This window comes from Bidens hawaiensis, unplaced genomic scaffold (genome assembly GCF_021521415.1).
Source record: "Bidens hawaiensis isolate Kalapana, Puna unplaced genomic scaffold, B.hawaiensis_p1.1 tig00025979_1, whole genome shotgun sequence".
NCBI lineage: Eukaryota > Viridiplantae > Streptophyta > Magnoliopsida > Asterales > Asteraceae > Bidens > Bidens hawaiensis.
Window position 1 is genome coordinate 1 of NW_027494174.1, and position 72,089 is coordinate 72,089.

Consider the following 72,089-nt stretch of genomic DNA (forward strand, 5'->3'; position numbering starts at 1 on the left):
ATTTTAATTCTAACTTCTTTCATATTTGAACTATAAATATATTTCTTTATTATTTGTTACAATTGTAATTGTACACACCTTTTATAAACATCATGTATTATTCAGACCATATTTTTTTATTGTATTAACAATATCAGGTATGTCTTTTATTGTATTTCTTATAACTATTAAACACTATAATTATTTATGTTTTTCTATGTTCTGAATGACAACTTATTACTTGATGAATATTCATCGATCATTTGTTGTATTATTCCGCGCAACAAAATATAATTTATAATCAATCTGTTGTGTAAAAGATAAATCATTGTTAAACGAACTAATTGTTCATCAATTACTCGTGTAATACACGAGTCTTAAGCTTGTCTGAGATATATAATTTAATCATAATTCATGTGAGAACTTTTTTGGGGGTATTTTATAATTAGCAACACCAAGTATGTTTCTTTGCACACCCAATTGTGGATCTCGGAAAATTTTGTGGTGTTGAATCATGTGATTAAAAGCGAATCTTCTTCAAAAACTTGTAACATGGCTTGTGACCCCCTTTTAAGATTAGAATAATTGCCATATGCAAAAAAGCTATCAACTTAAATTATTTGCATATCATCTACCTTCAAAAGACATACAAATATACAATATTTTATCTAATAAAAAAATATTTTCCTAGTACCCAAATTTTTCAAAATTAAACCTTTTGTTTCTGTTATAGGTAAAAGTAAAAGTGTAAAACAAAGTATCAATACACACCATGTTAAGTGTTCACGACAAATACTTAGTCTATAAAAGTAACTTTTATTCAAAACGTGCCATGCATTATATAACATGTTCAAATGCCCACATGAACATACGAACATCCCTCGTTGTATAGATGCATGTGAGCATATTTTATGTCACAGATAAAGTTTTATCTTTGCATGAACATGGATGGTTTGGTTAGTTTAGTTTAGAGTTAATGATAATGACTACCTTATTTGTCCCTTGTTTAAAACGAAGACATGTTAGGTGTTTAGTTTTAATAAATGCAGATATTATATTAGGTTAATATGAAATTAAATTAAAATAGGAGTAAAATTTGTGTTTAAGAAATTATCGGTTGCCAATTATCTTTAGGTCAACCGACATTGGAGGAAAAATGAAGATTTAAGCCAAAGACCGCAAGGTCTCAAGTTAATATCCGATTCCAATTGGGTTTTACCTTAGTTGACCATCAGGCGTCGGGTTTCCCCCCGATCTGGAAATGGTGGAGATGGGTAGCCGGGTTTTATTCGTTAGTCGTTAAAAAAAATAATTATTATAAATCATCCGTTAGACAGAGAAAAATAAAAGCTTATAATCACATATTTAGAGTCGTTTATTTCTACTACAAACAAATCTCATATAGTTCCAAGCTCTTTTTCAGATTAAATTTAAATATTCAAATTTGATTTATAATATTCTCCATTTCCATATACTATTTAACCATTCACAAAATCCTTCCAAACATGTAATCATTTTATTTCATTTATAATATTTTTCAGGCAAAACCCTTAAAAATAAGTCATGCCTAAAATGCCTTTTTTAACGTCCCTTACATCTTATCAATTTCATCACGGGTCAAAAACATGTCCATACGCAACCGCTCTTCGATCAATGATTTTACTTGACGAAGTCTCGTAAACAATGATCACTTGCCGTGATCGGACTATACGTGCTTATACGGATCACACCATGTATAATAATGCTAACTAGCGTCATGAATCACAAGATTCTTTTTCAATGATCATGTAGTAAGTATTTATAAATAATTGATACGACATCCATGGCCACCAATGATATGACTAGCATAACACTTTAAAACGTGTTATTGCACATGGTGATTGGGTAGGGGAGAAATGTTAGGAGATTGAAGGTGTCATTAGACGTGCACAAAAAAAACCGGTTCCGGAACCTAACTGGTGGAACCGAACCGGAACCGGTTCCAGTTCCAACCCGGTTGGAACAATACCCGGTTTGGGTATTTTTGTACCCGAAAATCGTACCCGGTTCTCATATTTATATGTCAGTACCGGTTCCAAACCGGTTCCTACCCGGTTCTTAATTGGAACCGGTTTGGTTCGTACCCGGAATAACCGGTTCCGACGGGTTTTTTTGAAGGGTCAAACAAAAGTCAAACTAGCCGTTGGAACCGGTTCCAACGGTAATATAGCCGTTGGAACCGGTTTTTTTAGACACCAATTAGCCGTTGGAACCGGTTCCAACGGTAATATAGCCGTTGGAACCGGTTTTTAAGACAATAGATCCGTTGGAACCGGTTCCAACGGTAATATAGCCGTTGGAACCGGTTTTTGGGCCAAACCTATATATAAGTTGTTTCCATTACTTGTTTCACCACCAAACTCAAAAACAAACTACAATACTACTCCTTTAGCAAACCCGTTCCTTTACCCAACCATCCAACTAAATATTATTATGGCACCCATCAAAAAAACTAACAACAAGGCTAAGAAGAGTGTTTTTGTTGCCCCCGTTCCTGTTACGGATGACCCAAGGGTTGTTACGGTAGTCAACCATAACCGCAACCAAGACGTATGGAAGAATTGGGATTTGATTGTGGATGACGAAGGTTATCAAAAGGCTCGTTGCAAACTATGTGGTTCAATATTAAAGCACGATTCCAACTCTACTTTGAGAAAGCACATCGAGAAGCCATATTGCAAGGCGTTGAAAGGGATTGGCGCGACCGATCAAATTGACTTGGGTAAAGATGGTACACTATTTCGTTACAACACGACTCAAGTTCAAGATAGAATGGCAAAGTTCGTTATTCAACGAGGTTTGCCGTTTAACCACTTTGATGACCCGGAGTTGACGTCGTTGATTCGCGAAACTCTACAACCGAGATACACACATGTAAGTCGTACTACCTTAAGACGTCATTGTATCAGGTTGTGGGAGTGTGCTAAAAAAGAGTTAATCGAGTCTTTTCATTCTTTAGAAGCCATGGTTAGTTTAACTACCGATGTTTGGTCGGCACCACACGGGTTGCCCGAATCATACATATGTGTCACCGCTCATTGGGTTGATCCGGTGACATGGAAATTGATGAAACGCACCATCGCTTTTGAAAACTTCCCGTTCCCACATACCGCCGAAAAATTGTTTGAATTACTTGATGAAGTTATAACGACTTACAACTTGAGAAATAAAATATTTTCGATTTCGTTTGACAACGCTTCAAACAATACTAAGGCGGCTGAAAAATTTATCATTAAATATTCACCACCTTGTTTCGGGGATTTTTTTCATGTCCGATGTGTTGCACATATCATCAACTTGGTTGTCCAAATAGGTCTTGACAATGAACACATTTGTGATGATTTAAAATACTTTAGACTTATGTTACAAGATGTCTTCAAAAGTGGTAAAAGAAGACATCTTGAATATAAGAACTATTGCAAGTCGGCTGAAAGAAAGTATTTGGGGCCGAATTGGGACGTTCCAACCCGTTGGAACTCAACTTGTCATATGTTAAAGTGTGCTTTTGCCCAACGCCAAACTTTACAAGCTTTTCATAACAATCTTGTTGAAGAACGCGAGGCCGATATGTTTCCGGAAAGTGTTTGGGTCCAAGTCGGTTATTTGTTGGAGTATCTTGATGTGTTCAAAAAGTCAACAACAAAATTATCGGGAGTCTATTACCCTACTAGTTGTTGGGTTTTGCAAGAATTGTACTATATGTCTTGTGTTTTTAAAAGCTTTGCGGAGAAGAACAAACTCTTCGAAAATATTGTTGCGGTGATGAAAGAAAAGTTCATAAAATATTTTGAAATCATACCGCCGGTCTTTACTTGTGCCGCCGCATTAAACCCCTATTGGAATGTTAATGGGGTTGAAACAATGATTGAGGAAATATTCGACAACTTAGGTATGCACGAGATTGACCCGAAGTTGTCGACGGAAGCGAAGGACAAGTTCAACAAAAACCTTCAAGACCTTTATGACCATTATTTTCAAATGTATGGTCCAAGCACGAGATCGTCTTTTGTGAAAAAAACAACAACTGGTAGGCCGTGCAATGACCCACTTATAAACTTGATGAATGGGATTCGTGAATCGGCATCTAAGAGGCAAAGAGGAAACACACCAAGTAGCGAACTTGGTCGATATAGTGGAGCAAACTATGTTGAGGGCGCAACGGTCGACGAAATTCGCAATATTGATTTGTTGGCTTGGTGGAAAGGTAAACAAAACGAATTTCCCATTCTATCCGCCATGACTCGTGATTTGCTTGCCGTACAAGCCTCAACGGTTGCTTCCGAATCGGTTTTTTCTCTTAGTGGGAGGGTGTTATCTATGCGAAGAACAAAACTAACTCCCGAGTCTCTAGAGGTTTGCATTTGCCTAAAGGACCATTTGGATACGGTGGATCGTGTACAACACAAGGCGAACTTTGAAGACGAAATACCAATAGAGCGTCATATTCATGATGAGGAGGCGGAGGACGGGGTTTCTTCCGATAACGAAGACGAGGGTGAAGACGAGAATGAAGACGAAGAAGAGTTGTAATTATTTGTTTTGTTAAAATTATTTGTAACTTGTTCAACTAATATTTAGTTTTGATTTGTTTTATTATAATTACTTTTGTTACTCATGATTAATTGTTTGTTACTTTTTTAATAACGACGAACATTTTATTCATCTAAAAAATAACTATTACAAACATTATTAAAACATAAACGATACTAAACATAACAACTAAAACATAAAAAACAAAGTCCGTCGTTTTAATCCGGGAATACTTATTTTTGGGTTGTAGAGCCGGACGACTCTCCCACTTCCGTTTTTTTAGCTTCCATTCTTCTTTTCTCTCGACAATACTTATTCGTATGTTTTCGTAATGTCGAGTTGGACGCTGCTTTAAGAAACTTCGAGCAATATTTGCAACGTGCCAACTCATGTGAGTCGGTCATGAGACACAAATCGTAATGAACCCAAACATCGGGGCATCTTGTTGTTTCGATCACCATAACAACGTCATCATTGGTTGCCATTTGTTGTCGGTTTAAGGTTAATTGTGGTTTGGAGTGTGTTTTATAGTTTTGGGAGTGGTTTAACAAGTACACAAACAAACCTTGCTATTTATAGAAAGAAGATAACCTATTTATAGTTAAAAAACCGGTTCCAACAGTCAAAAACGGCTATATAGCCGTTGGAACCGGTTCCTAACGGCTATAATGTTTAAATTTCAAAAAAAAACCGGTGGAACCGGTTTTTACGTAAAAACCGGTTCCGGTTCCAACCTACCCGGTTCCTAAAAGTTTGCATTTCTGGGCATCGGTTCGGGTCGGGAACCGAACCGGTTCCTGACTGGAACCGGTTTCATTTTCTACCCGGTGTGAAAAAAACCGGTTCCGAACCGGTTCGGGTTTTCAAGGTGAACCCGATTTGTGCACCTCTAGGTGTCATCATGTGCCTACACCAACAATAATACACATTTAAGCCATCCTTATCACTTCTTTTCACATCTTCCATAACCATATTCATCATAATTTCATAAAAAAACAAAACACATTATTTATGTTTTCTTAACCGTGTTCGGAATTATCTTCAACACCCAAGTGAGCATTCCTGAGACGGGGCCATCAAGAATGTGAAAAACCCCATTGAGGCACGTTTTGAACCTGAGGCCATAAGATCTCACTTCTTAACCATCAACTCATGCCATTGGACATGAAGGTCAATGGCACAAGAAAAACACATTACTAGCACCTCATGAAATAAGACTTGTACCTCATTCAACTACAAAAGAAGCATACACATACATACATGCATGTATGCATAGCATGACTTGTACTACCACACCCATGAATTTGGCACCTATTGCATTTATAGTTTAGTGTAAAGGGTCCAAAGTAAATATATTGGAGCAAAAGTACAACTTAGTACCTATACTAACTTGATGGCTTTCTGGGATCAGACCATCATCACTGGTCCAGGTTTACCACTACCAGAGGTTCCTTGATTTCCGAGGATATTGGTGGTCCATGAAAGATGTCATATATTAAAGATTACTACTAACAATGCACGAGTTACAACCTATGGAAAATGAATTTAAAGTGTTGCAACAATGAATGCACCAATGGCAGAAAACCTGAAAAAGAAATGAATTGGCAATGGTACAAAAGGAACATGCAAAAATAAAGCAAGAAACATTATATGAGATAACTAGACATTCAATGTCATATGAGAATTTAATAAGCATTCAATTCAGACCCTTTATGACTTTACTGCATAAGGTACAAGTGTTTCTTGCATGGCTGCTTTAAAAAAGAATTAAATAAAGATGCATGTATCGCATTTCCATTTAATAACTTGAAGGGGACTCCCATAGTCCCATAACACAGTAAACTTATGTTAAATTACTTTTCAACCCAGCATAAACATGACAGAATGAGGGACATGCTTGTTGGAAGAGAGGGTACTTTGGTCATTTTGCAAAAGAGATATGCTTGCTAAAGAGGTTTAGAACATGCATTTTACTAAAACTTGTATCACCTGACAAACACCACATGAAGAAGCCAGACTCCAGACCCTACCCACATTATTCTGTCCACATGGATAAGTGGAAGGCCAGTGCAGATCTGACCCACTAACTCATCTCTCTAGAATTTGTTAAATCAATATATATATATATATAATATAGATATATATACATATAATATATATACATAGTGACAGCAATTTTCCCTCTCATTCTTAAAATTTGACACCCAATTCAATTCCCACTAAAATAATTGAACAATGCCTCCATATATTCCATCAATATCCCTTCTGCAACTCTAGCAGTGTTCCCTCAAGAACCAAAAAAGCAACCAACTTTGGATATTTTAGCTTGCACCCAACAAAAGAAATTATCTTAGGAATTCAACCAAATAATCTTTTTATAAGATATTTAAGTTTTGATTGATTGAATAGAAGAAATCAAGAATCTGTGGTGGTGCAAATGTCTAATAAGGAGGCTGTGCAGACTTTAAAAGATGATACACAAGAGCTGCAGAAGCAGTTAGGCTGCATGAATGGGATTTTCCAGATCTTTGACCGGCGGTACCTTCTTGGTCTACGCCGCCACGGCCATAACCAGAAGAAACTACCTCCAGGTATGACTATTTTAGTTCAAATTATTTGGGGGTATTTTACTGGAAACATTTGAATTAGCAGTCCAAAACAACTTATTGTTGTATCGAAAGTTCGAAACGTAATAAAGATATAAAGAGCAATCTTAAATAATACAAAACTACAAATACAAAGTAAGAGAAAGATCAATTTGGGGTACCCATTAATGGTTTGCAAGATAGTGGCAAGATATTTATAAGATAGCAACATATTTCATGATTATCATATAGAATTACAAAGTGCACAAAAAAACAATAGGTTCACTAGTGCATCTGACTAGCATAGCCTATAAGATTTTAGAATTTCATAAAAACTGTATGTTCTTCATGTGTGCACCAATTACCATATGTGCATATAATCATTATATATTACTTCTTGTTTCAATGTCTTAACCATTTGCAATCTCTATGTAGCTCAAAGTGACAATGGTGAAAATGAGGTCAAGAATGTAAAGGTATACACTAAACTTGTAATTTTTTGCAAAATATCCATTTGTCATATCTTTATCTTCTTTTACATTTTAGCAAGTGTAACACTAGCAGAAATACTAACCCGTACTTGATATTTCATTTGCAGGAGAACTCCCCAAAGGTGGTCACAAAAGAGAAGGAAAGAGTCTCCATTGAACCACCAAGAAACTCGTTTTCATCTTCTAGCTCGTCTACCGTCATGTCATCATTAGATTATAGAAAAAGGGTTCAAACAGAAGTATCATCTTCTTGCCAAAGTGTCATCTCTGAATCCTCGTCATCTCCATTTTTACACAGAAGAAAACCAAGTTTGACTATAGAGTCACCCGATATCAGAGATGTAGTCAAAGATTCAATGACCAGAGAACCCCGTGTGGTATCAATCAAACCTGTAGCCAAAGATGAACGAGTGGGGACCGCAATGAAGCATATCGACTCCCCGAGGCCATTCCCGCCTCAAAAATCCCTTCAATGTGACAGAGCCGATCGAAACCTGAGGGAACTAAAGGAAGCAGCACGGTTTTCATGTGACGGACGGGAATCACGGTATCAGTCAAAACCCATTATGAAGATCAAAGAGCTTCCAAGGTTATCATTGGACAGCAGGCAAGGGTATATCAGTAATTCTGCCAATGATTCAACAAGTAACAAGCGACCATCAAGTGTTGTGGCAAGATTGATGGGGTTGGAAGCATTAACAACCACCACTGATGAAAGTAAAACCTTGAAAACAAGCACGTGCTTGGATAAAGAACCGGTCTTGAATTCAAGAACATCAAGAAAAGAGGATAAGTTAAAGCCTGACTGCACTTCTGTTTCTCCAAAGGTTCAAAAACCACAAAGGGGAGTCAAAGTCAGTCATGTAATTACAAGAATACCCCTGGAAATGGCTCCATGGAAGCAGGAAGGCGGTGTTCGGGGCCCACAGAAGCCAACATTCAAGATTATGGAAAGCCCATCACGAGAACGGGCGTCTCGGACAATTTATGATGAGATTGAGAAAAGGTTGACCGAAGACGAGTATAAAACAGCTGGGAAGGAACTCAGAGCCCTTAAGCAGATTCTAGAAGCAATGCAGAAGGCGAAAAAAAGGTTAGAGAACAAAGAACCAGAAAGTCAAACAGTTGACCAACCAGTTTCCCCCACCATAAGTCAACGAAAGGTCAAACACGCAGATGCAAGAAAAGAATCAGTTGGTAGGAATCGGTTGAAAGATCCGGCTTTAAGAGAAAGGAAGATAATGAGTAGACCAATGTCACCTTCAAATCTTCCAGAACATTCTGGACCTGTAAGCCCAAGACTGCAGAGATCAAAGAACAGTATCCATGGGCCATCATCTGACTGGACCAGGACCAAGAAGCAATCCGGGATGCAACGAATGACACCGGGCTCAACAAACAGAAGGCTGAAGCCAAAATCCATGGATCCACTGCAAGACAGTAGTGAAACAAGAAATTTAAGTCAACAAAGTGATACAATTTCCTTCCGATCAAATGATTCAGAAGTCATGAGCGCTGAGTGGGCCGAAGAGGTCAACAGCCCGTTTCGGCCCGTGGATAACCACAGGGTAAGTGATGTACTTAAATCTGTTTTAACTTACACAAATTTACACACACACACACACACACTCACTAAGTGCAGTCATTTGAGTTAATATTACCTATCTTCAACAGAGTAATATCACAGAAAGGTTGACTGAAGACAAGTCAACAGTTGACCATGCCAAGCATACCATGGAACAACCCAGCCCGGTCTCTGTTCTTGATGCATTCTACACAGAAGACACACCATCACCAGTAAAGAAGAAATCTAATGCTTTTAATGGTACACATATTAAATTATTAACCTATTTATCTACATACCTTATTTCCAAAACCGATTATTAATCTTTTCATCTTTATTTCATTTCAGATGTTGAGAATGTAAACTTTGAAGAAGCACAAGATCAGTATTCTGAGTTCAATACAATGAAACTAGAAAACATAAAGAACTTAGTTCATCAGATTGAACTATTGAACACAAACACTGCAGTAGAATCTTCACGTGAGAGTGAAATTGGAGATCAAGTATATGTAGAAGAGATCATATTAGCCTCGGGATGCTTAAAAGATCTGGACCGTACAACCCTGATAGTCCAGCTTCATCCAACTGTCAGTTTGATCAACCCTGGTTTGTTCCATGTGTTAGAGAAAACTAAAGCATACACAGAGCCTGCAGATGATGGATACAACAAAAGTTTCATGAGATCAAAAATCAGAAGAAAGATGATATTTGATACTGTGAATGATGTCGTCAATCATGAATTAGCCATGTTAGGGCCTTTAGGGCCACATAAAGGAAGGATTCTGAATGGAGATAAGTTACTGAAACAATTATGCTCGGGAATAGACGGTCTGCAGAATAAATCAGAAATAGGCATATACGATGAAGAAGATGAAGTTACAAATATCATAAATGCAGATGTGAATAAAAGGTCACAAGATTGGGATGATCAATGTCATCAGGTTCCGGGTGTAGTGTTGGATATAGAGCGTTTGATTTTTAAAGATTTGATTACTGAGGTGGTGAACTTTCAAGTAACGAGTCTACAGGATTGGTCAGTGAGGCCGCATTGTAGACGATTATTTACCATGTAGAAGTTGAAATATTTGCTTGCTTTAGAAGCATAAGTTTAGATTAGTGAAAGCGTGTATCTGCAAGCGAAAGCGTACTTGAAGGCATATAAATTAAAATACATACTAACTGCATTAATGTATATCTTATTTGCTTCAAATCATTAGTTGAATGTATATTGTGACATTATTGGTGAAATGTGTTTGAAATTGGTTAATACAATATCAATGCAAGTAATCTTGTTTTTAATACCAGAACTGCATTGTTATAAACCTTAACATCTGCTTAAAGCAACGAACTACTTTTATGAACATATGCAGTCATTTCAACCATCAAAGAGATATAGCTATCAGTATCAAGTAAATAGGCAAAAAAGTACAGAATGGTAATTTCAAAGAATCATAACTGTCTAACTCATAACCGGATTTTGTCAAGCAATGATCAGTATCAGTCTATCAGAAGTACCTACATAATGACACCGGGCTCAACAAACAGAAGGCTGAACCGGGCTCAACAAACAGAAGGCTGAAGCCAAAATCCATGGATCCACTGCAAGACAGTAGTGAAACAAGAAATTTAAGTCAACAAAGTGATACAATTTCCTTCCGATCAAATGATTCAGAAGTCATGAGCGCTGAGTGGGCCGAAGAGGTCAACAGCCCGTTTCGGCCCGTGGATAACCACAGGGTAAGTGATGTACTTAAATCTGTTTTAACTTACACAAATTTACACACACACACACACACACACTCACTAAGTGCAGTCATTTGAGTTAATATTACCTATCTTCAACAGAGTAATATCACAGAAAGGTTGACTGAAGACAAGTCAACAGTTGACCATGCCAAGCATACCATGGAACAACCCAGCCCGGTCTCTGTTCTTGATGCATTCTACACAGAAGACACACCATCACCAGTAAAGAAGAAATCTAATGCTTTTAATGGTACACATATTAAATTATTAACCTATTTATCTACATACCTTATTTCCAAAACCGATTATTAATCTTTTCATCTTTATTTCATTTCAGATGTTGAGAATGTAAACTTTGAAGAAGCACAAGATCAGTATTCTGAGTTCAATACAATGAAACTAGAAAACATAAAGAACTTAGTTCATCAGATTGAACTATTGAACACAAACACTGCAGTAGAATCTTCACGTGAGAGTGAAATTGGAGATCAAGTATATGTAGAAGAGATCATATTAGCCTCGGGATGCTTAAAAGATCTGGACCGTACAACCCTGATAGTCCAGCTTCATCCAACTGTCAGTTTGATCAACCCTGGTTTGTTCCATGTGTTAGAGAAAACTAAAGCATACACAGAGCCTGCAGATGATGGATACAACAAAAGTTTCATGAGATCAAAAATCAGAAGAAAGATGATATTTGATACTGTGAATGATGTCGTTAATCATGAATTAGCCATGTTAGGGCCTTTAGGGCCACATAAAGGAAGGATTCTGAATGGAGATAAGTTACTGAAACAATTATGCTCGGGAATAGACGGTCTGCAGAATAAATCAGAAATAGGCATATACGATGAAGAAGATGAAGTTACTAATATCATAAATGCAGATGTGAATAAAAGGTCACAAGATTGGGATGATCAATGTCATCAGGTTCCGGGTGTAGTGTTGGATATAGAGCGTTTGACTTTTAAAGATTTGATTACTGAGGTGGTGAACTTTCAAGTAACGAGTCTACAGGATTGGTCAGTGAGGCCGCATTGTAGACGATTATTTACCATGTAGAAGTTGAAATATTTGCTTGCTTTAGAAGCATAAGTTTAGATTAGTGAAAGCGTGTATCTGCAAGCGAAAGCGTACTTGAAGGCATATAAATTAAAATACATACTAACTGCATTAATGTATATCTTATTTGCTTCAAATCATTAGTTGAATGTATATTGTGACATTATTGGTGAAATGTGTTTGAAATTGGTTAATACAATATCAATGCAAGTAATCTTGTTTTTAATACCAGAACTGCATTGTTATAAACCTTAACATCTGCTTAAAGCAACGAACTACTTTTATGAACATATGCAGTCATTTCAACCATCAAAGAGATATAGCTATCAGTATCAAGTAAATAGGCAAAAAAGTACAGAATGGTAATTTCAAAGAATCATAACTGTCTAACTCATAACCGGATTTTGTCAAGCAATGATCAGTATCAGTCTATCAGAAGTACCTACATAACCTTGTAGCAGTCCAAGATAGGTCTGTCTAAATTGCTCGACGTCATTCAACTTCGACTCGGCTTGTAAAGGAGCCAAGTATGAGCAAAGGCATGCTCGCTCGTTCGGCTAGAATATACCACTATACACTATAAAACTACTAGCCTAGTCACTACCTAATTGTTCTAAGTTCTAAAAAATCAAAACCGTGGTTCAATAAAAAAATTACCTAACTCAAGCACTCAGCCGCTCTTATCCGCTCCTAATTCTCGGTCACACTTCACGGCCTCAGTCCTCACACAAGGACTATCCAAATTGCTCGATGCTTGAAAGTTGAAACTTGCACAATTCTCGATCGAAAAAGCTCGTCCGATTTTGGCTTGGCATGTATATGAGCCGAACACGAGCAAGCCCTCGCTTGATTCGGCTCAGCTCGGCTCGTGAACATTCCTAGTCCAAATGTTTCAGACTATATTATACATGCTACTACTCTCAGTCCTCTAGCTAAATTTGCATAGAAATTGCAGGTTATATCATCAGACATATCATGGCTCTGCAAATTATATTTTCATCCTCATCTTCAAACTAGACTCAGTTCCTATTGATTTTGTTCATGGTATCAAATTCATCTCACTATATTTGAACATGTTAAAATGTATAAAACTAATCTATTGAACTAACTAACTAACTAACAAAAAGCACAATTACTAAACAACTCATGAAATCACTTCATACATCCTCAACGACAAATTCAGGTTATCGTAATTGTTACATACAAATGAAGATATTAGGCTTACAGTATAAGCAATACGTGAACTTACCAATTGTACGTATGCGTTAGGGTTTCCGTGATTCAACAGCGAAATGAGACACCAAACACACTTCAATTCGAAATTAACTGACTGAAACGAATCGAGATTAACTGGATCAAGTAAAACATCAGTTACTGAACATTGAGCGAACTGGTATAATAGATGAGCTATAATGTTAAAGAATGTAACATCTGCTTCCGTAGCATAGTGGTAGTGCGTTCGCTTCGTAAGCGAAAGGTCGCGAGTTCGATCCTCGCCGGGAGCTATATTTTTTTTAGCTCTTTTCACACATCTCATATCAGCCTTGAATATACGTGGCGGAGTTGCACATGGTACGGGTGTGACTAAGACTAACGAAAATGGACCTAATACACGTTTATCCTTTGTTATTTTTAATCTCCGTACTTAATTGTAAACCTATGATAGAAGAGTTGAGATGCAAATATAGCTAGGGGAGTGATCGGAGGTGGAACATGGGTGATAGTCCAGATTTCGAGTTCGGTAATCTTAAATCAAGGAAATGAACTCGTTATAGTTCCAGGTTAGTATGTTGTTAATATTTGGGTCACATAATTGTGTGCAAGTTGATTAGTTAAGAGTCATTCAACGTTGCTAACGTGTTTTGACTTCGAGTTTAGTCATCGATTAGTTTTGTGAGTATCAGTTTTAAGAAGCAGCCTCTCTAATCCTACGGGGTAGACGTAAGGCTACATCTTACCCTCCTCAGACCGGTACGGTGATAATGATATGATGAGTTTTAATAACAAACTTAAAGTCCATATTGGTGTCAGCTGGACTGGCATAATTATTTAGGGAATTCTCTGCGCAATCTTTCTGAATCGAGCAAGCGCTTTCAGATTGAAGTATTTTAGCATCAATGTGAATGAAATTTAGCGAGTTTATTTGATATCTGTCGCTTTGACCGCATTCTCAGCAAAGAAAACATCAAGAAACCATACTCATAAACCATCATGTGTCCACCAGAAGGCAAGTTTTGCAACTCAATGTTTCAGTTCAGTCACCCCAATTTTATCATTGTGGAAAGGGGACACATGAATGCAACAAAAGCAAGATTTTTACAACTTTCTAAATACAAAATGTTACAAAATGTTGCAAAATGTTTCAGTTCAGCCCCGTCTAATCCTACGGGGTAGACGTAAGGCTACATCTTACCCTCCTCAGACCGGTACGGTGATAATGATATGATGAGTTTTAATAACAAACTTAAAGTCCATATTGGTGTCAGCTGGACTGGCATAATTATTTAGGGAATTCTCTGCGCAATCTTTCTGAATCGAGCAAGCGCTTTCAGATTGAAGTATTTTAGCATCAATGTGAATGAAATTTAGCGAGTTTATTTGATATCTGTCGCTTTGACCGCATTCTCAGCAAAGAAAACATCAAGAAACCATACTCATAAACCATCATGTGTCCACCAGAAGGCAAGTTTTGCAACTCAATGTTTCAGTTCAGTCACCCCAATTTTATCATTGTGGAAAGGGGACACATGAATGCAACAAAAGCAAGATTTTTACAACTTTCTAAATACAAAATGTTGCAATAAAGCCAAGTGATTTATGCTTTTTTTAGCAAGGAGAAGCAGATCAAACATGGACACATATACATATGTTTTAAGTTTTTAACAGCAAGATTTGAATCCATTGTTGATACTGTTTTATTCATTTCATGTGAAGTCGGTTTGTGAACTGGAACTAGATGAAAGTATTGACTCAACTAAGCGGTATGAAGTTAGTTTGGAATGACATCTTTATATCATATATTCAAGATTCAATGGAACAGAATGATTGAAATATATCCAAATAATTCAATATTTAGAAACTTTTGTATTAAATAATTATGGTTCAAGTTTAAATCTAGCACAATGAAATTCTAATAAACATCAAGATTCCAACTTTCATAAACCCTTTTAAGCCCCCATCAAAATTAATCAAGTTTGAACAGCACCCAATCTTGAAACTTTGAAGCTTGAATCTGCAAGGCATGTCGCACAACCTCATATTAACCGAAACAATTCACAAAATGATGAATCGATCATGAATTTTTACCTTGTGTTGTTGATTTCTAGTATATGTTGATGGCAAGAGAGAAGATGACTTGAAAGATTTAGTTCTAGCAAGAAGTCTTTTGGAGACAGGAGACATCATCTGATCAGTTGGACTTTTTTACCTACTCAAAAACACACAAGCAAAACTCAAAATTTATAACCCAAAAGTATTAAATTCAAGTATTAATCACAAAGAATAACCTACATCTCCGAAAATTTGAACGCTTTGGGGACGGTAAGACGATCAGGAGTAGTGATCTTAGCCGAAACAGCAGCTGGAGTTGGGGAATTCGTCTGAACCGGAGGTGTATGGGGAGAGTTTTGATCCATGGTTAGAGTTTTGATGGTGATTTATGGGTGAGATAGTGTTTATAAAGTTGGATAGAAATGATGGATTTTGGTTTATATGTGGATGAAGATAAAGTGGAGGGAATAAAACGACCGTTGGTGCTTGCTAGAACAAATTAGTGTTTAATTAACGGCTCAAATTGGTGGGCCATGGGGTAAACTATATCTTTTAATTATTGTTATGCCATAACCGTTTTAATGTAGCGGCAATGAGTTTTACCTTAGGTTTATTTAAGGGTTTTTTTTTGTTTAACGTCGTGAATTTGAATCTTACTCATGTGTTATATTTCTAGGTTTAAAATTGGGTGAAACATCATTGGTGGATCATGTTGGAAATATGGACTGGTCTGCTTAAGTCAACGCGGCCGACCGGGTTATAACCCGTGAGAGTTACACCTTGGACAACGAACTAAAATCCGCTTAAATGGTTTAACCGGTAAATGACGAACATATTGTGACGGAATTATTATTTATAATGGTTATAAATAATTAAGTTTATTTACTGCTTAAATAAACTAGTTCGGGCTTTTAACAAGAGTTGAAACGAGTTGGACTTGGGCCCGGTTAAGATTTATTATTTAAGATTATGATAATTATTATATAATAATAAAAACCTAATTCTTGAAAAACAAGAAAACCCACCGTCCCTAAAAGTCTATATAGACTCCAACAATATTGAAGTTAAAAAGGGATTTTTAGTTATCAGATCTCTCGTTACGCAACCAAGTCACCGGCCACTATTAATTTATTTGCCGCTGCCAAACTTAACCTCAGCCGTCGTCGTTGCCGATAGTGTATCGACCACCCCCACAAGAAGCCCCGCACCACCGCTGTTGCCGTAGTGCACCGCCGCTGCCCCGGAAGTTCGTGTACTAGCGTCGTTTGTTGAACCTCGGTGTCTCAACCGGTTAATCATTAACCGAGGTAACTTAAATATTGTCGTTGTTGATTTATATTTAACTTGGTCGTTTTGACTCGTACTCGTATCGTTTGTAACCGGATCCTGTACGGTTCCGTTTATGGTGATTACTCGTTTTTATATTCCGCTGCGTATTCATATATTAATGTGATTAATAAATTATGAAACTAATTTAATTAAACCGGGTTTAATTGTTAAACCGTTGACTGATCACCACTGGAACCCAACAGTGGTATCAGAGCCTTGGTTACAACATACGAGTCGAATCCGGTCTTTTCACCGGATCTACATCATAAACTTCAAGCTAGTTGAAGTTTTTGATCTAGATTAGTTTTTAGGGCAATCTTGGTTTGGTCAAAATTTTATTTACTTTATTTGACCAAAATATTGCCCGATTTTTATTTTTTTTAACTGAATATGTAAATCTGGCCCGACCATTGTGTGTTTGGTTGTTTGGTTTTTGGTTTTGGCCATATGGATGGTTCAAAAGTTGTATTTATTTTTCGGTTTTATTTTATGGTTTTTGGCCACCTTGATGGTTCAAAATTGTAATAGATAGGATTTGGTTTTTCATTATATATGTTTTGTAATATTGTAATGAAGAAGACCCGAAGGAAAACCGAGGATGAGCTCACGGAGTTCTTGAAGTCAGTGGGAGTTAGCAAAGATGACGGGATGCACCAAGAGTCCATCCTTGTGGTTGCTTTGTGTTGTGACCCCTTGACCAGATTGGTCTTGCTAATAGGCTCTAGCAAGACCAATCACCTTTTTGGCCATTTAAGATTTACATATTCTTTTTGCTATTGTGGTTGCTTGCTTTATTATAATAGGTTATAATACCACCAACCTAATACCAAATATATTAAAATAAATTTTTAATTAACCGATTAAGTTTTTGCAAAATTAAACTAAATTTGATTTTCCAAAACCTTATAAATTTATAGTTTAACTATTAACTTAAAACTGGTTAGTCATATCGCGACAAACTTAGTTTTAATAGGTTATTTAAAACTGAGTGTCCTGAGAGATGAAAGGGTTCATCTAGTTGTCCCGATTAATACAGTAAAACTGGACTTTTACTCTATTCGGTAAATTCTAAAACTAATCCCAATTTTAAAATCAATAGTTAATGCCATCCTACTATAAGGCACACTTGAGGCATACTGCGAAATTTCGAGTGTTTGGAGCTACATCACCGCACTTGTTTTCTAGCCTATCCCTTCAAGGTGAAAGGGTTTCGTTGACACATCCGACCCTTTCACACGTGTCTGTACTAGGGCGACTATTACTTTACTCTTCTGTTACGTGCTACAGCTGTCTGAAGACTAAGGTGGGCATAGATGAAGCTAAACGTATCTACTTAGGCAATTGTTGTCTTAATAGGCCTCATAACCGAGAGTTGTGCTCTATTCACAATTGGCAATCGTTGTCAATCTGCCTAACCACTTACTAATGTTGTGTGCTACAGATGCCATTACTAACTGGAAGCCAGATTCTCAAATACCTATTTTATTAATGTTAATTGGGCATTAATAATAGGATTACAACGTCGAAAATACTAATTAAATTTACTTTTGCTTTATTAAACAGACGTCATCAAACGAAAATTCACCCTACGCCCTTAAGTCTATCCTTGAGAAGGATAAACTGAACGGTACCAACTTCATCGAATGGCACCGCAACTTGAGACTTGTTCTCACCATGGCTAAGCGCATGTATGTTCTCGATGGACCTGTTCCAACCGAGCTTGAAAACAACACAGCCGCTGCTCGAAAAGCTCTTGACAAGCATAGGGATGACTCGGCTGATGTCTCCTGTATTATGCTAGCCACCATGACTACTGAGCTCGCTAAGGGCTTAGAAGACTTTGGTGCCTATGAGATGCTGGAACAACTCAAGGGCATGTTCCAGAAACAAGCCCGTCAGGAACGGTTCGATACCATGAAACAACTCATTAGTTGCAAGATGGCAGAAGGGTCTCCCGTCAGTGCTCATGTTCTTAAGATGATGGGGCACATCGATCAGCTTAAGAAACTTGATTATCCCCTGCCATATGAGATGGCAGCTGATTTCATCCTCAACTCTCTCTCCCCAGCCCTTACGACCAGTTCGTAATGAATTTCAACATGAACGGCTGGGTAAAGACAATGTCGGAGCTGCACAACATGCTCAAAACGGCTGAGATGAACATTCCTTCTAGGACCAATCAAGTTCTGATGATCCGATCTGCTGGTGTAAAGAAGCCTAAACCCAAGAATCAGGGTTATAAGGGAAAAGGCAAGAAGAAAGTTACTGTTGCTGCCAAATCTGCCACCAACACTAACAAGAAAGTTGCAAAGGCACCGCCGCCGCCTCCTGAGGAGCGCCAGTGCTACAAGTGCAACAAGATGGGGCACTGGATGCGTAACTGCCCCGAGAATCTAGCTGAGATAGCAAAGAAGAAGGCCAATGGTGAAGGCACTTCTCGAGGTATTTCCATATACGTTATTGAACTTTTCATTGTCTCTAGCAACACATGGGTATTTGATACCGGATGTGGTTTCCACATTGTTAATGTCTTACAGGAGCCTGAGAAGTGGAAGAAACTGAATAAAGGCAGCATGGAACTCATCGTTGGAGATGGGAAGAGAGTGCCAGTTCTGGCAACTAGAGTTTTTCATTTTACTTGTCCATCTGGCCTAGTTTTTCCTTTGAATAATTGTTTGTATGCTCCTGGTTTGACCAGAAACATCATTTCATTTTCATTGTTGCTTGAACACGGTTTTAAGTACGTTTTTAATGGCATGGCTATTTCTGCTTACTTATACGATATCTTTTATTTTGAGGCTAAACCTCGAAATGGTATTTATGAGATTGATGTTCAACCAGATAATAACGTATATCATCTTTCAAAACGTATCAAGACTAGCATCAATGATACTTTTCTATGGCATTGCCGACTTGGCCACATAAGCAAGGCAAGAGTTAAAAGACTCCAATCCGAAGGGATTATTAAATCCATAGGACTAGACTCGTTTGATGATTGCGAATCTTGCTTAGCTGGCAAACTCGCCAAAGACTCCTTCACTCACAAAAGTGAACGAGCAAGTGATCTGTTAGGACTCATACATTCTGATGTATGTGGACCTTTCAGAACCATGACTAGAAACCATGAAAGATACTTCGTTTTCTTTATCGACGATTATAGTCGATATGCTTATGTGTATCTTATGAAACACAAGCATGAAACTTTTGAAAGGTTCAAAGAGTTTCAAAACGAAGTGGAAAAACAACTTTGTAAAACCATTAAAATGCTTCGATCAGATCAAGGTGGAGAGTATCTCAGCTCAGAGTTCATCACTCATCTAAAAGAGCATGGAATTGTTTCACAGCTCACTCCACCTGGCACACCCCAACATAATGGCGTGAGCGAGAGGAGAAATCGAACTTTGCTAAACATGGTTCGATCGATGATGTGTAGAACAAACTTGCCTCACTCCTTTTGGGGTTACGCCCTTATGACCGCCGCCCGCATTGTCAATGTAGCTCCAACTAAGAAGATAGACAAAACCCCATATGAGATATGGCACAAGGGAAAGAAGCCCAAATTGTCTTACCTTAGAGTATGGGGATGTGATGCTTACATCTCAAGTGAGTCTGATGACAAACTTGATCCCCGCGGCGTAAAAGTTGTTTTCGTCGGATACTATAACCAAAGCGGTTATTACTTCTTTCATCCTGATACAAATACGATTTCTATCAAGAGGAAAGGCCACTTCCTTGAGGAGAATTTTCTCGATCGAGGAACTGGAGATAACATTGTCGATCTTGAAGAAATTCAAGAACCACAAACAACCGCTGAGGAAGTTGGAGCGTCTGATCAACAAGTTGTTGTTGCTGACACATCAGACGTGAACACAAGCGTTCGCAGAAGTAGTAGGACTCCCGTACCAAATTCTAGATACTTATGGCATCTAGATGGTCCCGAAGTCTTATTAGTAGCCGGGTATGGCGAAAAGCCTACTAACTACAAATCTGCTATCTTGTATCCGGAATCCGAGAAATGGCAAGATGCCATGAACGCCGAGATGCAATCCATGCAGGATAACCAAGTTTGGAACTTGGTTGAGCTACCCCCCCCCCCCCGATAGTCGGGCAGTAGGGAGCAAATGGATTTTCAAGAGAAAAACCGACATGCATGGAAATGTGCAAACCTATAAGGCACGGCTAGTCGCGAAAGGTTTTACTCAAACTCAAGGTGTTGACTATGATGAAACCTTCTCGCCCGTTGCTATGACTAAGTCAATAAGGATATTACTTGCCATGGCCGCGTACTATGACTACGAGATATGACAAATGGATGTCAAAACCGCTTTTCTTAATGGACATCTTTCTGAAGATGTCTTATGGTTCATCATGAAGGTTTTATTGATCCAAAATATCCTAATAGGGTTTGCAAATTGAATAAGTCCATTTATGGACTTAAGCAAGCATCTCGAAGCTGGAATCTTCACTTTGATAAGAAAATCAAAGAGTTTGGTTTTGTCAAAAATGAAGATGAGTCTTGTGTTTACAGAAAGGCTAGTGGGAGCACTATATCATTCCTCATCTTGTATGTGGATGATATACTGATCATTGGAAACAACATTCCTATGCTTGAGGAAGTTAAGCACTGGTTGGAATCTTGTTTTGCAATGAAAGATCTTGGAGAAGTCGCATATATTCTGGGACTAAAGATCTATAGAGATAGATCTAAGCGGATTCTAGGGCTAAGTCAAAGTACTTACATAGACAAAGTAATGGCACGCTTCTCAATGGAAAACTCCAAGAAAGGAGCTGTTCCAATGACTAAAGGAACCGTGTTGAGCAAATCGCAATCTCCGGCAACGGACATTGAATCTAAGCATATGCAAGCAATTCCATATGCTTCTGCGGTTGGTTCTATCATGTATGCTATGTTATGTACTAGACCTGACGTCTCATATGCCCTGAGCATGACCAGTCGTTTTCAACAGAATCCTGGCATGGCCCATTGGACTGCTGTAAAGAATATTCTGAGGTACTTGAATAGGACCAAAGATATGTTCTTGGTGTTTAGGGGAGTGGAAGAGGAGCTCACTGTAAGGTGTTACACTGATGCTAGCTTCCAGACTGACCGAGATGATTCTCGCTCACAGTCAGGTTTCGTTTTCACTCTCAATGGAGGAGCCATTTATTGGAAGAGCTCCAAGCAGAGTGTAGTGGCGGATTCTACCACCGAATCCGAATATATAGCTGCATCAGATGCTGCTAAAGAGGCTGCTTGGATTAAGAAGTTCATCACCGATCTCAATGTGGTTCCGAGTATTCGCAAACCAATCGAGGTGTTCTGTGATAACACAGGTGCTATTGCTCAGGCCAAAGAGACCAGATCTCATCATAGAGCCAAGCACATTCTAAGGAAGTTCCACCTCATACGGGAGATACTGGAACGAGGTGACATCATAATAAGCAAAGTAGACACAGATCAAAACCTAGCAGACCCGTTCACTAAGCCGATGACTCAGGACAAGCATGACCAACACAGGGATGCTATCGGTCTTAGATTGGCTAGTAATTTGTTTTGATTTAGTATTTGGATGTATGAACTTTTAAACAGTTATACTTTTGAGTCCACTTTTGATTTAATGGTTAAATGCAAACGTTGAATATTATAACTGTGTTCATTTTAATACGTTTAATCCATGAATATTGTATTCTAAGTTATCCGTAGTCGGTCAGACTCGTGGGAGCGATTCTGAATTAAGACTATTCTGACTTTGGACTCAAAGGGTTGACTTCCAAACTCACAGACCTCATTATGAATGACGTTGGATGTAACTCGCATCAAATCATCTTCATGGGTCTTAGTCATAAGATGCATTTGATATTGGTATGCTCATTTAGTATCCTTAGACCTGAGATACATATTAGAACTTTCGTTTACTAAAGGTATTCTTTGATCAGTGTCAAACGCTGTCGCGTAACTGCCAGTCATAAAGACATTGGTTGGGAGTATTCTGAAGTTCAGTGGGAGTTGTATGTAATCAAGATGGGATTCTGTACTCTTACATGATATGTAACAGTTAGACATCATGGCGCCTTCGTTGATTCAAACTGGTAAAGTGTGAGGCCTCACCCAAACTTACTGTGTGTTTGATTGGACCACTTTGACTCGAGAACGAAAACGATAATGGTTGAACGCCATATGAGATTGATCTGATCCATGTCTCATTGTTCAATTGGTGTCTTATACGGAAAGGATAGATGTGACAATCGTCAATTTCAGGTTAACTCCGTTAACCCAACTCCGTCAATTCAAACTTAAGATCACTGAATCTATAACGCACACTTCATTACATTTAAACTAGGGTTTAAATGACGCTTAACACTCACTACATGTGTAGTCTTTCGGGATTTGCACCGAAACGCAAACGAGTTGACGCAAACGATTGATGAATAAATGAAAAACGTCAAAACAGTAATTATGTGATAACTATGTGTTAGACTTATGTGTTATGTGATAACATGGTTATAAACATAAACTCAAGATGTAAACAAGTTAGTTTAAGCTAGGAAAAGTAATACTTAGAAGTGGAGGGGCCAAAGTGTAACATAGTATTCTATAAATAATAACAATAAACAAACCCTAACTTATTTTCTTTTCTCCCTAATCCCGATCGGAAACCCCAAACCCCTCCCTTGGCTGCCGTCGACTTAGACACACATATACACCAAGAATTCAAGTGTTTTGATTGAAGAATAAGGTGCTAGGAAGGTATAATCGATTATCCTATGCATCCTTTATACTTGATTTTTATGTTTGTTGGGTTAATCACAAACCCTAGCTGCCGATTTTGATATGGTGTTGTGTTACTATGATTGTTGTTGATTTGATAATGATATGATAACTAGTATTGATATTGTTACACGTTAATTGTTGTGTCTTTGATTTGAGTTCAAACAAAAACCCTAATCATGTATGTAAATGTGTAATTGATATGCATGGATGGTGTTTATGGAGTCTAGAGTGTTATATGAATGCATGATGGTTCATAGATAGTTAATATGTTGAGTTTGGATGCAAACAGTTTCTGGACAGAATGTGTTAGTGATGTTAAATTAACTGTAACGAGGTGTAAAGGTGAAAATTGGTTGAGATTATTGGTACTACAGTAAACTAGGTTGAGTCTAGTTTCTATAGAGTATAGACTTGTAATTTTTGGACAAGTAGAAGTTAACTTTTATGATTTTACAAAATCGTTGTGCAAAGCTGAGCTGTTAGACCTGCTGTTAGGTTGTTTTGTAAATGTTATATCTCATGAACTACGAGACCAATTGGGTTGGTTCCACTTCTGGAAGTTGACTCATTGAGTTAGGAACCTAACCCAAGTGGCCTTTCATTTATTGGATTTTTCGTTTAACGGGAATTTCAAATGACATTCTGTTGCGCATGAATTTGACTGCTATGAGTTTGCTGTAATGATTTGATGATTGTGAGAAAACTATGTGGAATAAAAAATATAATAAAATATGTTCTGGAAACCTAAGACATATATGCTTCTGTGATGATTTTTGGTAAATTAATTGAGATGCTATGATCGGTGGAGTTGTACAATCTTTCAAGTAGGATTTCTGTCTCGGTGAAACTAGCTGCTGAGTTTTGTGAAAATGCATGAAACATGATACTTGCAAGTTAATTGTCGTGTTTTGACCAAAATGCCCTTGCGGGGAATAATTGCTAATTGATTGTAATGATTTGACCATATTGCCCTTACGGTGAGTAATTGCTAGTGATGTACTTTATGAATACGTGACACGTAAACAATTGTTCACACATGTATTGTATCACGAATGTACTTGTTAAAGTCACACACGATTCACAAACGAAACACGAAACATGTTATGTGCATAGGTATTATGTGCCGGGTCTAGAGACTCGATAATATTCCGACACTTAGAAAAATCTCTTTGTTGTTTTAGAACGCTAGAGAGAGTTTTTCTGTGACGCGCATCTTGGTGATTTAATTTGGGAATTTCTTCGCAAACAGTGAGTTTCACTTTCCCCTTTTAAACTTTTTAAACGCTTTTCTCTTGGGGGGAGATAACATACTCCGAACGCATTTAAGATTTTGTTAATATAGATTATATATCACTTGTAAAGACTAAGTGGCAAACGCGTAAACTAAAGTCCTTCATAACATCGAACCGGTTAATATTTGGATAATAGCGAGTCATTGTTGAGTAGTACTACTGGGTTTGACAAACCCCACCCAACGCTAAACTCGACTGGAGGTCGAGCGGGTGTAATATTGGCTAAACACATACCATGGTCTGGATGACCTGGTGGCAAGGCAAATGATAAACAGTCAGCTTCGGTGTCGAACACTTAGTGATACTTGTTTTATAGGCTAGCTACCTATAGATATATAATTGACATAACACTATCTGTAACGCAAAACGCTGTAACGCAAAACGCTGTAACGCAAAACGCTGAACGCAACGCTAAATGCTTTATTTTTATATAAACTTGTGAACTCACCAACCTTGTGTTGACACTTTTAGTATGTTATTCTCAGGTAGCCGAGGCGGGCGCGCGGTTTAGGAACATGCATTGCTTGAAAACGCTTTTGTTATGCAAACTTATTTTTAACAGTTATCATTGGTTTTAAGTCGTCCTGCGTGACGCAACTTTTGGTTAAGGGTTTTTACGCTTCCGCATTTAATTACTCGTAAACGTTTTCATGGTTTTGAAACCTTGTTTTATGGTTTGATTATAACTAATGATTCCGATCCTGTTAGTTCACACCCTCTGACGGTAAAACTCCGTTAGTGGATTTTGAGGGTGTGACAATAGATGACAACGATTATCATATTTTCTTTATCTTGCAATAGTGTATTCCAAGATCCTTTGGTTAATGAATTTAATATATCATAACCTGTTGGGGGCAACCATGTGTAGCTAGAGCACCGCTGGTTGTCAGCGTTGAGAAACTTAACCGAATCCGTCCAAGTGGGAGACTGTTGGAAATATGGACTGGTCCGCTTAAGTCAACGCGGCCGACCGGGTTATGACCCGTGAGAGTTACACCTTGGACAACGAACTAAAATCCGCTTAAATGGTTTAACCGGTAAATGACGAACATATTGTGACGGAATTATTATTTATAATGGTTATAAATAATAAAGTTTATTTACTGCTTAAATAAACTAGTTCGGGCTTTTAACGAGAGTTGAAACGAGTTGGACTTGGGCCCGGTTAAGATTTATTATTTAAGATTATGATAATTATCATATAATAATAATAAAAACCTAATACTTGAAAAACAAGAAAACCCACCGTCCCCAAAAGTCTATATAGACTCCAACAATATTGGAGTTAAAAAGGGATTTTTAGTTATCAGGTCTCTCGTTACGCAACCAAGTCACCGGCCACTATTAATTTATTTGCCGCTGCCAAACTTAACCTCAGCCGTCGTCGCTGCCGATAGTGTTTTGACTCGTACTCGTATCGTTTGTAACTGGATCCTGTACGGTTCCGTTTATGGTGATTACTCGTTTTTATATTCCGCTGTGTATTCATATATTAATGTGATTAATAAATTATGAAACTAATTTAATTAAACCGGGTTTAATTGTTAAACCGTTGACTGATCACCACTGGAACTCAACAGATCAGACCTCATGACATCCCCTGAGAGCTTTCCGGGAGTTTAGCAAGTGTCCGTTGTTTAAAAATAAATTATCGTAACCCTTTGTTAGCACCCTGCTATTTTTTCCAGTAACTTTTCGTTTACTTGTGGTTCGAAAAAATTGTAACCCCTCGGGCTCAGGATTTTCTAACGGCCATCCCCATTGAAGGATTAGGCCAACGTATGTCGGGTTTGGAGTATCGGGCTATCCTTAAGTACCGGTTAATGATCCCTATGTTCCCGACTTATGAGCCTTGCCCAATTTGTCGCAAGGTGTGTTTGGATTCTTTTGGTGACCATACGGTGCATTGCAAAGAATTGTCTGGCTTTAAATATAGACATGATTTGGTTAGGAATGTTCTATGTGATGTTCTTAAACGGGCAGGGATTTCTGCTAAAAAGGAGGCCCGTGTTAACTTTCTCACGGATCCTCTTGAAGGGAGGTCTACTTTACGACCAGCTGATATTCTTGTATTCGGGTGGGCCGGGGGAAACACGCATGTGTGGATTTTACAGGAGTGTCTCCTCTTGTTGGGCTCAAGGACCGTGGGTTTGTTGTGGGTCAGGCTGCGTTGAAGGCTGAATCGGGCAAAGTTGTTAAACACGAGAAAGCTTGTTTAGATAATCAACATGTTTTTCTACCATTTGCCTTTGATATATATTGTTTTCTGGCTCCAGAGGCTATGAAATTTTTTAGTAGGGTTCAACGTGTCGTATATGGAACCTCTTCAGCTTCTAGGTCCCTAAGCTTCGTTTTTAGCAGGATTGGTTTTGCTATTCAAAAGGGGGTTGTGGCGCAGCTTGTTGCCCGTTTGCCTGCCACTTTATTGTAATCGTTTTATAGTAATTTATATAAAAAAATTTAGATAAAAAAAATAAAATATCATTCTTTTATAACTTTAATTTCTTAGACCTTCACCAATCGTGGTGGTTCTTCAACTTTGGCATAAATGTACCCAAGGTTTTCATCGGTTTAAAACAAGAGTACTTAGCTATAGATAGTACTTAAAAAAGAGAGCATTTTTGTGAGAGATGGTGTGAACGTCCTACGAGGTCTTTGTTTAGTGGAATTTTGACGGGAAAAATCTAGTGTTGTGTAGAGGTGGGCAAACAAACCGGTTAACCGAACCAACCCAAAAATTAAACGAAAACCCAACAGGTTTGAAACCGATTATGTAGAAACCGGTTTGGAACCGACTGAAACCGCAGGTTCGGAACCGGTTTGTAATTTTCTCCACCAAAACCGGTTTCAAACCGGTTAACCATTACAAACCGGGCAAACCTGGCCAAAACCCAAACCGAAACCGATCAAAACTCGAACCAAAACCGATCGTAACATGGTAAGAAATCGGTTTCAACCCGAACCGAAACCGATCATAAACGGTTTTGATTTTTATTAACCAAACCGAACCGGTTCCTAAACTGGTTTTGAGTTTTAAACCGGTTTGTGCACCTTCTAGTGTTTTATATGAAATTTCGGGAAAAGTTATTTGAGTAAGAAAAGAAATTCGAGTGTGCCGAGAAGGGACGCATGCTTCTGTCTTGTTCTCTCTTAGGTGGATCCGGGCCTATTAAATGTAACCAAATAAAAAACCTTAACAAAATTAAAAGAAAAAAAGCACGACGTTTGAAGATATAATGAATAAATCCAGGTACCTCACGTGCTCTTCTTTCCAACTTTTGACTCATATGGTTTGTGAAACTTGTGTGTGTAAAAAACAAGAAATACATACTTTTTTATGTCTTTTAGGAAAATTGGGCCTTAAGCGGCTGCCCATCTACACATGTTACGGGCTAGCTCTTGAAAATCCAACACGAACACGGACTGCCAAAGCTCTTGGAAGTATTTTACAACAAGGTTTATTGGGTTTTAGACGGTCTAAGTGGGTGTTTGGGATTTCTTATTTTACTTACTTATAACTTTTCATTAAGTTAATAAGTTACAAAATTGTAACTTATGAAATTTTTCCTCTCATAATATAAGCAATCTCAAACACCTTATTATTTTTCAAAAGGTTTATAAGTTATAAGTTGGTGAAAATAAGCAATCCCAAACACCCCTTAAATGTTGAATGACGACATACAAATGAGCTAGGCAAGCATCAATGTTTTTCATTGTTTATAATTTTGTTTTTAACATTTTTTTTTCAAAAGAGAGTCCGCTACGGTTTTGGTTTAACACAACGAGCCACGGACAAGGGACAACCGACTAAAACACTTTTAAGTTGTTTTTTATATAGGTATCAAGTTTTTTAGGGACAATTTTAAATTCTTGAAGGGCTATTAAGTATTAAATAGTTTATTAAAGGTAGAGAACGTGCCAATTTCATGAAAAGCACGAGAACTTTGGAGAAAATAATTAGTTCTAGAATTTAGTGCATACTTCTATCGAGATTTCAAATCATTTAGGGATCCACAATATCATTTCTCACAGTTTAATAAAATCATCCATAGTGGATGGTATTATATGACGTTTTGGATTCATAATGCTTGGGAACACTCCCCTCTAGACATTAGGGATGGCATTATGGTGGTAAGCGTTATGAGTGGGGTTTTATGAGTGAAAGGTAGAGAGAGGGGGAGGAGAGAGAGGCTTTTTGAGGTAATTTTCCCACTACGCCCACTTTTTTGCAAAATGCCCAAAAGTTGACTAGGAGTCACATGGCGTAAAATGCTCGGATGTTCTTAGTTATGACTACGCATGGTGTAACCAATAACATAAAATGACTGTAAGAGAGGGTGGGGACACCAATATGAGTAAATTGCATGACTTCTAAACCACATGATAATGTCGTCGCCACCTCATGTGAGTAAGGTGTATGGATTCATTCAATGACAAAAGTTTGTCACGTAAAGTTATATGGTACTTGTGGGTAGGTGTTGCTAGTAATTTTGTAGTTTGTGGATACTTGAGGGTGAAAATTAGGTGGCAATACAGGATTGAGCGGTATATAGGTAGTACCTACTACCTAGGAGTGTCCCTTCCTCCTGATAAAGAATTATTGACTTACTAGGATAGAGCCCGTGGATACATAAGTGGTTAAAAAACAAAACCAAAAAGTTAAATTTAATAACATATTAATAACATACATAATATCTTATGGACTCGTAAGATATATTTAAAATCCTAAAATAGATAGATTAATAAGAATAATTTGTATTTTTATTTTAAAAGAAATCAAAATGGAAGGTTGTGAATCTATACCAATGAAGAAAAAAAGAAACCTAACATCAATTCATTATAGTTGAGTTGGCAAGCCACAAACATTATAAAAGCAATAAGAATAAAAACAACGACATTGTCTCACATTGATAACAATAATCTTAATAATATGAATAAATAGCGGTTTGTGAGTTTTGCGGGTGGAAACCATTCACGCTTCTCTTTTAAAAATAGCAACTCGCGTCATTGTGGTTGTCGGACGGGATCAATTTGTGTTCCTTTTTTTCGTTTTAAAAACAACTTAAATGACTTTTATCCCTTTTATGATTTACCAATTACGTCCATGTGTTTTGTATCGATGCAGTTTGTGTCCCTTCGTCCATCTCCCTCCGATTTTAAAAATAATAAGGGATATTGGTTTTTAATACTCCCAACTTTTCCTCATTGGTAGATAGCACTCCCAACTTTTGATTTGTCACCCACCACTCCCAACTTTTACCCTATTTTCCTGTACCATTCCCCGTCAAAATGAATACTAACCTCGTTAATGTTTTGGACTAAAAATGTCATTCAAATTAGTTGAGGGGGTAAAACAGAAATTTTGTTTTTAACACACAACCTCCATTTCCAGTAACCTCGTTTTTCCGGCGACCTCATTTTTTCCGGAGATTTTGAGTTTTCCGACCATCTCGTCTTTCAGAACACCATATCCATCATTTCACCGAGCTTCACATATGAATTTGAGTTTTCCGGCGAGCTGCAGGTTTCCGGCGAACACCATATCCATCATTTCGCCGCCTACCGCCCCAAAACCGCAACCCCCGCCCCCGTCACCACCAGTGTCTCACCCAGCCATCTTTCGGGATCGCCTGCGTGCCGGAAAATCGAGTTGCAGGTTTCCGGCGAGCACCATCTTCATCATATCTCCACCGGTACACAATCTTCATGATCTCCATAACCTTTTTACACCTCTAAACCATCTCCATTTTCTAAAATACGAGATAGTCGGAAAACTCAAATTCGCCGAAAAAAAGAGGTCGCCGGAAATGGAGGTTGTGTGTTAAAAATAAAATTTATGTTTTACCCCCTCAACTAATTTGAATGACATTTTTAGTCCAAAACATTAACGAGGTTAGTGTTCATTTAGACGATGAGTGGTACAGAAAAATAAGGTGAAAGTTGGGAGTGATGGGTGACAAATCGAAAGTTGTGAGTGTTATCTACCAATTGGAAAAAATTAAGAGTATTAAAAACCAATATCCCTAATAATAATAATAACCAAATTCCAATTTTTGTGCACAATAATTATCATGACCTAATGATATTCAAAACTATCCATTAATATTACAATGTACAAACCACAAGAATGTTGAAATGACGCATATACCCTATTTTATTAGTAATTTAATGGAAAGTACTAAAACCGTGTGAAGGATGGATGCAAAGTGATATTGCCCAACAATCACATGGGTGCACGCTACTCATTTTTTAAAAAAAGGACATAAGTTATTCTTGAACTCATGGGAACGTGAACTGCGGTTTACTCTTAACTATAATAACAATGATAATAATTTCATTGTTACTTGTTTTTATGATGAATATTACTAATCATGTCTTTCCTCCACTGAGTTTGTGGTAGAATATATGTGACAATGGATTAACGTCATCGTTGATTTATCATCCATCGCAATTTCGCATCTTGACAGTCTTTTGGTAGTAGTGTTGGTTCAATCTGATATGGAATAAAGGCATCCATAAAAAAGTTATGTTCTCTAATATTAGTTTAAAATAAAAGAATATTGGTTTTTATAAGTCTCAACTATTGTATTTTGGTCATTGTCAGTCCCAACTAACGAATTGGTCACTGATGGTCCCAACTTTTAATGTATTTGTTCCTAACGGTCCATGGCTAACAGAATCCTAACGCCGTTAGTTTCAGATCGCCGGAAAAACGTTTTTGGTCGGGAAAGTCAATTTTTTGCCGGAAAACACCACCTGAACACCGCCACCACCACAAGTTGACTCACCGCCAACCAACCACCATCACTTAAGCACCATCAGCTGATTTCGACGATGGTTTTAGGGTTCCGGCGACCTCAATAATTGGGACTTTTACCAGGAAAATGTTCCTAAGGTATGATACAAAGTTACCATGAGTTTGAGACAAAATTGTTGAGTTTATCGGGAAAAAATGTGTGTTTTCCGGTCAAAAACGTTTTTCTGACGACCTGAAACTAACGATGTTAGAATTCTGTTAGTCGCGAACCGTTAAGAACAAATACGTTAAAAGTTGGGACCGTCAGTAGCCAATTCGTTAGTTAGAACCGACAGTGACCAAAAGAAAATAATGAGGACCAACGAAAACCAATATTTCTAAAATAAAATAGTAGAAATACATTAAAAGTTGGGACCCGTGCGCACCGAAAAGCCACTCTGCTTTCTTGTTAACAATTAACAATTCCTTCCCGTGGATATCTTATATTGATGTTGCTATCCAAAGCCAAATACTCCTTGATCCACCATTCAGATCACTTTCCTATTTTCAGGTCAGACTTTGTTAATGTTGAAGCTGTTCCGTTGAATTTGTATATTCATTTGAATGTCTGTTCAATGAACTTATGTTATATCTTTTCATTCCGGTGTGCGTGTGTATGTTTTGATTTGACTGACTGACTGACTCCAATTGTATTATACCCCTCAGATTTTACCTTTACATCCGTTGTTCATCACACTGACAGGTTTCTGTAATCCTTACGAAGAACTCATGCGTGATCTTTAAGTCATATGGATTTCTTTACCAATTCGGATACTATTATGAATTCCACGTCGAAACCTAACCGCTCTTTTTTTGCTTTTGGTGGGGATTTATACCAATTAACCTAGCTTAATAGGATAGCTTGTTGATAATTAATTACGTTGCTAGAATTGGTAATGTGATCTGTGTTGAAAGTTATTAAGTTAATCTTGAAACGAGTTAAAAGAGAGTAGAAGGTGTTAAAGTGGCAAGTTTAGTTTTTTTTTGTATGTTTTGCATGTATCTAGTCTTTTATTTAAGTTGGATTACTATGGTTAATTTAGTATAAATAGATGAGTTAGGGCCTTAGGTGTCATTGTTAGTGTGTCAAGATTTATAATACACATAAAAGAGTCGATCTTGGTTGAGATCAAATTCCGTGTTCGTGTTCTTGGAGCTGATTTCCAACAATCTAATCATGAGGTTTTCTGATTGGGAAGAACTTAATGTCGGTTAATTGTTTAATAAGTTAATGCTTAATTATTGTCTAGTGATCTGCCTATATCTCTGGATACCGTTTAACAGTGACGGTTTCATGTGATGGCCTTGGGTTTGAAGTTTGATTCTGCTTTAGACTCTTATATATTTGTTTGTTGTAATTCTAAGCTTTGATGTAATAATTTATTCTCTTGACAGGGATAAATGGCTACAATCTCAGTAACAGATGTTGCCTTCAGGACCCTTCCACGCCACCCTTTTATCTCCTCAAGCAGTCGCAGGTCTAATTTGTATGTTCATGACAAGAGATATTCCATGACCTGTAGAAAGCACTCCAATAGTAAAAGGTTTATGATTTTAAATTACAGTGTTATTCTGTTTACATTTTTAGTTTTTACCTCAGTTAGAATCCTACATGTGGATGTTGCAGAAAGATCTTACACAAAAGAGAATACCTGTGCAATTCAAGGGCTGCAGTGTGCTGTAGTGCGGTATGTTAATATCATTATATGAAAATACTTCGTTACTGCTGTGAAATTCGTGGTACAATGCATTAGATTGGCATCAGTTACAGAAAATAATATTTGAAATATATATCAATTTCAATGATCCTGTCAACTTAATGCAGACAGAAAGCCAATGTGCACAATTGAAATTCAAGATTATTGTGTGTTCATCTTTTCACAGGGTGATTCTGGTGAGGCTTCTATAGATAATACAACACTAGAGCTCGATGAAGATGACCTAATCACAGCTAAACAAGCACTTTATGAGGCAATATCCAGACAAGAAGCCTTAGAAAAGGAAAAACATCAACTACTTGAGGAGTTGGCTACATCTAAGCTTAAGCAACAAGAACTTTTGTCAATACTAACACAAAACAAGAAAATGACAATCACGGAACTTGCACAATCTGTGGATGAAGATGAAACAACTGTCAATGGTGGAAGATTAGCCCTGGTAGTTGATGATAATTCTCAGAAATCAAAACTGATTAATGACGGCCCATGTAGAGAAATACCAGATTGGATGGCTCGAAGGATAGGTTCTGTTCATCCTAAGTTCCCTCCTAGAAAGATTAACTTTTCTGAAGTCAACACATCAAACTTCAAGTCTTTGGAATTGCCTAATCTTGCTGAAGTATGGTCAATAGCACAAGCAAAACCAAAAGATGGCGACACATTTAACTAATCGTGTAATTGAGAAAGAAGTAATTCAAAAGAAACGTAAGGCTTTAGAACGTGCTCTGCAGCGGAAGACAAGTCAATGGCAGGAGACTCCAGAAGAAGTGAAATTAGGTGCTTTTTTATTTCATCATTTAGCTTTACTAAACCGTTATTTCTTGTCTGTTATGTATAATTTCAGTTATTCTTTATGTCACGCAGAGCCAGGAACTGGCACAGGACGTGAGATTGTGGTTAGTAACCTGGTTTAGACTTACTACAATTTTTATTTCTTTAAATGTGTCTCTTATAAATCTTTATATTATGAAGTTTCAAGGTTTTAATTGGGAAAGCTGTAGAAAAAAGTGGTACCAGGATATGGCTCCAAAAGCTTCAGATTTATCTAAATGTGGGATAACAGCAGTGTGGTTACCTCCACCAACTGAATCTGTTGCTCCACAAGGTCTTCATTACTTAATTATCCTCTTTTTTTTTTTCCTTTTTTTCATTCTTCTTTTGCCCAAATGAATTGAATTAAAATGATTAATGACTCCAGGGTATATGCCTTCTGATCTCTACAACTTGAACTCCGCATATGGCACTCAGGATGAGCTGAAGCATTGCATAGCGGAGATGCACAACCACCATCTTTTGGTATAATTCTGAAACAAAAAAAAAAGCTCGTATAGATGATAAAAAAATTGTAGCAAGAAAAAACTCTTTTTTCTATATACCCGTCGATTATTTTGGGTTGACTTATTAAAATCATAAGTTCAACAACCGTTTCTTTATCTTTTTTGGAGATTGATATATTTGTTTCATGTTTCACAGGTATTGGGTGATGTTGTACTAAATCATCGGTGTGCTCATAAACAGGTGAACTACAAACTGCGTATTGGTTATTTTCAGTTATTTTGTTTAGACATAACATCTCATTGTATAATTTCGGTTCTTTATATTGATCCCAGAGTGAAAATGGAGTGTGGAACATATTTGGTGGGAAGCTTGCATGGGGACCTGAGGCAATAGTTTGTGATGATCCAAATTTCCAGGGTCGTGGAAATCCTTCAAGTGGTATATATATAATTATCTACAGCACTTATGATTCACCTATATATGCATTTCTATCTGAATCACTTTATTTGTCCGTGCTATGAATTGCAGGTGACATATTTCATGCAGCACCAAACATTGATCATTCTCAGGATTTTGTAAGAAATGATGTAAAAGAGTGGCTGAACTGGCTCAAGAGCAATATTGGTTATGATGGCTGGCGCCTTGACTTTGTGAGGTGAATGTTTCCAATCAGTTTTTCTATTATCATTATATAAGTATTATTAGTATTATTAATACACACTTTTTTCAGTAATCTTATTAAAAATGAATAATTTTGAGTGACAGGGGATTCTCAGGTTGATATGTGAAAGAATACATTGAATCTTCAAATCCTGCATTTGCCATTGGAGAATATTGGGATAGTCTGGCTTACGAAGGTGGTAATCTATGCTACAACCAAGGTAAAAAAATAGAACTTAATGCTAAGAATGTTTGATTAGTGAGTTGACTTCATATTTATTCGTCATTAAATCACCCTTAATAAATGGCTTGATTATATGTTCTCAGATGCACATCGTCAACGTGTGATTAACTGGATCAACGCCACTGGTGGTACTTCATCTGCATTTGATGTCACAACAAAGGTAATACATTTGTTTACACATAAATCCTATGGAAAATAGCACAATTGTAATAGTTATTGTACTCTGCAGGGAATACTTCATGCTGCATTGCATAATCAATACTGGAGATTAATAGATCCAAATGGAAAACCAACAGGGGTAATGGGATGGTGGCCTTCACATGCTGTCACGTTCGTTGGAAAATCATGATACCGGGTCAACACAGGTCCACTCTTAATCTTCATGTTTGGGTCAATGGTTATCTTTTAATCATATGATAGCTTAAAATGTAAATTAATAATTTTGTTACAGGGTCATTGGCCATTCCCACGAGATAAGCTTATGCAAGGATATGCATACATCTTAACCCATCCCGGGACGGTAATTTTGTGTTTTTGAATACGAGTGGCCCATCTTTTTCTTTCGTTTTTCCAAAGTGCTTATTTGTTTTTTTCATTCTATTTTGTAGCCTGTGGTATTTTATGACCATTTTTATGATTTTAGGCTTCGTGAGGTGATAACGGAACTAATAGAGGCTAGAAAACGGGCTGGGATTCACTGCAGAAGTCCAGTGAAGATTTACCATGCGAATAATGACGGGTATGTGGCGGGGATAGGAGATACATTGGTGATGAAGCTTGGTCAGTTTGATTGGAATCCTTCAAAGGAAATTGATTTGGATGGGAGTTGGCAAAAATTTTTTGATAAAGGGTCAGATTACCAGCTCTGGTTGAGAATGTAGTTCTTATATATTTATTTGTATGTATAACATTAAACTACTCAAATAATGTGAAAATAAACTTTAATTAAGTGCAATATAACTTTATTACAAAAAAATGACTTCTGTTGTAATTATTTTAACGTTCATATAAAATTGCTTCTGCCTTCTGCTATGGAGATAATTAATAATTACGTTCATATAAAATTTCATTTAATATTATTGTGTAGAAACTGGAAAAAAAAATGTTTTGATAAAAAATATCAAAACAGAAAATATAATTGAAGATGCGGGGGATCGAACCCCGTGCCTCTCGCAAGCAAAGCGAGCGCTCTACCATTTGATCTACATCCCCATTCTTGTTTTTATAATTTATGAGGTATATTTAATTCTCAATTTTAATGCTAAAAAATTCACCATGATATGATATTTTCATTTTTATTTTTAAATACAGGGTTTGCTATGTTAACTGAGTTGGTTGGCCAATCAGTATGACACGTTTATGCAGGGGGTGTTAATTGGGTCAATCTCTTCGGGTTTGCCAAGTTCAGGTTAGTCGGGTTTCGGCCTTCAGTTTAACAGGGTCGGGTTAGTTGGGATATAATAGATATCTGGCTGCAATATGTTTTATTTTTAATGATTGGGTTGTGAATAGTACAATGTAGTTATAATGGTGCCATGTAAAAATGTAAAGTTTATAGAAGACGAAAAGAAAATTAAGCTAAATAATCCAACACCATTCATCCTTGTGAAAAAATGTCACATTGGTTTTAGAAAAGCCTAATACATGCATGTCCGATCAGAGATGAACCATGAAAAGGATTAGGGGCCTGCAAGTTTTAAACACATTTTATAACTCAAAAGAGAAAATAAAATTAACTTCAACATTTCTGTAATCAAAGAAAAAAAGATCACATCACATGAATCAAACAATTCATTCAAAAAAATAAGCATAACTGTTAATCGGGTATTCGGATTAATTTGAAACCTGACTTAAAAAAACGAACAAGAAACCCGACCCTAATAAATGATTTAATGTGTCAAAGACAAGAGCCCTAACTTGTCCACACTTGTAATCATATCATCTGAACACGACTCGTGTAACACATTTATCTATAAAAGAAATCAGACGGAGTTGAGAGTTGGTTGATGAGTTGCAAACTTGCAATTAATGGATTTTAGTTCTTGAACAAAACTCATTTTTGTGTCGTATTTTATGTACCGACACTTTGGATGTTTATTTTTAAAGAAAAAAAATGTATTAATCGGCTCTTAACTAAATGTTCTATACTTGCTCCGGTCACCGTTGTTATAGATTCGATGTTGGTAATCATTATCATTTTATAGAAAAAATATATAATTGACATAACCTATTTTAAGAGTTGAGAGAAGCAACTAATGAATTAATATTTGTGAGTATTTGTGAAGAAACTCAAAGTTTTCAACAAAGAATAATGAAGGTTTCAAGATAAAAGAAACAAAATATTAATTAATTTGGAGATGCGGGGGATCGAACCCCGTGCCTCTCGCATGCAAAGCGAGCGCTCTACCATTTGAGCTACATCCCAATCTATGATTTCTCATCCCTTCAGTTTTGTATAATTTAAAATTTCAGTTCTAAAGAAAACAAGAAGCTATAATAAGTTCAGATTTTCAGTACAATCCAAAAATCAAGTCTGGTTGGTTGGCGGGATTGAATACGAGAAATTCACATATTCTAATTCAAAACAACTCATTTACTTAACCAAACATACCGGTAGAAAATGGATTGAACATGCCAACTCAAACACAACTTAGTAATTATACTCAATTGCATTAACAATATTAAAATGTTTTAATTTTGGACATCACAGTATTACTTGGTGCTTTATCTCTCTTATAGTTAGAGGTCACACATCATCGACTATGCCAAAAGTATATCATACGTTAAAGCTAGTCTAATGCACAAGTCGTACCAAAAGGGCAAAATTGTCTTTTTATATTAACATTCCAACACATTTTTTGCAAAAATTTTAAAAGAAACTTATAAATTTGGCAATCTTGTTCGGTTTTTCTTTTTTCCACACGACAGATACTTTAGAGTTTCTTCATCTTGATGGTGGCCTGGCCAAAGTGAAAATGATTTGGGATATCTCATACGCTTATTTGAATAATTGATATATATTGTGTGTTTATCTCCTGCGTATCAATCATTCAAACAGTGTGTGTGTGGCACGGTATGAACAAAATCCATCATCAAATATAAGATAAACATGAATGTTGGAACCAAACCATTCGCATTACAAGTAAACATGAATTTCACTATATGTGAGCAATGCAGTTACATGTGGGTAAAGAACAAGTAGAAATTGATGACTTTGAAATGAAGTCAATGGTGCGTTTCAATCTACGAACCATCCTTTTTTTTAACGACAAGAATTATATTAAAAAACTTCCACTAAGAGAACAGAACAAAACCCGATACAAATACGGCCCATTACAAGTTTGTTTTTTCGTAACTTTGTATCTAGCTACTTGCTAGATGCTGTGTTTTTCAAGTGTTTAATGATTAATGAAATTCACATGTGTAGCCACTAGCCAGCCACAATCCAGTTCATCTATAAACAAAACCCAACCCAGGTAAAAAGTCAACTAAAGATAATATCACAATATCACATTATCATTTATCACCTGCTTTTTTTCTTCTCTTTATATATAAAGTCTTTTTAATATGTTTTGATTTATTTTTTTCTTCGGTTCACATATATTCACGCATGATCTAACTTTCTCAATCTCTCTAATTAAAGCGTTTGAACACTTGTTATAGATGTTTAAAAATGCGCAGCACAGCCCGATCAACACAACACGACACATTATGTCAGCTCTACAATTCATCACATGCAAATCTAAACACTCATAAAACAACGTTGTCACTAGACCTCGCATAAAACAACGTTGTAACTTGCGCGTGCGTATGTATCTCTAGGTGTTTGTGTGTGTATACGTATAAATGTGACTGTGTAATACAAACATAGAAATTGCAGTCATTTCCATAGCATAAATTCCATTTAAATGTTTCATAACGTTAACGAAATTAACATGAAACCAAAACACATCAAACTGGAATCCTGAAACAATACAAGACTTAACATACACATCATTTACTTGACGGTGTAGAGTACGTCAATGGCGGGTCCCTGCGGAACTCCTTGACCACTGCAGCAAGTGCCTCCGGGTTGAAACCGAGGTCACAGAGTGCAATGAGCACAGAAAGAGTGTGGCGGTCTAACCCGGTCTCAAGAATATTCGACATCTGAAAAACTAACTCAAGTGATTCCTTTGCGGTGCGTGCAGCATCTTGATCCATAGAATCAACCTAAGACTTACAAACTGCTGCAAATTCAAAAACCTAACTATGAAATATGAATCAAACAATTCATGATAGTTTGACATGAAGATCACTACTGAGAATCTAAAATATTATAAACACTACAGAATTTGTCAATTTAATCTCATTTCAGCTCTATGCAGTTGATATCGGTGATACGTTGGTTATCGGTCCCTTGGTAAAATATCGGTCATAATATCGGTGATATCCATGACTGATCTGGGTCGGGTCACCCCTGGGCGGAATTAAGCGAGGAAAATTAGATGAAAGGCATCGTGGATTCAAAGATTGTATATGAGGTAGATTCGATATCAGATCTTGCGAATGAATCAAAGCTGTATGTATCATAAATAAATTTTGAATTTTACCTTTTACACGCAGTTGAAACGGATCTGGAACTCGGACCACAATAACACAGTGACGGAGGTTGTGTTGCGACGGCGTTACGGTGGTTGATTTGGGCGAACGACGGTGGTAGGGTTTCAGGACGTTGGGGATTTGTTCTGGTGGAAATGAAGTAAAGCGGGTCGATGGGTCATGTACGGGTCGCCCGTTTTTCTATTTGTAATGCGGGTGCGGATTAATACTAAACCGAATGAAGCATCGTTCATGTTTGTTCCTTTAGCATTAAACGTGTTCACGAATGATTCGTGAAGACTAACTGACATAAAATCTTATTTGTGTTCTTCGTTAAGAAATTAAACTTAGATACGAACAAGTCACAAACGCAAACGAGTATGTAAACTTTACAATCCTACGTGTGAGTGTTGCCTGATGAGTTTCCTTATTCTTTTACTTGTATTTATATTAAATCCATTACTTTATTTCTTAAATATAAATTTTTACAATGTCAAATTCTAAACTATTGTTGTTACACCTGAATCATTGTTATTTGTTTGTTCTTTTTTTGTTTGATTATTATAAGGAACCATCTATCTCCCATAAATGATACGAGTTTGAAAAGAAATCTTCTAGAATACATAAGCTCAAGTGCTACATTGGTTTCTATGTGCTTTCATAACCTAGTCTAAGGTGGAGCGATAAACTGTTTTTGTGGTACACGAGCATTCACGTCATCCTAACTCTAAATAAACTAAAATAATAATCACAGATTTATCATCATACATAGGTTTCTATAAATGGTTTTTCTGGCGTCTAGTGACTGCCATCGTTAAGATTCTGTAAATTGCAGATTCCTAATAGGAAATATGTTAAAGAGAGGACCGTCAAAATGCATTTTGTTAATTAAGTTTGTTACTTGTCAATAATTATTAGCTAAGATTATTTAAATCTAATTTTCTAAAAAATGAAAAAGAAACTGTATTGGTTATGGGCCGGACTACACATTTTCAGTTTTTTGGGCCCAATTTAGTTACTCTTACTTTAAGAAAACAAAATTTAATTTTCACTTTGGGCTTTTGTTGGTATTCTTATATTCTTTTTTGGAATTTTTTTGGAATAAATGTTTACTAGGGTTCCGTAAGCTTTTATAAAAATAAAGTACTAGAACTACACAAATATGTAAAAGAGGTAAGGGGTGAAGTATAACTATTGTTTCTTTTAAAAAAATAAGGTAAAGAGTGAAGAATGGTCAATTCATGTGAGATTTAGATCATCCAAATCTATGATTGTGCTATTAGTTTCCACTTTCTAGGAGCATTCATATACCTTTAAAGTGAAGAAGAACGATATCAAAATTTTTCCATTTGTCCATTTCACACTATTTTTAAATTAAATTATCAACATTGACATTCTATATTAACTGCTTTAGCTATAAACTTACTAGACATAAGAAAATGGCTAATAAAAAATCAAAATATGACTTGAATAAAATGTGATATATTTCTCAAGCCAGCCTACCATGGGGTAGAGGTAAAGCTGCCTACATCTTACCCTCCTCAGACCCTACCATAGCTTTGCTATTGGTGGGATATACTGAGTACGATGATGATGATATTTCTCAAGCCACGTTTTGTTATAAGTGAGTCCAAAACCGCTATTATTGTTCACGTATATGTAAAACCTATAGCTTTTATTGGATTAATGACACATAATTCACATAACATGGAAATAACTTGGATATCCAAGTTACACCTCAGCTATCTTAAGAGAATTTGTCCAATTAGACGGTTATCAGTTATCACTTATCACCATCTTCAGACATCGCAAAAAACCATCACAAATTCTCTGTCATGTCATTCAATTTCTTTTTATCTTCTCCATGAAAGATAACTGCAGAAATTCTACCTCCGAAACAAAACACAGGACGGGTTATTTTAATATTTCATGCCACCTAAGCGTCAGGCAGACAACAAACGAGTTCAAAGACCCTCATTGCATAGGTTTAAAAAAGAAACATTTAACCCATCGGCCCCCCAAATTACATAGATTCACATCACAACCAAATTCACATCATTTCTTATCGACTCTATCATCGAATTTAAAAATAATTAAATTAATCAATCAATTAACCAACCATACAAATCCCAAATGAATTCACATATTAACATATAACCAACATATAAAATAATAAAAGTATAAAATAAATTAAGACGAATAGATATAAATAATTCGAAATAAAAAAAAAATCTAAACCACTAGAAGCCTAACATGCATTCAAAATCTAAAGTCAACACCAAATTAAAACAAAATAAATAAATAGATAAAATAAATAAAAAAAGCCTCTCTTTGATTTCTTCTCTGATCCATATTAAAAAAAATAAATATAAAAATCTTATATATAGTAAGTAATTAATTAATAATTACTGCTGTACAAGTGAAGGTGAACCGTAAGAATCGACTAATTTCTGTAAGATGGAGACTTGTGTGCGTAGAAGAAGAATGTAATCCGCGGTTTCTTTAAACAGTTTATCAGCAGATGACGTGGCAGCAGCATCTCCGTCGATTTCTTGTGTCGGTATGAGGTTCTTGAGAGCCACCAGCTTGTCGGAAACCGAGGATGTTTTTGTTATAGTTGATGTTTTCTTGTGGTTGTTGTTGTGTTGGGATTTAGATCTTTTGTAGTTTGAAGGATTGGAATCTTTTCTTGCCGAAATATTTTTTATTCTTTTTGGTGTTGATCCATAATTCAGAATTGGAATTGGAATTGGAATTGGAATTGGAATTGGAAATGGGAAGTTTGGAAGTGGTGGTGGAGTTGGAGTTCCGTTTTGGATTGGGGAATGAATGATACAACGGAGGAGGATGAACGTTTTGGGGTTTAAGTAATTGGATTGTGTTTGTTTGGCCTTGGGTTTTAGAACTATTTACGGCTATGCCATTCTCATTTTGGTTTATTATGCTTTATGGAAAATGGGATATCATTTGTTGGAGACTATTGTTTTAAGACTTTTTAAGGTTTTCTATTCGTATTCGTTCATTAACATTATAAACAAATTGTTCAGAAACATAACGAACTAATATAATTGAGTATAGACAAATGAATATAATTGAGTTGAAACTAGTTAAAAGTAGTGTTAAAAACGTGTATGCTCTAAAAGTTTATTAAAAAACTAGAATAGATTGATGAGACAAAACATTTTAAATGAATATATTAACAAATGTAAACTAGCATTCATAACAAAAAATGTAAATAAAAATTAATATTAACAAATATAAAAGAACTAAGTTAGATGAACATTTACAAACCTAAATTAATGAATAAGACGTGTTCGTGTTCATTTGTTTCTTAAATAGACGAATTGTTCAGTTAACGTGTATTTTGTTTATATGCCTACCAGGTTCGTCTCCGAGAAATTAAATACCTCGACCGAGACAAAATAAAAGGGCTCGTGTGCCTTAATGAAAATTTTTATTCGCTAATGTATATGGATAAAAATTTTATCTACCGATTTATTATAAGTAGAAATCATTCTAAGCATATAGTTATCTTATAAACCATTGCAAATAAACTTATTTTTTAACACCAAAAACATATATATGTAATATGTATAAAAAAGTTTGTGCCCTCGAAACTTATGTGCCCCGACCGATGGTGCGGCTCGCACACCCTCCGAGCCTACTCTGATGCCTACTTTAGAGGGATAAAGAGAGATTTTATAAAAACTAATTATATAGTTATATGAAAATACTTTATGAAAATACAAAAGTCATTATGTGTTTGTACATTTACTATTAAGTATAAGTATCAGTTAAATGTATATTCACCATAAAAAGTGGTATGTGATGTAACGATGAAACTCCATTAATGTGTTTTGTATGCATATGTATGGTTGAAAGTGAATGGGTTACGGGGTAATAGTGTAATTAGTGAGAAAACGACAAAGGAGTGGTATCTTACTTGACTTTGAAAGATTTATAGCGGGAAAAGATGGAACCCATCTCCTCAAAGCCTGCTAACCTGCAAATGGCACATGTGAAAGCACCACGTTTAGGGTCCATCTCATTCCTATTTTACCAAAATAACCTTTGTCCTATTTTTCTATATATTCCTATCACCCATGTTTCATCAATTTCATGCTTTTATTTTTAATAATGACATGTTGGACAAGTGTCGAAACCAAATTCACACAAGGGGTGGCTACCTTTAAACAATTAAACATAGAAAAGACGTTAATTAATCATATCTTTTCATAATATTGTGATTGTGTTTCCATCATGCTTGGTTTTTTCCTTTGCTTTGTTTTTTCCTTTTTTTAAGATTTCATTTAATTGTAACATAGTCAATTGGTCTCCCCGGGACGCCCTCTCTTTTCACCACATTAGCACTTTTCACAACATTTACTCGTTCTAAAATGAAATCTCGCATTAACATTGATAGCTTTGGAGTAGGCACCTAATGCGCAAAAGAAGGGTTAATCGAATCTAAAACTATATGACTATGTTTAAGTTTACAATAATTATATTTCCTTGATATGTTGAATTCATATCTATATGCTAATGGTTAAAGTTCAAAATTTTGTTAGTTTACATTATTTTTATTTATCATCATAAGACACTAAACATACATAACAATTTTAGTTAAATACCTGTTTTTTCTCTCTCGCACTCTAATTCCCCTCTTCTCTTATTTTTAGTCGTCATCTTCCAATCCCCTCTCTAAAATTCTTCGTTTTGTCACTTCTCTCTTCATACACGTCTAGTTCACGGTCTTCATACAAATCTAGTTCACCGATATACCCGCACCGCCGGATTCAAAACATCTTAAGTGAAAACTGACGTTTCATCCACTAGTTCCCTCTTTTCACCTATTCACAATATGTGGTGTCGATAAAATTTCAAATCACCAATATAATAATGAATAGTTTCTTTTCATACATGAGAAATACATTTTACACATTATGTCTTGTCAAACTTGATGATTAATCTATTGATTAATATGGAAAAGTTAAAATGCAAAATGAGACAAAAATGAAAAGTATGAGAAAGATTTGTGGTAACACAAAAAACTTTTAAAAATCATAAGTCAAAATATAAATAAAAAATTAAAAAAACAAAAATGTTTCCATCTTTTGAGTTAAAAAAACCTTCGTAAAAGACAAAACGTCGAGAGAAAAGATACATTAACGAAACTAAACAAAACACACAATGATAAAAAAACAATATATCTCAAAATATACCACAATACCGAGCGAAATATAACACAATGTTGAAGTAATATAACACAGTATCAAGAAAAAAAATACAGGGTATCAAGAAAACATACATAATCAATAACGAAATTCAATAAAAAACACAATGATTATAAACAAAAAGATACAATGATCTTTTCTCCTCAACATTTTGTTTTTTAGAACGAGAAAGACGGGAGAAACGTTCTTGCTTTTTTTTAAAAATTTTGAGCTATGATTTTTTTTATTAATCTTTTATTATTTTGTTTAAAGGTTTTTTTAACCACCAATTATTCTCATTCTTCTTATTTTTATTCTCATTTACAAAATAACATACCCCTTAATTAATATTAAACTAGGATTTAGACGGGACCACTGAACCCAAAAAAAAACAATGTAATAGCGTTAAACCACAAGCACATTGTGAGTTGACGCGAATTCATCATCTATCAGGTTACAACATTGAAACTAAAAAAAATAAACCTTTCAATGCCAAAATATAACAAATTATCATATGTAAAACCAAAAAACCAGAACGTTATAGTTGTGAACCGATGAAAATTTTGTTAGTATCGGCAGCACAAACATAAATTCGTAAACATGAATTTGTAAGAAAAAACATATTTTAAAGGCGCAAACGTCGAAGCGTGGATATGAAAACATGTGATGACGGGATATTTTTAAATCATGATAAAACTTTCGATCATTGTAAGACCAACTATAAAAAATACGAAAGCAATGTTATAAAAAATAGTTTAACAGACAAATAAAACATGTGAAACCGACACTTACCCAAGTTTAAAGTTTAAAATTTTTGTTTGTTAAAATTTTAATTAGTTGAACTAAAAAGTAAGTAAAGGTAATAAAACCAAGTGATAGTGTATAGATCTTTATGAATTTTTTTTATAAAAGTTAGAGTATACAATAATATAGATAACAAATATATAGTATAGTAAATTAATAAGAAAATAAAATATAATAAAATTGAATATTAAAATGAATAGTGTTTTTGTAAAATGATTTTAAGTTAATTAATAAGAAAATAAAGTATAATAAAATATTATTAATTTGAATAGTAAAATGAATAGTGTTTTTATGAGTAGGAGAAAATCCTCATTTTAATATATATAATAATATTATTTACTGTATACTTAACATGGGTGTGTTTATATAATAAATATTTAGTGTTATTAATAAACAAGGGATATGATAAATAGATATCTGGAAACGAGGGGCAAATGTGGGAATAGAGAGGGTGGAGGCGTGGCCTCCGTAAAGGAGGCATGTGAAATGGGGATGGGCCAGGCCAGGAGGGGTGCGTAGTGCGCAAAGCGGCGCATGCACATGCAAGCAAGCAAACACACATACACAGGAGGACTGTATTTGTACCTTAGAGTGTAGCATGTGACAGACAGTGAAGCAGTATCACTTGTACCGCATGTTCTGCACATTCCCAGCAGTTTCTGCTACCTCTACTCCCCCCCCCCTCTTCTACGTACCACTTCTTATGCATCTTGTACACCTTACGCGTATGCATTCGGTATGTATTCGACACCTCGGATGCGAGCATGGCCACCTAACAGGGCCTCCAATGTAAACCAAAGTTAGAAAAAAAAAAAACATACTAAATAAAAAAAATAACACTTAAGTTATTTGAAAAGACATATGTATTCGTGGTTAGTAACATTAAAAAAAAAGACCATGAATTCTTGTTTCGTTTTAGACTCCCAAAAAGATTGGGCCGGCCCTGCTACCGAAATAATAAGGAACATAATGAACAGGCATAACTCGTTTGCAAGAAGAAAACCTTTATTTTTTTGTTATTTACTTTTATTTAGTGTTGTATTTTTTGGATTTCTAATCATCATGGTTAGTTACACAGTTAGTCTCTGATGTTAACTTAAATTAACAAGATTAGATACTAATTAAGGTTTAAAACCCAAAAGTATAGATATTTAACTTATAAATTTGTTACAAAGTTAGGTATCTATTTATAAAAGTTACATTTAGTACCTAAAGTTGTTACAAATTTGTAGTGAATACTCATACTTGTGGCTTTAATTTAAACCTTAGTATCCTATCTTGTTACTTTTAGTAAATACGTAAATGACAAATTGTGTAATTATATCTTTTATTTATTATGTAATTTGTTTTTCGAAAAAAAAAATAGAAAGGCTGAATGTTGGTGAATGATGGGGTATTTTCTTGATTGAAAGATAAAGGGAGGGTGGTAAAATGATGTTCGAGGTAGCACGAAGTGGAGAATGATAGCGAATGTATACCCTATGAAATTATACTTATAGCTTATTTTAATTACTTTCTTTCATGTGCATCATTAGATTCTCTTTACAACTACAGTATCAGTGTCACCTTTTATTTATTCACTTAGTTACATAGTTACATGTATTTACTTTTTTGACTAATAATTTTACGTATGTATTTTATTTTCCACGTAATTTATGTTAGTTTCATATGTGATTTTAAGTATATTTTTTTTCTAAATATCAATCTAATTTATTTCTATGATTACACTAATTATATTCATGTCGAGACTTGAAACCCCAACCTTTTAAAAATGGACACCACTTTGCACAACTCGTGAATGGCTATATGACGTAAAATTAAGTAAATACGTAGAATAGGAATGGCTTTGTGCATGTCATTAGGCGTTACTATATAGGCATAAATCGGACTTGCAACATATAAGATATAATGGCTATTGACATGAGGTTATCTTATGGCACGTATATGACACTTGTATAAAATAGGTTTAGATTAAAATCTAATTAATGTCACTGATCAAGAAAAAGGTTAATAAAATATAATGGCAAGACCGGAATACATAAAGATGCAAAATCGGTGCATGAGGCTCCACATGTACATGTTTGAGGGTGTCAGGCCAACTTGCCGTTGACGACGCATCCCTATCCTGCATTCTCATAAGAGGTTGTTTTCACGACTCAATTCTCTGATCTCCAAGTCACTTCATAGCAACCTTAGCATTGCCCACAGACTCGCCATGGTCAGTCCTTTTTACGCCGGTGTATATTAAATAAATCCCTAAATTTCCATTAATTCAAAATAAATCATTTAATTATCAAGTAAGCTTAAAACCAACCCAATGAAAGTAATTAGACTAAATTGTAATAGAGTTAAATTTCATAATTTCAATTTGCAACTTGAACTCTTCACTTGGTTTAACAAACTCCTATATTTAATTTTGTTAAATGTAAAAAATATAGTTAGAAATGAATTATCAGAAATAATTTATGTGAGTCACATGAAAGTCCTCAACTAAATAGTTTGGTGATTGAATGCATACACCGTGGGAGGTGATGGTGCAAGGACAGAGTGGCCTACGATGGATACCATACCAATAGTGGGTCATGCCTCATGCTGCTTGCCGGTCATCACTCATGACTTTTGTTTTGTTTCTACTTTTCTATGCATCAACTTTTTATTTTTAAATTATATAAACATATTCTTCAAATACTGTAAAACATGATGATAATCATCTAATTAGTATATTTAAGAAGTTTGATGTTACCATGTAGTGTAAATCTGTTTTAGAATATTATAAGTAATAGTTTTGTGCCTTAACATTAATGATGCATTTAGTTGGATGGTTGTGGTGTTTATCTTAAAATTAGTTAAACAAGAGACATGTCGACGTAATTTTGAAAATGCCGATTGAACCATGCAATAAAATAAAAATATCCTTCATTTTACCATTTTGCCTTCTAACTGGATAAAAAAATAAAGTTAAACATGTTTTTAACGAAAAGCATGTTAATCATTCTAAGCTTGCTAGTTTTATGTTAAAAGTATGTTTTTTAAGAAAAGAAATTGTATATGCCCTTAAGAAATATTCTCTCCGTGCTTTAAAGTACAGATTTATCTATTTCACTTTTCACTTTAGACGTACAAAATTTAGCGAATATATTGATCTGACATATTAAATCGGAAACCATTAATAGTTTAATACTTTTTCAAATCTTCAATTACTAGCTAATAAAACCAGTCTCTCTAACTTTAGACCATTACTTATTTACTTTTATATGAAAGAAATAAAATAAATAAGCAAGTTGACTAAAAATGTATTTCAAGTTACTAGAGAGAGCTGGCATGTGAATTAAGGTTGTAGGTTGCAAGGCCTCGTGGCAGCTAAGGCACGTGATTATATTCGGAGCAATTTAATAAACTTTGATAATAACAACGACAACATTGTTTTAATATTATTATTATTATCACCTTATCTGTTTCTATCCTGTTATATATCCATTACACCAACTGTGATGACTACTCCCTTCGCTAATATTAATCTTACACCTAAATAATTAAGGGTCGTATACAATCTCCAATAGCTATACATCAGCAGTCAGCTTATCTGTCATATTATATGAGCCATATAACCGTTTATCTGGACAGTTTGATAGGGCAAAAAAGGTTATACAACATGTATAGCTTTAGTCATTTGTTTTTGGAATTTTCTAACATGTGCTCTAAGGGCACATGTAAGAAACATTAATTAAGGAAATATTTTATATTAACTATGTTTATCTTTTAATAACTACCATATCTAAAATTGTATTTTTCCTTTTAAATCTTAACTCCATTGATGATCACTAAATTATAAAATATTTCAAATTCTCTCTAAAATTATTATTTCATCTTCCATCATTTTTATAATTATTTATATGTAAAGAATATTTAAATACGAAAGTGATTTTTTTACACTCAAACTAACATTGACTTTTTAATATTAATATATAAAAGTTTCATCATCATCATCATCATCATCATCGTACTCAGTATATCCCACCAATAGCAAAGCTATGGTAGGGTCTGAGGAGGGTAAGATGTAGGCAGCCTTACCTCTACCCCATAGGGATAGAGAGGCTGCTTCCGGTGAGACCCCCGGCTCGATAGTAGTTTTACATCAAGCCTTAGACATAAGGCACATAGCACTCAATCATCGGGACACCGGCTGATCGGTGCATGTACCCTTATCTTTCAGCTATCAACGCCACTACATGATGCCTGATTAACCGTCCGTCACTTTTAACGTTATTTTCACGAGATTAGTAAAATAACGTCAAAATTAGTGCAATTTCACTTTTGCCCACCCGAGGGTTCACACATATATACATCATATGTGCGCACCGCAAGCAGGGCTATAATATATAAAAGTTTAAAAACCAAAATAAGAAGTAATTTCATTATTATATGATAACAAAATAAGATATATTTTTAACATTTGTAATGAAAACTTGATATGCACGGTGAAGTAGATTGCAACCCCATATTTCATTATAAATTTTGAAAACACATCTTCTTTTGTTAACATATGATAATGAAATTACTTATTCGTTAGGTTTTTATTCATTTATATTTTAATATTAAAAATTCAATGTTAGTTTGAGTGTATAAAAAGAGTCACTTTCATATTTGAATATTCTTTACATATATATAAATATAAAAATTGTGGGAAATGAAATAGTAATTTTAGAGGGAATTAGAAATTTTTATTTAGTAGTCATCAATGGTGAGAAAATTTAGGAAGAAAAAATATAATGTTAAATATGATAGTTATTAAAAGATGAATATAATTAATATAAAATTATAGTTTCAACAAAATATTTCATTAATTAATGTTTCTTACATGTTAGAAAATCCCTTTGTTTTTTAGTTACCAGTCCTTTTTGTTGGAATACCATATGCCCGAGACACATAATTAGGTTAATGCGGCTAGCCGTGTTTGATCCAAGTCGGGTCATACCCAATAACGAGTTAGACACACACTAATTATATATATTTGTTAAGATAAGATCTATAAAACAAATACAGAACACGATACATTCAGAAAATCGGGTTTCTGAATATTTACTTGAAAGTGTTAAATAAATTAATTGGTTAATTTATTTATTCAAATAATTATTATTGGAATAATTATTTAACTATGTATTCTTTTATAAAATGGTTTATAAAAGATGGGGTGTTTATATATTTTATAAAATATAAAATATAAAACAAAAAAAAAAAAAAAAAAAGGATATAATTGGGGCCGGTTTTGGGTGGGCCCCACACCCCATAGTCTTGATCACATCATGTCATATATTTGGTAAATGGATACATGATCAAAAATACCAAACTTCATGGGTGTATGTGTATGTATAATGAAAATACATGATGATCAAAGATATAACATTATTAATACACTTTCAAGAAACAAAAATAACAACTCTTCCTTTCTTTCTTTCTTGTTCACGGCAAAAAGAAAAGGAAAGGCTCGGGTCTCGGGTTTTTCGTGTTCAAGCTTCCTAGCATAGCTCGGTGTGTGTTGGAGGCTCGGGGTATATTCCGTTTGAGGGTTTTCCTTTGAAAGTCTAGCATTCACATCATCATCTTCTTCAACCATCTACTAAACTCTTAAAGGGTTAAGAATGTAAGTATTTACTAGCTTGATAGTTTAGCTTTTCCGTATCATTTGATCCTTGCTTCGGGTTTCTAATAAATAGATTATTGGTAATCTTAATACTTGAATGAACTAGGTTGTTCATGAACATATCTTATATAAACTTATAAGATATACATATATAAACATATGGATAGATATGTTTAGTTTGTAAATATCACGCTTCCGCCTTAATTGTGATTAGTTAAATGGTTAACTAAGCTTGTAAATTCCATAGAAACCCAACAAATGGCATCAAGAGCCGGGATACGGGAAACTAAGCTTCGGGTTCTCGGTTTTATATTTTTCCCCTAGAAAGATTTTATACAAAAAATTAACATGCATGATTTTTTTTTGTATTTAATCTTGTTATTGTTTTTGGCTTTGTTCAAAAAAAAAAAAAAAAAAAAAAAAAAACCGAGTATATGGGCCGAAGCCCAAATCGGGTGATTTGGGCCGAAGCCCACTTGGATATGGTTATTGGGCTAACCGGACATAAAAGGGAAAAGGCTATATGGGCCGAAGCCCATTTTTGGTTAAATGGGCCGAGCCCATGAGGTTTTTAATTGGGCCGAAGCCCATGTGTTGTGCACATGTGGGCCGAAGCCCATAATCTAGTTATTGGGTCAAGCCCAAATGGGTTGGGCTAGGTCCGATAAAGTCAAGGGGTTTTGGAACGGGTTCCTAAGACATAAAGGGTTATGTTTGTTAAATACTAGACCGAGCCGTAGACCAAGTGGATGTTTGTTTGTGGTTGATGTTGTGATTGTAATTAATTATTCAAGTTTCGGTTTGTAATAATTAATTAGGGGCAATTTTGTAATTTTGTAATTATTTATTCATATGGGTATGTAATAAATAGGTTATTTGTATTATCTTTATTTTATAGAAAAATGTATTAGGACATTTATTTTGTAAAATAAAGAAGATTGCAAAATTGGAAGTTTGGGCCTAATTGGGCCGGGTATGGTGATAATGGGTCTCACAAGCCCATTAAAGGGATTCAAACCCAAAAGGACCTAAGCCCACCAATTGAGCCCAAATGGAAGCTTATGGAAGCTAAGGCCCAAGTTCAAGCCCAATGGATCACAACGGGGTTGAAGAAGATGCTCGAAGCATTTGGATGCGGGATCGAGTGGGAGCTACAACATCCATGTGTCATGTGTCCCTTAGGATTGGACCTAAGACACACACTTGTTTCGGCTAACAAGTGTGGTCTAATTTAGTGGCTCGTGTCTAGTATAATTGTGTATGCTTGTTAATTAATTGATTGTTTGATTGTGTGGTTGTTAGATATTAGGATATCAACTTCGTCACATAGAATTAATTAACAAAGCATAAAACGGGTTCTAATAATTATCGGTAATTACGTGACACATAGTTTAATAAAATGGATTTATTAACTAGCCGTCTCACGCCCATAATAAAATGGCTTTATTATAAATTAGAATTTTGAAAATGGTTTCAAAATATCATGTTACTAAATGCATGTTAGAACATGATTTAAAGTTTTACAACTAGAATTATTAAAACTAAAAATCCCTTTTAAAATTAAGGATAATAAGTTAAACACCATCCTTTTGTATAACGCTTAACATATTAGTAAGCTCTTAGTGGGAAAAAGGTCACCTAACCGCGTAGAGTAAATTAATATGTTGAGGTAATATTGGCATATAAATGGGAAAAAGGTCACCTAACCGTTTGTATGTTAATATTACAAGTTGATACAAGTAGGACGACTTAAATTAGAACCATGTGAAGAGGGTCACCCAAGCATGGGGTCTAATAGGTGTTGATGGGATAAACATGCCGACACGAAATATGATTTCGAACCGGTCCCATAAACTCTAGAAGTTGCAAAAGGGTTTGCAATTGTTATGAATAACTACCTTGATAAACCGACAATGGGAAAAAGGTCACCTAACCGGAGTCGGGTTTATCGTTGGATTCTAGATTTTAATTATTAATTATATTTGGTATATATATAAAAGGGTATTAATAATTAAAAAGGTAAAACACTAAAATGAACTTAATTAAAATTCTGCAGATGGCCGCACACGTCGACGACAACATAATCCCTAACGTCCAAAATGTCTCTCTCCGATCTATTCTCGCTAAAGACCGTCTTAACCACAATAACTTTTCGGATTGGTTCCGAAATTTAAGGATTGTTCTAAAACAAGAAAAATTATATCATGTTTTGGAAACACCTATCCCCGAAGAACCGGAAGAGGGTAGTGAGGTCGAATATATGAATTGGGTCAAACTTACGGAAGATTCCATTCAAGTGTCATGCCTCATGTTGGCGACTATGGTTCCCGAAATCCAAAAGGATTTCGAAAACCATAATGCGTACGACATGATTACTCAACTTAAGGAAATGTTCCTTAAGCAATCAAGAGTTGAAAGGTTCGAAACGGTTCGAGCCTTGCATGCATGTAGAATGGATGATAATCAACCAGTTTCAACTTATGTACTTAAGATGAAAAGTTACATTGATCGCCTCGCCAAGCTCAATTGTCCCATCTCAAAAGAGTTAGCAACGGATTTGATCCTTAACTCTTTGTCGAAAAGGTTCGACACTTTCGTATTAAATTATAACATGAACGGGTGGGACAAAACCATTGGAGAACTTCACTCAATGCTTAAAACAGCCGAGGCGAGCATGGGCAAAAGGGTTTTACCCATGTTTGCGATCAATGAAGGTAGATCCAAGAATCGATCTCAACCCAATCTTAAGGCTAAAGTAGCCAAAAGAAAGGGTCCTCCTATGCATCTTAAGGGTAAGGGCAAATCACCGGTTATGGCAAAGAAACAAAAGGTTATGGAACCGAGGGGTCATAAGGATGATCCTTGTTTTGGTTGTGGGGAGACCGGACACTGGAAACGCAATTGCCCGGTCTACCTAAAAGAGCTAAAAGACAAGAGGAATGCGGCGCATACCTCGGGTAATGTCTTTATGATTAATGTTGAGCTAAATCTTATTTCTTCTAACACATGGGTATTGGATACCGGATGTGGAACTCATATTTGCAATTGGTTGCAGGGGTTCAAAAAGAATGAAGACTTAAAGAAGGGCGAAGTGAATCTTTTCATGGGCAACGGTGCAAGGGTGCACGTGGTCGCTAGAGGAGACTTCACTTTATCGCTTCCAAGTGGTTTGGAAGTTGTTTTGAGAAATGTTTTGTATGCTCCTAGTTTGACTAGGAACATTATTTCTGTGCACCTTCTTAGACAATGTAATTTTGATTTTAAATTTGTAAGATCAGAAATGCATGTATCATCTAATGGTATCTTTTATTTTAAAGCTGTACCAAACAACGGTATTTATGAATTGGTTCATGATAATACCTTAAATAGCTCATTATATCAAACCTCTACTAAAAGACTCAAAAAGGATTTGAGTGATTCCTACATTTGGCATTGTCGCCTTGGACACATAAACAAGAATCGTATAAATACTCTCCAAAAGAAAGGTCTTTTGAAAACAAACGAGTTAGGTTCGTTTGATGAGTGTGAATCTTGTATTCAAGGCAAGATGACCAAAGAGCCTTTCAAAGGTACAAATGAAAGGGCTAAGGATTTGTTAGGTATAATACATACGGATGTATGCGGACCTTTCAAGCCAACTAGTAGGAATAGTGAAAGGTACTTCATTACCTTTACCGACGATTTTAGTCGATATGGGTATGTTTATCTAATGAAACACAAACATGAAGCCTTTGAAATGTTCAAAGAATTTCAAAATGAAGTACAAAATCAGCTCGAACCGAACAATCAAGGTACTCCGCTCCGATAGAGGAGGCGAATACCTAAGTGATGCTTTTCAAAGTCATCTTAGAGATTGTGGAATTATTTCACAGCTCACTCCTCCTGGAACTCCTCAACATAACGGAGTATCCGAGAGGAGGAATCGAACACTGTTGGACATGGTTCGATCAATGATGGCACGAAGCTCACTACCGCCATCATTTTGGGGATATGCGCTACTCACAGCGGCTCGTATTTTGAATATGGCCCCGACCAAAAAGGTGGATCGAATACCCTATGAAGTGTGGCATGGAAAGGTTCCATCCTTTTCATATTTAAGGGTATGGGGATGCATAGTTTATGTTAAACGTGACACCCCAAATAAGCTTGAGGCTCGATCCATCAGGTGTATCTTCATAGGATACCCAAAGGATGATATAGGATATATATTCTATGATCCTAGTGAACAAAAGGTGTTTGTTTCACGCAAAGGATACTTCTTAGAAACTAGGTTCCTTATGGAAGGACCTAGTGAAAAGAAAGTGGAACTTGAAGAGGTTCAAGAATCACTGGATGATACACAGTTGGTCGATACTAGCTTTCAACATGAGGATGTTGAAGATGATCAAATGGTTGATCATACACACGTTGCTCGCAGATCTAATAGGATTAGTCGACCTCCCAAGAAATATGGATTTCTTGTGGATGATTGCTACTTGGTCGATTCGGATGAACCGATCTCCTACAAAGATGCTATGTCACAACCTGATTGTGACAAGTGGCTTGAAGCCATGAGCGCCGAGATGCAATCCATGCACGATAATCAAGTTTGGGAATTGGTTGATCGTCCACTTAACTCCAAACTGGTTGGATGTAAGTGGGTCTTCAAAAGGAAGACTGATATGCATGGAAATTTAGATACTTACAAAGCACGACTTGTAGCAAAAGGTTTCACGCAAACTCAAGGGATTGATTATGATGAAACCTTCTCGCCGGTCGCGATGCTTAAGTCGATCAGGATATTATTTGCCATTGCAGCTCATTTTGATTATGAGATATGGCAAATGGATGTCAAGACCGCTTTTCTAAATGGATATCTTGAGGAAGATGTCCATATGGTTCAGCCTGAAGGTTTTGTCGATCCATCTAATCCTGATAAAGTTTGTAAGTTAAAGAAATCAATCTACGGGTTGAAACAAGCATCACGGATGTGGAATCATCGTTTTAATGAAGAAATCAAAGCGTTTGGTTTCGTCCAAAACGGTGATGAGGCGTGTGTGTATAAATGGGCTAGTGGGAGTATAATCATTTTCCTTATTTTGTATGTCGATGATATACTTTTATTTGGAAATGATATACCAAGTATGGAAAACGTTAAAGCATGGTTAAGTAGTCGTTTCTCAATTAAGGATCTTGGAGAAGCGACATATATCTTGGGAATAAAGGTCTATAGGGATAGACAAAGGAAATTGATCGGACTCAATCAAAGTGCGTACATTGATAAAATCCTGAAAAGGTTCAGGATGGAAAACTCTAAGAAAGGTTTGGTACCTATTCCTAGAGGAACCGTGTTGAGCTCATCCCAAAGTCCTAGCTCTAAGGAAGAGCAGGATAGGATGAAGCATGTTCCTTATGCTTCGGCAATAGGATCTATTATGTATGCAATGATGTGCACTAGACCGGACGTCTCGTATGCTTTAAGCATAACGAGTAGATACCAGCACAACCCAGGTGACAGTCATTGGATGGCTGTCAAGAATATATTAAAGTACCTTAGAAGGACTAAGGATATGTTTTTAATATATGGGTCTGGTGAGGAGGAACTCGTCGTAAAGGGTTACGTGGATGCGAGTTTCCAAACTGACCGAGATGATTCTCGGTCACAGTCGGGATATGTCTTCATTTTGAATGGAGGCGCTGTCTCTTGGAAGAGTTCGAAGCAGGATGTTGTCGCGTTATCCACTACAGAATCTGAGTACATCGCCGCTTCAATGGCAGCCCAAGAGGCTGCATGGATGAAAAAGTTCATCATGGATCTAGGGATTATCTCTTCCATTCAGGAGCCCCTAGAGATATTCTGTGACAATGAGGGTGCTATTGCACAGATCAAGGAGCCTCGTGCTCATCAGAAAACGAGGCACATTGAGCGCAGATTCAACTACATAAGGGATGAAGTTGAAAAGAGAAAGATATGTATTCATAAAGTTCATACCGATCAAAATATTGCGGACCCACTCACGAAGCTCCTCGATAGGCCAAAGCATGAGGGTCATGTTTGTGCATTAGGACTTCGGTATTCTAGTGAGTGGATTTAATCTGTGTTTAGTGTTTGTATAAGAACGAATGTAATGGGTATCTCATGAAATTAATTATGTTTTAATTATTCAATGAGTTATGTTCTATATTTGCATGTTTAATCCATGAATGACTTATGTTGTTCTAAACGTCCGTAGTCGATCATGCTTGTGGGAACAAGTATGAAGGTAAGACTATTATGAACCCGGATTGGTTGATATTCATGTGATGAATATAAGGCATAGGTTTGCCACCAAGGTTCATAGATATTTGTGGGACACAAATATTGGACATGATCCGCTCTCAAGGATCACTGCATGGAGTTAGTGCAACTGATCATAAGTAATCCTTGAGTAAAGGCGAGTATCATTGTGTCCTTTGACCTGAGATGCATATTGGATCTGGTTTCTCATCAAGTCTGATAACTTGACTCTCTTCTTTGTTTTTCGGTAACACGATGACGTAAAAGAAAGAGCTCAGATATCATACGAGATGTCAACAAGGATGTATGCAGTCAAGATGGGATTTGTTCCTCTTATGTGTTGAGAGTTTAGATGTCTAAGGCCTGTTAAGTTAAATCATTGAGAGAATGATCACTCTGTGTCTCTTCGATTTAACAGGACATCTAGTAACAAAGGGATGTAATGATAAGACTTACCTATATCATATCAAGTGTGGACTTGAAGGGGATGATGTTATTGAATGGCACTTAGTCAAACACACTAGGGGTGGTGACCTGTTTGTTAGGCGGTATTCACCATTAGCATTAACTTCCTATGAGTCTCGTGCAAGTGGGAGATTGTTGGAATACCGTATGCCCGAGACACATAATTAGGTTAATGTAGCTAGCCGTGTTTGATCCAAGTCGGGTCATACCCAATGACGAGTTAGACACACACCAATTATGTATTTGTTAAGATAAGATCTATAAGACAAATACAGAACACGACACATTCAGAAAATTGGGTTTCTGAATATTTACTTGAAAGTGTTAAATAAATTAATCGGTTAATTTATTTATTCAAATAATTATTATTGGAATGATTATTTAACTATGTATTCTTTTATAAAATGGTTTATAAAAGATGGGGTGTTTATATATTTTATAAAGTATAAAATAAATAAAAAAAAAAAAAAAAAAAAAACATTATTGGGGCCGGTTTTAGGGTGGGCCCACACCCCATATCTTGGTCAAAATCATTAACATGCAAGGATGGAGGTTGAGTGTTTTACTTGACATAATACCTAACACCATGCTTCCTTGGTTTTATATATCATGAAAAGATCAAGATCATGATTTTTTACAACACTTTCAAGTAACCAAACCAAGACACAACTTTCTTTTCTTTCTTTCTTTCTAGCTCACGGCCAAGAGAAAAGAAAGGGCTCGGGTCTCGGGTTTTTCGTGTTCAAGCTTCCTAGCATAGCTCGGTGTGTGTTGGAGGCTCGGGGTATATTCCGTTTGAGGGTTTTCCTTTGAAAGTCTAGCATTCACATCATCATCTTCTTCAACCATCTACTAAACTCTTAAAGGGTTAAGAATGTAAGTTTTACAAGCTTTGATAGTTTAGTTTTCCCGTATTACTTGATCCTTACTTCGGGTTTCTAATATATAGATTATTGGTAATCTAATAACATGGATAAACTAGGTTGTTCATGAATATATATTATATAGACTTGTAATATATACACATATAAACACATGGATACATATGTTTAGTTTGCAAATACCATGCTTCCGCCTTTAATGTGACTAGTTAAATGGTTAACTAAGTTTGTAAATTCCATAGAAACCCAACATATTTCACATAGGTTTCTCACAATAATCAAATCATTACAGCAAACTCATAACAGTCAAATTCATGCGCAACTGAATGTTATTTGAAATTCCCGTTAAACGAAAAATTCAATAAATGCAAGACCACTTGGGTTAGGTTCCTAACTCAACAACTCAACTTCCAGAAGTGGAACCAACCCAATTGGTGTCGTAGTTCATGAGATATAACATTTACAAAACAACCTAACAGCAGGTCTAACAACTCAGCTTTGCACAACGTTTTTGTAAAATTATAAAGGTTAACTTATACACGTCCAAAAATTGCAAATTTATATTCTCTAGAAACTAGAATCAACCTAGTTTACTGTAGTATCAGTAATCTCAACCAATTTTCACATTTACACCTAGATACAGTCAATTGAACATCAACAACACAATCTGTCCAGAAACTGTTTGCAACAAAACTCAACATATTAACCATATATGGATCATAATCCATTCATATAACACTCTAAACACCATACCCACTATCCATGCATATCAATTACCATACATACATGGTTAGGGTTTTATTTGATCTCAAAATCAAAGACACAACAATTAACATGTAATAATATCAAAACTAGTTATCAAATCATCATCAATACGTCATCAAATCAACAACAATCATATGAACACCATACATACAAAAATCGGCCCCTAGGGTTTTCAATTAACCCATTAAAAATCGAAATTAAGTATAAAGGATGCAAGGGATAGTCGTTTATACCTTCCTAGCACCTTAATCTCCAATCAAAAACTTGAATAATTGATTGTATGTGTGTATATGAGGCCGATCGCAAGGGAGGGGGTCTAGAGTTGCCGTCGGGTTTGGGAGAAGTGGGAGAGGGAGCTAGGGTTTGATAATATTATATAATAATAACATGTTACACTTTAGTCCCTAAACTTCCAAATGTTACATCTCTAGCTTAATTAACTTAGTTTTGCACATTGAGTTAACATTATATAACATGTTATCACATAACACATAATCCTAACACATAATTATCACATAATTATTGTTTTGATGTTTCTCGTTTATTCACCAATCGTTTGCGTCAACTCGTTTGCGTTTCGGTGCAATTCCCGAAAGACTACACATGTAGTTTAAATGTAATGAGGTGTGCGTTATAGATTCAGTGATCTAAAGTTTGAATTGACGGAGTTGAGTTAACGGAGTTAACCTGAAATTGACGATTGTCACACCATTTCAGGTTTAACCAATTTAGGTTTTTCAGAAATCACAGATTCTTTTTGAATCAAATCCTCTTATTTTCTTGCAAAAGGATTAATTTTATAATCATTATGAAACAGTGGTGTAATTTCAACAAAACCAATACCTTTCTTAGAATCTTTTTGTTTTCCAGATACTTCAATAATTTCATTCAACAGAAAAGATGAATTCCTAAATTTTCCCAATTTGTTCTTCAATTCAAGAACCTCATTCTCAAGCTCAGTTATCTTAGAACGATGTTTCAAAATTTCCTGAAACTTTTGGTCATTAATGGTCATTTCACAGATAACTCGGCTTTGAGATCGTGGTTACTTGTCGATAATGCTTCAATATTTTCTCGAGATTTCCTTTGAGATTCAAGAGATTGTCGATAAGTATCCTTAAGAGAAGCAATTTCTCTTATAAGATTATCATTCTGATTTTTCAATGCTTCTAACTTAGATTTGTTAGATTCACAGTCAACACATGATGCTTTAACAAATGAAGCAGTAGAAATAGAATTACTAACTTCATTGATCTTAGCCATGCAAGCAAACATTAATTCAGAAGGCTTGTCGCAAGAGTCTTCAGAATCAGATCCAGAATCATTATCAGAAGACATCTCACTACCAGTAGCATCTTGACAATCTTTATGTAACATAGCCAAATTTGCTTGAACATCATTACATAGTAACCGTTGTGACCAATCAGTTCCATCTGCAAACATTGCTTGTGTTGTAGAAGAGGATGGTTTCTTTTCAGCATCACTTCCTCGTGGTGCAGAAGCATTTTGACTTTGACCACGAGGTCCAGTGTATTATTTCCTTGGTTTATCACATTCCTTTGCGAAATGCCCAAATTCCTGACAATTATAACACTTTACTTTTAATTTGTCAAAACCCAACTTCTTATTTAAAGCTGGAAGATCTTTTCCAGTTCTTTGCATGAATCTTTTAACTTTACGAACGATCATAGCCATGTTCCATTTTAAATCCATAATTTCTAGATCATCTGGATCTATCTGATCATAATCCTCATCTGTTAAATCACTTGTGGCAATTTTACTACTCACTAAGTTTTCATATGAAGACATAAAAGCCGTCAGAAAAGCAAAGTTTTGCTCAGCTTCCTTCATATTAACACTAAGTGGTGTAGCAAATGGATTGGTATTAGTTGAACTTCCAGAACCACCCGAATTACCAGCAGAGTAGAAACACACTTTTGGATCATTAAACATAGATGATTCTTTTTCACTTGCAGCATGAGTAAGAAAAGCAGTGATTGGAGAGATCGTTGAACTAAGAGGCATACTTCCACCATAGAAAGCTGGATCTTGATTTTCTTTGGAGGATTTTTGACACTTAAGATCATATTCTCTAGCTTCGATCTTTTATAGAAATTCAAGTGCCGTCAAGTCTTCATTCAGAAAATAATCATTCTCTTTCAAAACCATTAGAAATGTTGAGTAGGAACTTGGAAGCACACTTTTAATAGTGTCAATTTTGTCTCTTTCAGAAATTTCCATTTTCATCTTGTCCATTTCAGCAATTAAATGACTAAATCTTGTTGTCATCTCTTCAACTGTTTCTCCTTTCAATAAATTAAAGTTTCGAAACTGAAATTTGAGCATCACTTTCTTACTATCAGCAGTGTTTCCCATGCCTCTCATACGCAGATGTTGAAATAGAGATGCACATCTCTTGATACTACCAACTTGATGAAAGATATTTTCTGGTAATGCCATAGTCAAAGTAGAATATGCTTTTATCTCAATTTCTAAAGCTTTCTTCTCTTCTTGTGAGTATTGAGAAACAGCTTTAGGAGTATATCCAATAGTATCATCACCAATCATTGGTGCAACATAAACTTCATCAAGACAATATGAGCAGTCAGGATGAACCGATCCCAAATGTGCACAAAACCGAGGTTCCCACTTGGCAAAGTCACTGAACTTCATCAATCTTGGTCATTTAGAATGTGAACCTATCTCGGTATCAAGTTGCAACATTTGTTGCATCAACATATTTTGAGACGCTAATGCATACATACCAGCCATCTTTGAAAATCGAATCAAATAATGAAATATCTTAACGAATCAGTGAACAGCTATATCGAACTGTGAACAGTTGTAGCGAACTGTGAACAGTTATAGCGAATCAATCCTTAAAGAAATTAAGACTGATCAGTAACGAAGTATCTTAACGAATGAGGTGAGTGTTTTAACGAATCAAAAGTCAACTTAACGAGTCAACTTAACGAATCACAAATAAGGTTAACGAATCACCCAACTGGCGAAACAGATAACGAATGAGATAAAGGTTTAACGAATCACAAGTAAACTTAAAGAATTGACCAAACGAATTGACTAAGTCACCTTAACGAATTGACCAAACGAATTGACCAAGTCAACTTAACGAATTGACCAAACGAATTGACCAATTCAACTTAACGAATTGACCAAACGAATTGACCAAGTCAACTTAACGAATTGACCAAACGAATTACAAAGGATTAGTTAGCGAATCAGATGATAATCAGTAACGAATCGCCAACATAAACTTAGCGAATCACTAAGGAATGCTTAGCGAATCAGCTACAGTGGATGAGCGAATCACACTGTAGCGAATCAGGTTGTTACAACCGTTTGTAACAAAATCTGACACTTTATGCCACGTGGAAAAGGTTGTTATGACACAAATCCCAAGAAGAACACGTGTCACATGAATCAGTTAATCTAGTTAACGAACTAGATAACACGAACCAATAACTCACACGAATTGATTAACGAACAACGTAGCGAAGTAACACTGTTGATAACGAATCACCAAGAAACATATAGCGAATCATCAGGAAGAAGATAACGAATCAAGTTCATCTTCAAATCTTCAAATCTTCAAACTAATTTCCAGAAATTATGAAGATTAACCCAGAAACCCAGAAATACCAAATTCGTAATACAACCTCGTTACTCAACCAAATTGCACAAATAACCAATCAAAATTCTCATAAACCAATTCCGAATCCAATACACATATCTTCGTAATCAATTAACACTTTAACCAAATCAAATTCACCAAAAAAGAACACCCTGTTTTGGACTTAAACCGAAACCAAAACCAGATCACTCAATTCCAATTCAAACCTCAATTCCTATTAACCACACCTATCCATACCTTAACCAACATGAATTCCATTCAATCCGTACATAATTCAACCAAAATAAACTCAAATTGATTCAAAATCAAACAAAACCGAAAAACTTAATAATAATAACAATAACAATAACACTTAAAACACCAAATCAAGTGTAAAGAGCACCAACAGCTCTGATACCACTTGTTTGATCCCTGAGTAACAGTCGACAACAATAAAACAGATCTCAGATCTGTAGATTATCCAATTACTACTATTAAAGATCTAGCTCATAATTAACCTTGATTTAATGTTATGTATGTGTATATATTATCAATAATGTTAAGATGAAGCTTGAGAGAGAGTAATTACTCAAGATTTTTCTCTATTAACTTATATCTCCGAAACTCTCTCTTTTTATTACAAGTGAACAAGTGTTCACTATATATAGAAGGCGACCTGGTTCGCTAACATCCCCTAGCGAACCAGCTTCCCCTTTGTTACATAACTTAACATAACGAACCACCCTCAGATTCGTTAACACCCCTAACGAATCAGGAGGGAATATATTATAATGTCTTAGTTCGCTAACATCCCTAGCGAACTAGACTTGACCTTAACGAACTAGTCTTAGTTCGCTAACATCCCTAGCGAACTAGACTTAATCTTAACGGACTAGTTAAATATAAACATTAAATATTACATTAATTATCAAAAAAACATTAACGATAAATAAAAGACTCCAGACGTAAAACCGTGCACTAACAGTTATAATTCTGAAATAAATATGGTAGCAATCCCCTAATAAAAATAATACGGGTTACGATTCCCGAGAGTTTCGGAAGTTGAAAGCTCAAGGGGTTTGGGTGTTGAACTCCAAATAAAAGGGGGAGTTAATAACCCTCATGTGTTAAGAATAATCTCATAAGGAATTTGGGAGTTGAATCCCAAAGAATAATGAGAAATAAATATAAGTATTTCGGGTGTTAAATCCCACGAATTTGGGTCTTAAGTGTTAAACTCCATATAAGAATAAAAATATATTTTTTTGAATTAAAAGAGGTGTACTTACTTAGCGAAACCTAACAAAAATATAATTTTAAAATGTTTTCAGAAAAATCACTCTTAGAAGGTTGAAGCTTTGTGGATATTGTTGGACTAGCAAATGAACCCTACTCGTGTATAAAAGTTTGTATAATAGAGTTTATTAAACGAATATGTTTTCTTGTAAAATAAATAATTTAATAAAATAAGACGTCACCATGAGTGACATAATTTGGATGTAAGTTGGGACCTAACTCTAATATATTTTGTGAAAATATTATTTATATTAAAAAACTAGAGTGTTTCGGTATCAATGTACATTGAAGAAAATTAGTTTCTCAAGTGCAACAAAATTTTTTTTAATTACATAAAAGTGGTTCGTGTATATTTCTAATATATAATGGGCAAATACCATGAAAATTACATACTTTATGTCTTATCATACAAAAGTTCATTCATAATTTTTTACACATTAAAGTTCCTCTACATGTTAAATATGAAAAAAAAAGTGGCATAATTTTTAAAATCATGTATATTTTTCTATTGAAGTGACATGTATGTAATACATATTAGATAAAAAAAATAAAAACCAAACTGAATTGTAACTAATGGTTTGGTTTTGGCTTAGGTTTATTGAGCTATTATATAAGTTTGCATTCATTTGAACGGTGTGTGGCTTATCAAGTTCTTATAATGTTTTGTTTCAAACGTTGTAATATGGATATAACTTCAAATGTTGTATTCAAAGCCGTTTTCAGATATTTATGAATTGTAAAATTTTGTTTGTCACTAATTATATTTTAAGAATCCGTGAGGCATGTTATCATGTATATTAAAATAATAACAACATTAGTTTTTGTGTTTACAATTATGTTAAATTTTTAAATTTGGCATAATTGTAGGTGAGCTTCACTCATATAGTAACATCCTACTTTTGATAATAATAATAATAATAAATAAAAGAATTTCATTTACTTAATAGTGTGTTATCATTTAGTTAAATTAAATAAAAGTAATATAGTGTGGGCTTGGACAACAAAAGATGGAATAAAGGATGGTGATGTGCCTTAGGTCCATTGGTTTAGAGGTATATAAACACCCTTAAACCTCCCAAAAAACCCTAAAACCCTCATTTCCTACATTCACCCTCCATAACACACTCAAAAACACACACAAACACTCCTCTTACATTTCGGCTCAAATCCGAATCCGAACCAAGAAGATTTTGTGTTAGATCTTTGTCAAACAACAAGAAACACATCTAGATTCACGTGTTGAATCAGAATCGAAGCAAGAAGTGACCCAAAAAGGTACGTTTTAGGTTAAGTTTTTTTTTGGTCGGTTCACCATAGGGTTTGATACTAAGGCAAATCGGGCATTATTATGTAATAAAAAATATAAACTTGAACGTAAACAGTTTGTTTGGAATGAAACGGGACAAACGAGTGATGTTTGGACCATGTTAGAATGAGTAAAAAAAGTTGTTATAGCCCGGAACCCGTTTTATCAGTAAATCGAGCAAGACTGGATGTAAAGAAGTGATTAGAATGGAAATACACGAAAAACCATGTTTGAATCAAGTTCTGGAGAAACTCAACGAATCAAATCTATTAGAAACTATTCGAATCGAATTGGAAGAACGAATTGAGTTAAAAATGAATCGAATCAAATTAAAACTTGATTCGATTGGTTTGAAAACTTGATTCAATTGGTTTGAAAATTTGATTTGAATGGTTTGAAAACTCGCTTCGAATGGTTTGAAAACTCAATTCGAATGGTTTAAACTTCAGTTTTCTGATAAGGCTTAACCCATGCCAGGGGCTCTGCCCCTTGGACCCTGCTAGGGGTTGCCGCCCCTAGAACCCTACTACTAGGGGCCCTGCCCCCAGACCCCCGTTAGATAGGGGTTTCACTAACCTAGAAATATGATATAGTTAGGGGTAGTTAATTGATACAATTAGCCGTGCTAAGGAAGGGTATTGCCGTTAACTCGGAGAAGAATAGGGCACAGGTGAGTTTCTATCCCCATTTCCTTGTTATTTTTTCTGGGCTGTGTGCATACTCGATGTGATTAGTTAATACACTTACCTTAAGTGGTAAGTGTATGATATATGAATGTTTGATAAATGAAATAGAAAAGGTTAAGATCATGTATGAAAGTATGTAAATATATATATGTAATGAAATGTATGAATGGTTGTATGGAAAGAAGGGAATCGGACCTTAATAATATCCGACGATGAATAGCACCGGACCCTAATAATATCTAAGATATGTATGGCGAAATGCTCTTTACAACGTAGATATAGTTGTGTATGCACTATGTATGATAATAAAAGAAAGGACGGAAGTTTGAAAGAAAGAAAGAATGAATGTATGTATTGAAGAAAGATAAGCATGTAACGTATACGTATAAGTAGTATGTGAATGTAATGTATGTTGCGTGATTGACAAGAACTCACTCGTGTAGCTGACTTATAGTATGCACGCAGGTCAATAGGCTAAGGCAGCTACCTTGAAAAAAGACACATGGCATTGGACTGAAGAGGCTGGCATCTTGAAAAGAATGTTATGATGTTTTAATATGACTTTTTATATTATGTTTATGACAAGAGTTTGATTGTTATGAAAAGATTTGAATGAATATGTAATATATGGTTGAAGTTTAATATTTTCGTAAAAGTTTTAATACACTCTAATATTTAGAACTGTGTTTATGAGTAAATTCAACGCTAAAGTAGGACATCGGATCGGGGGCCTTACATGTATTAGCTTGAAGGGTTGAATTTCTTGTGATTTTCTTGATGCTGGAAAAGTTAGTCTTATTGGTTTACCACAACTTCTTGATATAACTGCTTACAAGTGTGAATTAATTTCACGGCATGAACCTATCACGACATTTGTGGGTTTGAGTTCAATATTCATATTGAGTTTAGCTAAATTGTCATGTTTGTGTCATTCAAATAGGTTCGCTGGTCGACATGATTAATCGTTTCTTTTTAATTGTTTAAGTTTTTTTGTCACAAATTAAATTGGTCATGCCAAAATTTAAAACTTGAAAATTAAAAGTGCGTACGGTTTTTATATTTCCATCTATGTAGTACATATATGGGTGTTAAGTCGGATATCCGAAGGTTTCGGATAGTTGATTTCACAATCCGTATCCGAACTTTCGGATATCCGAATCCGAAGTTCGAATATTCGAAATTTCGAATATCTGTTCGGATAGTGAAACGGATATCCAAAAAAACAAACTGTAACAATCTCACGATTAACATTAAGATATTTTTAACAATTGGTTTGCTTGAAAAATGATAATAATCGATCTTAAAAATCCATAACAAACTAACAAATCTTCAACATTTTACCGGTGACTCGTTTTCTTGATAACAATTGGTCTGTGGAACCAAATTCAACATGTGAATCATTCTAACCAAACGTTAAATCCACGCCAAAGTCGATATGTAGATCTGCTCGAAAATCGAATGGTGAATCGATTGCCAAAATCAAGTGCCAAGAAACGATAAAAGATGCTTCAAACAATAACCACAGTTGCGATTTGCGAAGGTTAGTTACCATCATCGAAGGAATGAATGGTGGTTTGGAAGGTTGAAGACGGTAGCATGAATGAATGAACTGATGTTATTGTTAGGGTTTCGAATAGATATATGTTTACATATATTAAATAATTTAAAAAATACTAAGTTTAAAATTTCGGATAGTTCAGATATACGAACTCTTCGAAAATCCTAGAATTTCAATCCGAATCTGAATTTTCGAATCTGGGATTCAGATGTCCGACATTTCGGATATCTGAAGTATCGGATATCCAAAATTTGGGATAGTTCAGATACGGATCTTCAGATAATTCGGCTACAGATTCGGATTATGATTCTTTTGAACACCCCTAATAATAATAATAATAATAAAAACAACAAAATTAGAAATAACTAATTAAAATCAATTCTCATAAAAGCTACACTTCAATGCGAATTAATTAAGGTTTCCATTAATTTAGAAATCGTTATTTTGACTTTTCCATAAAAAAATTGTCCACCATGTATCGATATGTATTCCTTTTTTATTTCCGAACTAATGTGAAACAAGTATTTTTAACAAAAATATGTTTTCACCGTTTCATTAATGTATATTACAAACTAGCTTTATACCCCATGTAATACATGATATGATCCAAATAATATAAATGTAAATGAACTTAAGTATCAAATAGTAAGTACATAATGTAATGTGAAAAAATGCATTACATTTATACTTCCATATATATTATGTGTATAAAGAAGTTTTTAATTTACAATGTCCAAAATTGAAAACGTGCCAATGCAAAATAAAAAAGGTTTCACAAGTTGGTTTAGTTATATATATTATTTTTGTAAGTCCCGTGAGAGGATCTTTCAATGTGATATCACATAAACTCGTTGTTAGGCGGAATCTAACAACGAATGGATTCAATTTAAAATAAGTAAACACAATAAGAACGCAATGAAAATGCTTCAAAACACGTATATTCACGTCGGGTGCTGAAGCACAATAGGTTATAAAACCAACACTTCTCTCTTTCTCTCACACGTTCGTCTGCAAATAACCTAGATACAAGGTTTATATAATAACCACACAAAAGCCAAATACTACCCAAAAGCCCATCGAGATCCATGTCATCAAGCTCGGTTTACAACGTAGCCCAAAACCAAATACAAACCACATAAATATTAGCCCGAAAATAAAACAAAATACAAACCATATAAATATTAGCCGGACAATCTCCCCCTTGGTTTGTATCTCCAATTTCAATCATGCTCAAGTATATTTGCATCCGCCTCTTTGTAAGAACCGGCCCAAAAAAACCTGTACGTATGATCAACCCAACCATGCATATATATTCCTTAGAAGCTAGTTCGTACAATGGCTTAGCCATGATTTGGAAATTGCTAAGAGTTTTGATGTCTTTTTCACCAAACAACAGGTCATGCAGATCAACAAAACGAAATTGTCCCTTATTTAGACGAATTCTGACTATAGAAGTTTCACCATCGTATGTCCAAAACTTCATATCATCTAGCGCCCCATCGGGAATTCTAGTGGTGAGAGGAATGTGTGTCGACTTTTTAGTTGCTGGCCACATCACATTAACCATGATTTTCCTAGTCTTTGGATCTTGAACCCCTTTGGCTTTCTTCATAAATGATTCGGCTGTAGTCATATTTGGGAATCCTTTATCAACTTGATTCCTTAGAAAGTTCCAAAACTCGGTAGCCTTCTTATCGTTTTTGGGGTTGTGAAAAGGAGCGTTAATTAAATCACTTAGGTCAACTTTTGTCCATGACCCAAAGTCCTTCATCTTCTTGTAGTATTCAGTATTGTCACACCTCCTTTTCACCCACCACATAGATTTATCAATATCAAATCCCCACGACACAATGCCTGATTGATCACCATATTTATCAGAGAATCCCTTTTTGAATTCAACAATGAATTTATCAGGGTGATCGGAAGACTCCACATTTGGATTTGAGTTTTTCATTATCAAAATCTTCTTTTATATTCTCTCAACTTGTTCGGATGTCTTTGGAGGAGCAACAAGATATTGTTCCAGTGGCTTAGAAGAATCAATATTAGAAGTCAGACGCACACTGGAACCACTACCTTGATTGTCACCAGTTGTCTTCGCACCACAATCATCACCACTTTAATTCATCTCCAAACTTCTGAATCAACTTTTGTTGGAGGTCTAAGTATAGTGCAGCAAGGCCACCCATGTTATTCAGAAGCTCCCGTATCTTTGTGTCTTTCTCAGTATTACTTGCTTCAAGCTCTTAGATTTGCAAAAAGACTCGATGTTGTAAGGATTGTACATCAACTGGTTCAGCCTCAAGAGCAATCCCTTTGCCCTTGTCTTGTAAATATTTATCTTGCATAGCCAGGATATGAGCAATTTTATCAGTGGTGCTTGAGATTTGTTGACCAATCGAATCAGACGATCCCGATGGTTCATTGATAGACTGAATATGTTCTTGAATATGCTCATCGAATTTTTGTTAATCAGTAGTAGACGGGCCTAGATCAACTTGAGCTTCAATTGTAGTGGTGTGACACCCGGTAAATTCCCAATCCCTTAAACCAAGTAATCAACCTAAATATTAGGTAATTATGTTATATGCGCCCTGCGCGAGCGCGCCATGTTAGTCAGCGCGTGCATTTGTTATGTGCGCCCTGCGCGAGCGCGCCATGTTAGTCAGCGCGTGCATTTGTTATGTGCGCCCTGCGCGAGCGCGCCATGTTAGTCAGCGCGTGCATTTGTTATGTGCGCCCTGCGCGAGCGCGCCATGTTAGTCAGCGCGTGCATTTGTTATGTGCGCCCTGCGCGAGCGCGCCATGTTAGTCAGCGCGTGCATTTGTTATGTGCGCCCTGCGCGAGCGCGCCATGTTAGTCAGCGCGGGCATATTATGTGCGTCCTGCGCGAGCGCGCCATGTTAAGAACCAGCGTGGGCATATGTTATATGCGCCATGCGCGAATGTTTTGGCTTTATGTTTTCATGTACCTTAACGTTATGTTGTCTAATGGGTTGACCATCCCGCATGATGCTAAGGCGGGTGCATCCTAAATCGTTTATGCGCGTGCGGAAGGGAACTAACCTCCCCGCATGGCGGGAACATTGAGAGCTAGTTTGTCTGAAGCTCCAAGATGGAATTGACTTCAACATAACTGATCACTATGTTGAAATACCAAGACCACCTGGAGAATCTACAAATGAAACTCAATGTCCCTAACTGCGAGAAGGTTACGTGCCTACCCGCAGCAAAAGAAATGTCCTTCACGCAGAAAGCTATGCGCACAAAGTGATACGCACAGAACACTTAGTCTATTCTCCAGACGTAAGGAGATTACTCCCGCCCAAAAGGAAACAGTAGCGTGTTTCAGAGATTTTCCACTTTTTACTGTACACTGACAAAAGTACCTGAAAAAGCACACTGTAACATGAAAAGTCAACTGTCAGCCACCCTATTCTCACCAACCCCAGACCTGCATGTCCTGACCAAATCAAATCAAAATCTTTTATCCACTACTCCACTCTTAAATAAATAATAATAATTTCCATACTTTATCATCATTACACCTAGATATGAAAAGATTACAATCCCCTAAAGCAAGGGATTGTGTTCCCTTGAGTTTGACTATAAATATGTAACCTAAGTTATCACCCAAACACACTTCAAAC

The 72,089-nt window shown here is 35.7% G+C and overlaps 2 protein-coding genes, 1 non-coding gene and 2 pseudogenes across 8 annotated transcripts; 4 read left to right on the forward strand and 1 right to left on the reverse strand.

The window, feature by feature from the left end:
* The first annotated feature begins 6,727 nt into the window (after positions 1-6,727).
* Positions 6,728-10,325, forward strand: LOC143572604 (protein LONGIFOLIA 1-like). The gene is made up of 5 exons (XM_077057720.1): positions 6,728-7,139; positions 7,569-7,609; positions 7,732-9,192; positions 9,299-9,449; positions 9,537-10,325. The coding sequence occupies exons 1-5, from the start codon at positions 6,986-6,988 to the stop codon at positions 10,259-10,261; spliced, it is 2,532 nt and encodes an 843-aa protein (XP_076913835.1). The 5' UTR covers positions 6,728-6,985; the 3' UTR covers positions 10,262-10,325.
* Positions 10,326-10,748: 423 nt separating this feature from the next.
* Positions 10,749-12,057, forward strand: LOC143572605 (protein LONGIFOLIA 1-like). The gene is made up of 3 exons (XM_077057721.1): positions 10,749-10,925; positions 11,034-11,184; positions 11,272-12,057. The coding sequence occupies exons 1-3, from the start codon at positions 10,779-10,781 to the stop codon at positions 11,994-11,996; spliced, it is 1,023 nt and encodes a 340-aa protein (XP_076913836.1). The 5' UTR covers positions 10,749-10,778; the 3' UTR covers positions 11,997-12,057.
* Positions 12,058-13,429: 1,372 nt separating this feature from the next.
* TRNAT-CGU (transfer RNA threonine (anticodon CGU)) lies at positions 13,430-13,501 on the forward strand. Its single transcript has one exon. It is a non-coding gene; the product is annotated as a tRNA-Thr (tRNA).
* Positions 13,502-32,518: 19,017 nt separating this feature from the next.
* LOC143572606 (putative alpha-amylase 2) lies at positions 32,519-36,316 on the forward strand (annotated as a pseudogene). Its single transcript, XR_013142292.1, has 14 exons — positions 32,519-32,999; positions 33,083-33,143; positions 33,340-33,950; positions 34,038-34,069; positions 34,146-34,278; positions 34,372-34,469; positions 34,647-34,691; positions 34,784-34,889; positions 34,980-35,106; positions 35,217-35,332; positions 35,439-35,515; positions 35,585-35,720; positions 35,807-35,875; positions 35,964-36,316. The product of XR_013142292.1 is annotated as a putative alpha-amylase 2 (transcript).
* Positions 36,317-39,223: 2,907 nt separating this feature from the next.
* Positions 39,224-40,165, reverse strand: LOC143572601 (mitotic-spindle organizing protein 1A pseudogene; annotated as a pseudogene). 4 transcript variants are annotated; one of them, XR_013142289.1, is made up of 2 exons: positions 39,955-40,165; positions 39,224-39,573 (listed from the first exon to the last, which is right to left on the reverse strand). The product of XR_013142289.1 is annotated as a mitotic-spindle organizing protein 1A pseudogene, transcript variant X4 (transcript). The 4 variants fall into 4 exon arrangements; XR_013142288.1 differs by having other exon boundaries at positions 39,948-40,165; XR_013142287.1 differs by having other exon boundaries at positions 39,224-39,581; positions 39,948-40,165.
* Positions 40,166-72,089: the final 31,924 nt, after the last annotated feature.

What these genes read in the sequence shown, in the direction of transcription:
- LOC143572605 (XM_077057721.1), top strand. Translation starts at nt 10,779, where the DNA reads ATGGATCCACTGCAAGACAGTAGTGAAACAAGAAATTTAAGTCAACAA. An exon ending in GGCCCGTGGATAACCACAGG is followed by an intron (nt 10,926 to 11,033) that starts GTAAGTGATGTA and finishes TATCTTCAACAG; the next exon opens with AGTAATATCACAGAAAGGTT. An exon ending in GAAATCTAATGCTTTTAATG is followed by an intron (nt 11,185 to 11,271) that starts GTACACATATTA and finishes ATTTCATTTCAG; the next exon opens with ATGTTGAGAATGTAAACTTT.
- LOC143572604 (XM_077057720.1), top strand. Translation starts at nt 6,986, where the DNA reads ATGTCTAATAAGGAGGCTGTGCAGACTTTAAAAGATGATACACAAGAG. An exon ending in CCAGAAGAAACTACCTCCAG is followed by an intron (nt 7,140 to 7,568) that starts GTATGACTATTT and finishes ATCTCTATGTAG; the next exon opens with CTCAAAGTGACAATGGTGAA. An exon ending in ATGAGGTCAAGAATGTAAAG is followed by an intron (nt 7,610 to 7,731) that starts GTATACACTAAA and finishes TTTCATTTGCAG; the next exon opens with GAGAACTCCCCAAAGGTGGT.